Source organism: Gossypium arboreum, chromosome 8, assembly GCF_025698485.1.
Source record: "Gossypium arboreum isolate Shixiya-1 chromosome 8, ASM2569848v2, whole genome shotgun sequence".
NCBI classification, from domain to species: domain Eukaryota; kingdom Viridiplantae; phylum Streptophyta; class Magnoliopsida; order Malvales; family Malvaceae; genus Gossypium; species Gossypium arboreum.
In genome coordinates this window covers 81,337,643-81,409,731 of record NC_069077.1, presented here as the reverse complement: position 1 = coordinate 81,409,731, position 72,089 = coordinate 81,337,643, and the positions used below count along the sequence as shown (strand labels likewise).

General features: G+C 34.5%; 1 protein-coding gene and 1 long non-coding RNA gene across 2 annotated transcripts; both read right to left on the bottom strand.

The window, feature by feature from the left end:
* Nucleotides 1–17,394: 17,394 nt before the first annotated feature.
* LOC128296259 (uncharacterized) lies at nucleotides 17,395–22,583 on the bottom strand. The gene is made up of 3 exons (XR_008286806.1): nucleotides 22,459–22,583; nucleotides 21,501–21,542; nucleotides 17,395–17,594 (listed from the first exon to the last, which is right to left on the bottom strand). It is a non-coding gene; the product is annotated as an uncharacterized LOC128296259 (long non-coding RNA).
* Nucleotides 22,584–31,373: 8,790 nt separating this feature from the next.
* Nucleotides 31,374–56,755, bottom strand: LOC128296624 (putative formin-like protein 15b). The gene is made up of 7 exons (XM_053032055.1): nucleotides 56,644–56,755; nucleotides 34,259–34,339; nucleotides 33,919–33,999; nucleotides 33,141–33,241; nucleotides 32,890–32,961; nucleotides 32,689–32,812; nucleotides 31,374–31,537 (listed from the first exon to the last, which is right to left on the bottom strand). Exons 1-7 carry the CDS (start codon nucleotides 56,753–56,755, stop codon nucleotides 31,374–31,376), a joined length of 735 nt encoding a protein of 244 aa, XP_052888015.1.
* Between the last annotated feature and the right edge of the window lie 15,334 nt (nucleotides 56,756–72,089).

The window sequence follows — 72,089 nt, the reverse complement described above, 5'->3', positions numbered from 1 at the left end:
TTCATATCCAAATAATAAGCAACAATAGTCATGCATTTGTCATACAACAAACATAACATAACACAACATAAACGTCATTAAATCTTCATAGGCATAACTTAATCATAATGCCTACCCCTTCAATTTATAAGCATAATTTAATACATTTTAACATTTTCCAAATGATCGTAACCTCTCCGATATAACATACTATAATAATCATTAACAAATCATTTCAAGCCTCATAGTAACATGCACATTAATTATGCGTATTTATATTTTCAAGCCCAAAGCTTAATATCTTTCAATGATTTAAACTCTTAACTTCGCATAATTTCATAACCATTTTAATAGGCAATTATGCAAATCTTTATTTTTTACAGATATCCATGAATCACAAATCAAGTGAACTAAACATCTTATCTCTCAATTTGATATGGCTCAAAATAAATACATGATTCTCAACTGAATTTACCATGAATTTACACATCATCAACATAAATGCTTATTCACAAGTTTAACTTAAGGTCACTTTCATAGTGATCATGAACTCATAATATCATGAAGCCAATGCTTATAAAATTTACGTACTTACCTGTACGAACTCGTAACACAGTCATATCTTTTCACATCTTTGACAAAATCTTTGAATTACTCGTTGAACCACTTGGAATGCTAAAGGATACCCAGGAAACCTCATACACATATAAAGATACCAATGCCATATCCCAGATATGGTCTTACATGGGATCACATATCAATACGATAGCCAGCTATGGTCTTACACGATGTCTAATATCGATGCCATATCCCAGACATGGTCTTACACGAAATCACATATCGATGCCATATCCCAGATATGATCTTACATGAAATCACACATAACCCTAATGTCATGACATTTGTATCCTGTCTATTCTTAAGGTACAACCGGGACTTCTTCGTTATCTTGACATTATCGAACTTGCTCATAATATCAATCATATCAATCATATAATATTAAAAAAATTTAAAACATAAATATAACATTGCATTATTCACATACAAACTTACCTCGATATCAAAAATGGTGAAAAGGACCTAACTGTTAAATACTTATTTTTCCCTCGTTCTAGGCCTGAATCTCATTTTTCTTGATCTATAATGTCAAATTTAGCTCACTTATTAGTCATATTATTCAATGTGACCCAAAAATCATATTATGGAAAAATTACATTTTTGCCCCCAAAGTTTGACATATTTATATTTTTGCCCCTAAGCTCGAAAAATGAAATTTATTCAATTTGTTCGATTCCCAAGCCTAGCCAAACTTTTTTATACTTATATCAGTACACATTTTTAATTAAATCACACTTTTATGACATAGTTTTATAACTTTTACAAATTAGTGCTTTTAAGCATTTTCACCCAAAATCACTTAGTAAAAGTCGTTTCTCTAACCATAAACATGCATTTTCTACCATTGAACACAAAAATACACACATATTCATCATGGCTCAAAACCCTAGACTATAACTATATCTCAAATTAGTGGTAGAAATAGATAGATCTTGTTATGAGGATTTCAAAAACATGAAAATCATTAAAAACGGGGCCAGAACGAACTTACAATTGAGCTTAGAAGCTTCAAAAACCCTAGCCATGGTTTTCCCTTGTGAAATTCATCCATGAGGTTGAAGATGGACAAAAATTGGCTTTTAATTTTATTTTTAATTCATTTTAATTACTAAATGACCAAAATGCCCCTAACTTAAAAATATTCTATTTCACCTATTTCATGTCCATTTTTGTCAAAAAAAATTAAAAATGGTATAATTACCATTTAAGGACCTCCAATTTAAAATTTCATAGCAATTAGACACCTCTAGCTTCTAGAACTCAAGTTTTTCACTTTTTATGATTTAGTCCTTTTGACTAAACTGAGTGCCCAAACGTCGAAATCTTTGAAAGAAATTTTCATGAAATCATTCCGTGAAACTGTAGACCATAAAAATATAATAAAAATAAAATTTTCCTTGTCAGATTTGTGGTCTCAAAACCATTGTTCCGACTAGGCCCAAAATTGGGCTATTACACGGGCAGTTTGACATAGAGCAGTAATAAGTAAGGGAAAGTTTAAGCTACCAACATTCTTATTAGCACACCGATGTACTTCCTAAAAGTAATCCTAATGACATTAATTCTTCTCCCTTTTATGATGAAGTGTAGTAAAAGCATTCTCTCTTTTGAAACAATTGTATTATGCGTGATGGCATAAGTCGGCTCCTTAGAAAATGATACCATATTTTCCCAATAGGCTTCAACAAAGCCCTTTCAATAGTATAACCCTCATGACTGGAAATAGTCCATCATGTTCCTTTAATACATAAATCATCCAATACATGGGCTAAACCCTCAATAGTGATACTGTCAGGAAACAGTGTGTTCGTTTTGGATACTTGTAAGACCAAGCTGTTCCTTAATATGATCTTCATCAAAAGGAACGGAAGTACCCCTTACATAGATAAAAGAGGAATTTTGAGAATTGACATAGGCATACAATTTCCAAACAATTTTCCTTAAAATGTATTTAGGGGTGCAAATAGAAAATATTCCACCCATGATTTTCTACTATGGAGGACACAAATTCATTACATCCCCTGTATGGTTCATCTTTAAACAAGAACCCTTACTCAAAATAGAAAGGGTGCTTCATGATGTTGTTATTGTATCTCGTGGCTGCGGCACTATTAAAGAATGTATTTGGATGAACAGCACCATTCCTATGGGATCGATATCTGACAGACTCACATCTGTCTACTATACTTGCATCGACAGTGTATGCTTGCACATTATTTCTATGATGTTAAACAGACAATCAAGTTTTTGGTGTCATTGCCAGGGATCGAACCCGGGTCGCCTGCGTGACAAGCGGGAATACTCACCACTACAATACTCTCCCAGTTATTGTCTCCACAACACTAGATGTAACTCAAGAAGAGAAATTGATCCATATTCTTAGGAAACATAAATGAGCCATTGTTTAGAGTATTGCCGATATTCAAGGTATTAGTCCTTGTTTTTACATGCACAAGATCAAGTTGGAAGATGAAGGTAAGCAATCAATTGAACAGGATAGAAGATTAAACGAGAAGATGAAAGAAGTTGTCAAGAGGGAAATCATGAAATGGCTTCATGTTGGAATGATTTACCCGATTTCTGATAGCAATTAGGTAAGTCCAGTGCAATGCGTACCTAAAAAGAGTGGCATCATTGTGGTTCGTAATGATAAGGATGAATTAATTCCTCGGCTTGCTAGAAAGGCCTATTATTGCTTTTTAGATGGCTATTCTGGGTACAATCAAATTGCTATTGCACCAGAGGATCAGGAGAAAACAACCTTCACCTACCCCTTTGGTACTTTCGCTATTTGCCGTATGCCTTTCGGTCTTTACAATGCACCAGCCACATTTCAAAGGTGAATGATGGCAATATTCTCAGATATGATCGAAGAATCTTTAGAGTTATTTATGGATGATTTCTCAATCTATGGGAATGATTTTGATCATTATGATGACAATTTGGATAAAGTACTGAAGTGATGTGAGGACACACATCTTGTTTTGAATTGGAAAAAACGTCATTTTATGGAAATTGGAGGTATTCTATTAGAACACTACATCTCTAGTCAAGGCATTTAAGTAGACAAAGCTAAGATGGAAATCATTGAGAAATTACATCCACTAACAAACATGAGGGGTATTTGCAATTTTCTGGGACATGCAGGGTTTTGCTGAAGGTTTATTAGAGATTTTTGAAAATTGCAAAGTCCTTGTGCTTATTGTTGGAACAAAATTGAAAATTCTTCTTTGACTATGCATGTTTGGATGCCTTTATTCAGTTAAAAAAGAAGCTAGTAAATGCACCCATTGTCATTGCACCTAATTGATCTCAACCTTTTGAAGTTATATGTGATGCAAGTGACTTTGCCGTGGGTGTGATTCTAGGAAAATGAAAGGGAAAAATATTTCACGCCATTTATTATGCTAGCAAAACTCTTACAGAGGCTTAACTTAATTATACCACCACCGAGAAAGAATGACTGGCTATAGTCTTAATTGTTGGTTATAGTCTTTACTTTCGACAAGTTTCGTTCCTATCTTGTCGATGCAAAGGTTAAAGTATTCACTGATCACTCGATGTTGAGTTATCTTTTTGTGAAAAAGGATGCCAAACCAAGACTGATACGTTAGATATTACTATTGCAAGAATTTGACATTAAGATAAAAGACCGTAAGGGTTTAGAGAATCAAGTTGCAGACCATCTATCTCGTTTAGAAGTTGGTAGCGAAGACAAAAACATACTTCAATTTTTCAACACATTATCAGATGAGAAGTTATTTGCTATAGATGCACCCCCTTGGTATGCTGATTTTGTTAATTATCTAGTGTGTAGAAAACTCCCATTGGGTGTCACAAGCCGTAAAAAAGAAAGATTTCTTCATGATTTAGTGAAGTATCATTGGAACAAGTCGTATTTATTCAAGGTATGCAATGACAACATTGTTCGACGTTGTTTTCCAGAAGAGATTTCTTCTTGTTGATAGTGAAATTTGCCTGTTTCTTTACTCTCTTTCTATGTTTCTTACATTTCTATGACATTAATGAATGATTCTGTAAATGCTTCGTTTTTTCAGTTTGACTTTTCCACGTTATCTACTTGAAATTGAGGTCCTTCCAATAGATTTTTTTATTCTTTTAGAACATATATCTACATGCATGGTGGTATTTGCAATATTACATGATAAGCCTTTCTTCGGGCTAAACTTAATTTGACATTGTTGTTTCCTTCTTTGAAGGAGTAGCTTCTTCCTTCTTATATTTTTTTTGGTGGATTGCTATTCTTTTCTCAACTACCAGTTTTTGATGCGTTTTGGAAGATTATTATCTTGTGTGTTTCTTTACCCATGTTAATAGTTCTTTTTACTTAATTCTTCATTTCTTTCCTTTATTGTTGTGTTTTGTTTTTTGTGGTTTTTTAGTTTTCTTGTGTTTTTTCATTTTTATCTGTTTTTATTTCGTATTCGTTAGGTTGTCCTTTGGGATCTGGCTCCAAGTTTGCGCCTTTTCTTAAGTTTTCTTTCAAGGCGTTCTTGTTGTTGTCTTCTTGCTGGCATATGAGGAAGTGGATCTGAATTGCGAAAAGGTTTTACAATGGCTGATGACATAAATGCAATGCTCAAAAGATTGAAATGCGATGCTCAAAAGATTGAAGTTTTTAGAAGAAGAGTTTGTCCAGGTCATTAGTATCAATACCGAAAACAATTTCCAAGGGTTTGAAACATGAGCAGTGGGTAAAATAATGGCGGAGGTGAAACTGAATAGGGGGTTTACAGGTCATTATGGTTCACAAAAGAGGAGGTAAATTTCGTATGCCTAAACGATCAGGCAATAATTGTAAAGTTTGGATGCTGGGAAGATAGAAGTAGAATTTTCAACCTCATGCCCTAGCTGTTCGACAATTGCTTATTCGTTATGATGCCTTTCATTAAGGGTAAAGACATAGACACATATGAGTTCAACTTGTTTCCTTTTTAGCTAAAGATTTACAACATACCCTTGGAATATAGGGACCATCAAACTGCATTGGATGTTGGAAATGCTATAGGTGAGTTGTTGGCAATTGACTGGAAGGATAGAAATAGGGGCTGGACCGGATTCTTAAGGCTAAAAATAAAAATCAATATTTCAAACCCTTTGTGTAGGATTGTAAAGCTAGTGGGAAGAGATGGGATTGAAATAATACGTGTGCTTAAGTATGAAAGGTTACCAGCTTTTTGCTACTCTTGTGGATTAATTGGACATACTACAAAAAAGGGCAAAAACAAATATGGAGCCTCTAAGTCAAATGTATTAAATCTCCAACATGGAAGCTGGATGAGGGTGAATATACCAAATCAAGACAAGGCATATGGAAAAATGGAGTTGAAATAGTGGCAACAACAACTCTATCGAATGAGGACAAAGAGGAGAGCAAAATAGACACAAGGGACGATAGTGGGAAACTCCTACAGCAAGGAAAAGAAAAAGGATGTGAAGAGGACTCAATATCTAATTCTCCAATGGAAAAAAGAAATCATAAATCTATACGTGATGGACTGGGATGTTTTAAAAGAAAAAGAAAGAGACAATGGGGTCTGAATAGAGATCACACAGATGAGAGCCCATCCAAAATAGTGAGGAGAAGACTGTTGGACAATGTTTCACCATGCAAGGTGGTAGCTGGTGACTAGCCTTGCCAAGAGTAATGAAGATCCTTTGCTGGAACTGTCATGGGATTGGAAACCCTATGACAGCACCTGAATTAAAGCAACTCCTCATTGCTAATGACCTTGATATAATTTTCCTTTGTGAAACAAAAACTCATGCTAATAAATTTTCTTCTATTTGTAGTAAGTGCAGGATGGAGGTGTGCTTGGTTGTTAACGTTAATGAAAACCCCATCCGCTTCATGGGTTTCTATGGGAACGCTGATCTAAATAAAAGACAAAGCTTGTGGAATATGCTAAGGAGGGTTGGCAAGTCTATTAAGGAGAGTGGATCATTGGGGGACATTTCAATGCAATTCTTGAAAATATAGAAAAAGAATGGGGTAGAGGAAGCCATATGCCCTTATGGAGGATTTTCGTGAGGTCGTAGATGAGCTTTCGATGGTTTACTTGAAAATGAACAATGGGTGGTTTACTTTGTCAATAACAGGGAGGGTACAATAATGGTCAAGGAGAGATTTGATCATTTTTTGACGTCTTCAAATGTTGTGGCTAGTTTCCCCTTCATGGAGACCAATATGATCCGCAAATCCACTTCTAACCGTGATGCCATAGTTCTAGATACTAAGGGTCGTAAGCCAAGAGATAGGATAAGAGACCCTAGACTAAGTTTTAGATATGATGTCTGTTGGGCTAAAGAGTATGAAACAAAAAAAAAATATATAAAGGATGTTTGGCAGAAGGGCACTACGGATATTATGGGAAAGATTGTGAAGGTGGGTAAAGATCTTGGAGCGTGGCAATATAACAGGTATAAAAAAATACACAATCAGATTGGTGCTTTACAGGTGAATACTAATAAAATCTTTAACAGCCTGGGGGGTACTTACAAGGGTAATAGACTTAGGGCTATGAGATTAAAACTTGGAAATCTGTTGGATAAAGTGGAGAAGTACTGGGCACAACGTTCGAGGGTCAACTGGTTGAAGAAAGGTGATAGAAATACCTGGTTCTTTCATGTGAGGGCCACAAATTGAAAGAAAAAAAATAGCATAGCTAGATTAAAATACATGAATGGCTACTGGAGAGAAAACACAATAGATATCTACAAGGCGGTTAGGGAATATTTTCAAAATTTATTCAAGTCCTTAAATACTAATTTTGTGTTAAATCTTGACTATATTGAGAATTGCATTTCAGGGGAGGTGAATGGCAGGCTGCTACAGGAGTTTACAGACAATGAAATTAAGGAAGCTTTCAGTCAAATATATCCAAGGAAATCCTTGGGAATTGATGGCTTGTCGGGAAATTTTTACAAAGAGAACTGGGACGTGGTGGGGAATGATATTATTAATTTGTGCCATGAGGTTTTTAGGGGTGCTAGAAATGTGGACAGTTTAAAGAGCCAGTGGATATGACTAATTTTTGCCCAATCAGTATTTGTAGGGTGGTGTACAAAATTGTAGCCAAAGTGCTCGCAAATCGTTTGAAAGAAACCCTCCTGTTGTGCATTAGCCAAAACCAGAGTGCCTTTGGTCCAGGGAGAATAATCCAAGATAATATTTTGATTGCCCATGAACTGGTCCATTACCTCCAAAGTGCAAAGAATGGGCCTAATGAAGGATTCGTAATTAGGCTCGATATGAGAAAAGCATATGACTGGGTGGAGCGGATTTTCATTGAAGAGGTTATGAAGAAGATGGGATATGCCGATGAATGGGTGTCTAAAATTATGAGTTGCATTCACTTGGTCCGCTATGTTGTTAAATGCAACTCCACCCTCTCTAAAATGATCTTGCCAAAAAGAGGCATCAAACAAGGGGATCCTCTCTCTCCCTACCTCTTTTTTTTTTGCACGGATGCATTTTCAAAATTGTTAATTCGTGCTCAGAATAATAATATGGTTAAGGGAATTTGGGCTAGCATAAATGGTTCGCGTATAAATCACCTCTTTTTTTCTGATAATGCACTCTATTTTATCCGTAATAGAAAAGGTATGTGGAGGAAATTGTAAATATTATTATAGATTTTACTTGTGATTCGGGCCAAAAGATTAATAAGGACAAATCCATGATTATGTTTAACCCGAAAACCCCTTTGATTCAAAGGCAGCTATTTAGTTCTATGCTCGGAATGTGTATGGTTGACAATCTAGATAGTTACCTAGGGTTACTATTACTCATTAGAAGAAAATAGTCATTAGCTTTTACTAACACCACTAATTGGTGCACCTGCAGGATAATCAGTTGGTCAAAATGTTTGCTATATTGCAGAAGGAAAGAGGTGTTCATCAAAGATATTATTCAGTCTATACCAACTTACATGTTCTCAGTTTTTCTTTCCCCTAAAGTTATTATTGAGGTTCTTCACTCAAAAATCGGCCTTCTGTGGTGGACAAATAATAAAAAGACCCGTGGTTGCGCTATGATGGCCTGGGATCGATTGTGTTTTGTAAAGGGGACAAGAGGCATGGGCTTTTCGAATATGCATATGTTTAATTTGGCTTTATTAGGCGGACAAGTTTGGAGACTTATTACTCAAAAGGATACCTTATGTTTTAAAGGTTTAAGTGTGAAATATTTCTCTGAAGGGGATGTGTTTCGGCATAAACATTGTGATAAACCATCTTTTACCTAGGTGAGCATTGCTAAGGCTGGTGATTCTTTAAAGGATGGCTCTATATGGAAAGTGGGTGATGGCAACATGATAGACATTTGGTGGGACTATTGGGATGTCGAAGGCCTTAAAGGTGATTCAATTTTTCGGTCCTTTTTAACAAATAATGAGAAGAAAGTCAAAGACCAGTAGGACCAGAACTATAGGTGGTGGAAAAGGGAGAGAGTAATTGAGCTTTACAAATATACGTTGGAGGACTGCATTTTTAATTTATCTGTAACACCCCTTACCCGTACTCGAGACCGGGACAAGGTACGAGGCATTATAGAACATAAACAGGGTATTTCTGAAAAATACGGGTCATAAAATTTCATTCCAAATTAAATCGACCAAATAGAATTATTTTGTCCTTATCATGGACTTACGAGGTCCAAAACATACATTAGAGGTAACCCAGAACTAAACCGAGAACTTAAGAAAATTCTAAGAAAGTTTTTAGGTGTAAGCCTCACATGCCTGTGTGGAGGCAATGCACACGTCCGTGTGCTTTGGTACACGCTCGTGTCCCTTACGTGTATGGAATTTTTAGAATTTATTTTTCATTTTGAACCTACAGGGGTTTTCACACGGCTGAGCACATGCCCGTGTCCTTGGCCCGTGTCCCTCACATGGCCTAGACACGCCCGTGTCATCGCTCGTGTCCAAAAACTAGACATTCTATTTATGACGTCATCGTTCATTTAGGGACACACGACCAAGGCACATGCCCGTGCGCTAGGCCGTGTCCTTCACACGACTGAGACACACAGCCGTGTCTTTGCCCATGTGTTTACTACCATGCATACTGACTTAGAAATTTTCAGTACAGGGGACACATGGTCATTAACCCGCCCATGGGGCAGACCGTGTGTCATACATGGCCTAGACACATGTCCGTGTGGACCTTTTTGGAGGCTATTTTCCAAGCCAATGGTCACCCTCAATCACTTATACATTCAAACACACTATATAACATGCAACATGACATATTTGTGCACTCAAACATTCCACACCATGGCACTCTCACATCTTCATAATGTCATTTTATTGCACACTTATTTGCTACACCATTTAAAGGCATTCCACACCAATTTCATGCATTATTAAACTTGTTATCATAACTTCAATTTGTGTATTCATGCACATAGTCCTTTTAAGATTTAGGTCATCCCTTATCCTTTAGCACCAGATATATACTTTACCATGCATTCATCGATCAACCACACATCACATCATTATCATGCATTCACCAAGCAATAACATGTCCTACCATCAAAACACTAGAACATGCATGCATGGGTAATTAGATTACAACCCAAATGAACAAGTATGAGCCATATCACATGGCCATTACAAAAATGAATCATCATAATCATAGGCCTTCTCAAATTGGCCAAATAGCACGACACATATCGCAACATGACCAAGTTTCCTATACATGCCATACTCAAAATAATGATTTCACTATACCCAATAGTCTTTTGATAGTGTGATCAAGTACTCCGACAGCTTCCGATCCCCGAGCTATCTTGGCGGAACTACAAAGGATGGGAAAAGAGAGGGGAGTAAGCATTAAAGCTTAGTAAGTCCACATGCAAATAATATGCAATAGTTGTAAACAACTGACATGCAAAAACATGATAATATATACATAAAGATTATTCTTTCATTCAGACCTCTTTGGTTACTCATCATATGCACATACATATACTTACTCATCGTAAACCGATCTTTATTAAAGCATTACTCATAGGTCTAGCATACATACCTGTACTCATCGTAAGTATCCATAACCATACCTCTTTCATATTTCCTTCTCGAGACTCTCGTTACATTCTTTACAATACCCGTTGAACATTCGAAATACTATTGGATACACGGAAACCTTGCACATAAGTGTCTCATATACAAACGTAGCTGAAGCTACCGCATAACGTGTAACACATCCATAATGAACTCGGACCTCTCAACGAGCTTAGATGTTACATGAATCGCATCCACCATGAACTCATACCTCTCAACGAGCTCGGATGCTTGCATCCATAATGAACTCGGACCTTTCAACGAGCTCGGATGCCACATATCTCAAGAACCCAGACCACTCAACGAGTTTGGACTCCTTAGTTCCTAGTGACATGTCACTTGTATCCTAAACTATTCCTAAGGTTCAAACGGGATTTTTTTCTCACTTACATATAGTATCTCCATTGCACTTGCTCGTAACGTCGTAAATCACGACCATAATAACATTCATGCTTTCATAACAATCAATAAGCATAAAATTCATAATTATAATAAAGCATTTATCACATTATATTAAAGCATTTAAAACATACTACCATACCACATTATTTGCGTATGTACTTACCTTGGTACAAAACAGTAGTAATCGAGCCTAGTCGTCGTATACTTTATTCTTTCCTCGTTCAAGTCCCGATTCACGTTTTTCTTAATCTTTAATGCCAAATTTAACTTATTTATTATTCACATTATTCAAACAGGTCCATAAATCATACTTTTACAAATTTACATTTTGACCCCTAAACTTTCACATATTTACGATTTAGCCTCTAGGCTCATAAAATAAAATGCATGCTTTTTCTTGATTACCCAAGCTTGGCCGAACCTTTTCTATGCTCATATCAGCCCATATTTTCCTTTATTTCACATTATTATTACTCACTTTTTCACTTTACAAACAAGTCCTTCATTTAGGTGTTTTCACTAAAAATCACCTAATAAAAGATGTTCATCATGCATCAAGCATTAATATTCCTCAATTAATCATCAAAATACAAGCATGTCATGCATGATTCAATTTTCATACATGAACCCTAGCTCAAAATATAGCTAGAAATGGGTAGATCATGTTACAGGGACTTCAAAAATACAAAGAACATTAAAAACGGGGCTAGGGAACACTTACTTGAAAATGTTGAACAAAACCCTAGCTATGGTGTTTTGTGATTTTCGGCAGCCAAGGAGGAAGATGGACATATTTTTGGTTTTATTTTCCCTTTTAATTCTTTTAATTACCTAATGACTAAAATGCCCTTAGGGTTTCTCTTTCCAATTTTTTTCTATGCATGTCCATTTTTGTCCAAAATTTTAAAATTTGGTCAAATTGCTAATTAGGACCTTCTACTTCATAATCTAACACAATTTCATGCTTAAAGCTTCTAGAATGCAAGTTTTGTTCTTTATTCAATTTGGTCCCTAAAATGAAATTAGACATTTTATGCATAGAATTTCTTCATGAAACTTTCACACAAGCATGCATTCATAACACAAACATCATAATAATCATAAAATAGTTATTTCTATCTTCAATTTTTGGTCGAAACTACTGTTCCGACTAGGCCCTAATTCGGGATGTTACATTGTCCATTCCTCATAATGGGGTCAAAGACACTAGAACGTGGACTCAAAACCTGGATGACTTCTATACATCAAAGTTGGCCTATTCTTTAGTGACCCTCAAGAGAATTGGTTTTGTTCCCCACAGATTTTTTTGGAGAGCCATCTGGAAACTTAAAATGCTCCATAAGATTAAGGTTTTTAGTTGGAGAATCGATCATAATTTTCTGCCTACCTTCGATAACTTTGCTCGTATCTGCCAGGGTTTCTCAAAAACTTATCCTAAATGCAATAATAGAGACGAAACGTTGATTCATGAAATGCAAGATTACCCAAAAGCTTGTGAAACCCTGGTTATTGAGGGCTTAAACAATAGGGTTATCTACGGGAACTACGACCACTGCATTGACTGATGTCTTCTATGATCTTGACAACAAGGCGGTGGCTAATTTTTTCATTCTTCTCTGGAATAACTGGAAAGATAGAAACAAGATAGTGTTTCAAGGCAAGAGGGATGCTACTTTGGTGGTGTGGGAAAGGGCACAAAAACTTAACAAAGATTTCAAAATTTCTAATCTGACTGAACCCTAGTGCTTCCCCCTAACCCGGTGCGTAAGGGCTGGACAAAACCTCCAAATGGTTACATTAAAGTAAATGTGGACGCTACTGTTTCATTTGGTTGTAGTAGGTTCGGAGCAATTGCAAGAGATCATGACGGCTTTGTAATTGGGGGCTATTATAATCATGTTAAAAATTCCTTGGATACGATTTGGGCTGAATTGAAAGCCTTGACTGAAGGTTTAAAAATGGCCTCTTGGTTAAAAGTGCCTAAGCTTATTTTGAAATTTGATAGTGCTATGTTAGTCAATACGGTAAATAAGAGAGAGCAAGATGTCACTATTCTGGGCCAGTACGTGAAGTAGGAATGCAAAGCCTTTAGAAATTTTGAATCGGTCCAAATAAATTGGATTAATCACAATAGTAACAATGCTATAAATTTAATTCATAATTTAGCTATTAAGAAGAGAATTAATTTGTACTTCGATATGGATTATTCGTTGGATATTCATAACACTATTATTCATGAAGCAAAAAATTGAGGTTGACCTTAGGGTCATTTTCTATAATAAAAAAGATATCTTATTGTCAGTGCATTCCATAAGTCTGAACTACCATTTATAGCTCATCAGAATTCAGAGAAATTAAGATTCCAACGTTGGATCAAAACTCACTCAGCCATTTCATAATTCTGAGTAGGCACAATTTCTATTGGACACAACTCTTCTCGCCAGCTTTATATCTCTCCACAAAACAACACGCCTCTCCATCTTCCTCTTTCACCCACTATAAATCCCCTCCCACTGTACCGATTATAACGCATTCAAGAAACCATTTTTATTTATTTTCCGTTCTCAAAATCATATCTTTTTACCTTTAAGCCGTTCTCCCTCAACAAAAGATGGCCAAACAAGAAGCTTGGTCAAGAAAGCCACTTACTGGAGAACATGAGTCCTCTACTACCATAGTTCGTGAATCGGAATCCCCTAGACCAGTGCAGACAAAGGAGCCAGTAATCCTTTTGAATAAAGTGGCAAATGAACGATTTTCGACAATATACTGATGAGAAACTTCCATCTCGAGCTGGGAATTTCCCTTTTGCCACAATAAGACTTGGGTAAGCAATTCTCCAAAACCATTTCGAAGTTAAAATGGGAAACATTTTGCACCCATCCTGACAGCTACTCTCCTTCACTGGTATGTGATTTTTATGCTGATCTCTATGATCATGACTTAGAGTTGATTTTTGTTCGAGAAGGTTTAATACCATGGGATACTGCAACAATCAACGAGCTGTAAAACACCAAGGCCGATGTTGACAAACACTCTAAGTTCATAGATGACATCACAGATGAAAAATGGGTTCCCATCAAAGAATTACATGATGCTCCACCGCTTCTTGATGCTACAAGGCAAAATTTGGTTTCATTTTGCCAACTGTAGGCTAAAGTCCTCCACTAACAGCACCATAGTCACACTAGACAGAATGTGTCTGATACATTATATTGTTAAGGGCAGAAAAATTGATGTAGGCAAAATTCTTTACGAAGAAATAGCTGACTACACTACAAGCCAGACTAGGATCTTGGTTTTCCCATCACTAGTGATGCTATTGTGCCAGCAAAGAGAATCATGCCCCGTACTGGTGAGGAAGTCTTGGAAAATAAAGGCTCAATCAATGAAGCCTCTATAGAAAGAATGACTCGAGGCTAGGACACGCCAACACTAAAGGAGGCAAAGACCAGCAAGACAAGAAAGGGCAAAGCCAAAGCCGATAGATAATGAACAAACTTGAATGTAGAGACATCATTATTACGCAAACTGAAGGATGTCAAAAAAATGGTAAATTCCATCAACAACAGGCAGATTAGGCTTGTCGCTATAGCAGAAAATATGGAGAAATCCCAGAATTTGTTTTATGCTTATGCTAGAGATTGGAATAGTTCTATTGTAGCCACATTAGGCCAACTAAGCCATCCCCACTACTGGAATTTCCTGTATTTCCATCAATCATTTGCAATTATGACCCATCTTTCTCGGATGATGACATAGAAGACTGAGATAGACTGGTGGCATCACCATTTATTGTGTAGGTCTCTGATATTGAGAAAGAAGAGGAATCCAATAACATTGAAGAATGCTTACGAAATATTGAGAGCTTGTTTGAGGATGGTATTTTTACTAATTAAGAGGAAATTGTTGTTGAGAAGGAAGTTGTTACTAATGAAGTTGTTGCTGAAGAAGAAGAAGTTGCTAAAAATGAGAAAGAAAAAAAAAAAGATTCTGTTGAGAAGATTGTCACCGCACCTGAGTCTGTGGGTGCAAATATTGATAGTCTGGAGTGAATTGAAGCGAGACCAGTGGAAGTTGCTAAGGTAACCAGTGAGGAGCAATGTAATTCATTGGCAATAGTGGTCTACATTGGACCACTCCAAGTGGCCTCTCCTATACAAACAGCAGTCGATGATGTTGGGGCAAAGTCGGGCACTGAAGAACAATTCGAAGACCTGCAAAGCCCAAAGAAAAAGGAAAGAAAGTGCTCCAAGGATAAAAAATGAAAAAAGGAGGAGAAAGAAATATCATGCAACTGCATTGACAGCTGCGGATAACTGAGTTAGTTTATTTTGAGCTTTATTTATAGTATTCATGCATTGCATGTAGCTTTAGGTTTTATTTTGATAAAAATATATTGTCATTGCATTTTTATTGTCATTACATTTTCATGTTAGTGCATTGGGGACAATGCAAACTTTAAGTTTGGGGGAATGCACATGGGGCTTGAAAGTGCACCCATATTTCAAAATTCTTTTTACTTCAAAAATGAAGCATGCAAGCAAGGTTTAATTATAGTTAGTGAAAATTGTTCTAAATTTTTGTTAGATTCGATACTTAATTCTTGAATCATGCAAATTATCAATGAATGGATTGGATAAATTTGACAGAATGTTGTTGATGAATGGATTAGGTTGCATTAATAATGGATAACTGCCATTATTCCTTAAATCTTGAATGAATATTCTTTTTACAACTGCTTATAAATGTATATATAGTTATAAAGTAGAGACATTCCAAAGTAGATGTAATATGGAATGTTAAAAAGGGAACACTCCAATACAAGCATTAGAAAAATCAATCTGGCTAAAGGCTGTCACTGCATAGGTCTGTATCGGTGCAATTACGTACTCCCTAGAGTTTTCACCCCATTGTTACTTCTTAGGAAGAAGGGTAAAATAATGCAACAATATCCCTTATTCCAAAAAGAAAAAAGGAAAAAATGTATATATACATAGTTTTGTGCAATAAATGCTGCAATGGTAGATAGAACTTAAGGTTTAAAGCATGATGCTAGCTTTTATAAAGTTGCAACCTTATTAATTTATGCTTATGAATTGTCGATGCAATATTCTTTCATCTGAATACGATTCATTCATTGGGAAATTAGAGGCTTCAAGTTGCTAGAATGATTATTTGCCTTAGTAAAATTTTTGTAGCCTTGCTAGTTTCTGTTTTTACTTGAGGACAAGTAAAAACTCAAGTTTGGGGGGTGTGATAGCACTAGAAAGAACATAGGTTTTCCCTCGTACTTATTGGTTAAATTGTTCCCATTTAGTTATCCTTTGCATACATTTTATCATTTTCAATTTATAAATTGCATTTTATAACTCAGTGAATCCTAGCCTATTTTATTCTTAATTTTTCTACCTTATTGCATTAATGTCATTGCATGAGTTAATCCCAGATTGCGTCTAGAAATGTCGTCGCACCTGATAGTTGTCCGGATAAGAACCAAAATTGCTTGAGCTATCCAGCCTGGTATAACCAACCTGTACATACAAGTATAGAATAAATTTGAGGAAAGGACACCTGTACTGTTGGAGGAGGACATAAAAGGTGGATGTGAGAAGAAAAAGGGGAGTTTTTTTTTTCTCCATCATCATCTTCATCAGCCTACCTTAAAGCTTGTGGCCATGGAAGCTTAAGCCTCTCATAGGTGAGCCAACGTGAAAATCAGATGCAGACTAGCTTCAGATGAGGAGATCTAAGTGCGAGAAAAGAGGAAATAGAGAGATTCAGTCGAGTTCTTTCTTATTTCTTTCTAAATGTTGTTGATTAATCTCTGATTTATGATTGTATGAAAGTACTGATGAATTCTTGGTGAAATGTTATCTTATTTTGTAGCACCCCAAACCCGGCCTAGAAGTTATGGCCGGATCTGGCATGCCACATCAAAAACGTTAAAAAAAATTTCCATTCTAAGTCCAGAAAATCGTACTTGATGTTCAAAAGATTAATTTATTAAGGGTTAAATTGAATGGAAGCTGTGCACCAGGTAGGAAACCGGAAAAGAGGAGGTGAGTCCATCGGACTGATTAAGTACCAAACTCCCTTTCGGATCCAATCCTAGACATGTAAACCACCATTGCCATACCTTAACGTCATGTATATTTCTAGGAAACCGATTTGATTAAGTCCTTTTTAGGAAAAGTGATTAATTTTGGAAAATATCTTCATTGCGGAAGCTTTGCTTGTTTTCGTGTTATTTTGAAAACAATTACTGTTTTTGAAAATGCGCCCTAAAGCTATCCAATTTCAACAGTTAAATATAAATATTACCTATCTTAATAAAACATATAAAAACCATCAAAAATAAATAAGCGGCCTTATTACATTTAAAAGCCCAAAACCTCAAACGTAATTAAAAGGATGTCCAGTTCACCAGAAGAAAATCAAACTTTCAGAACGGGTGGCCACTTCGAATTCCCTCACAGCTCCAAGCCCACTATGGTTGGGGATTTCCTGCGTGGATGAAAATAAAAGGGGTGAGTTTGGGAAAACTCAGTGTGTAAGGAAAACCCATTCAAAGCCCAAGTCAGCTTAAGCCTATTGGGCCTAAGCCCATTCAGGTAACAGTGGTACTGGACCAAAGCCCTTTTCAAATTACAATAAACTGGGCCTTAGCCCTTTATTCAGATAACAGTATGGCCCATAGGCCCATTTCAAAATACATGCAACATCAGTAAACATATGCAAGCCCATTTGGGGAGACTACTCAACCCACCAACCACTACACTCCACCCGTACCAGCCATACACTCCATGTGGGGAATAGCTCAACCCACCCAGCCCAACACTCCACAGTTGTAACACCCCGTACCCGAGTCCGTTACCGGAGTCGAATACAAGGTGCACACAGACTTAACTTAACTGTTTTCACAGTCCATAAAAAAAAAAATTTCCAGACAAGCTGGTTACTGCGTCACTGTCGCCTTAAAAATCATATATGGAGTTTCAAAACTCGAAAATCAGTTTCGTAATTTTTCTCTGAAACTGGACTCATATTTCCATCTACAGATTTTTTTCTAGAATTTTTGGTCAAGCCAATTAGTAAAGTTTATTAGTTAAATTCTCCCATGTTACAGGGGTCGACTACACTGACCTTCGTTCATTACAACTTGAATATCTCCCTGTGCAGGGCTTCAATACTGATGTCGTTTATTTATATAGAAACTAGACTCAAAGTGGAATCTATAAATATATGGTATGACTCCTAATTATCTCTGGTTAATTTATAATGAATTTCCAAAGTCGGAACAGGGAATCCAGAAACCGTTCTGGCCCTGTTTCACGAATACTTAAATATCTCTCAATATACAACTCATATGACCGTTTCGTTTCTTCCATATGAAAGTAGATTCATCAAGACTCATTTACATAATTTTTTCACTATTTAATTCCACTCCTTCTATTTTTAGTGATTTTTCACATCCACACCACTGCTGCTGTCAGCATCTATTACTAAAACAAACTATGCCTATTTCATGACTTTTCCTTGATTTAACTAATAATTCATCATGCATGTCCCAAATTATAACCATGATTTGTGTCCAAACATCACAAAACCAATTCCAACCGAACATTTACGCCATTTTCGCATGGCTAAAAGTTTACATACCAAATTTCAACAAAGCATAACAGCCTATACATGCCGAAATGTACTCCTAGACCAACTACGAAGAAAATACCAAAAGTTGTTAGCCGGTGTGATGACTTTGATGACGGTCCCGAATGCACAAAAAGTCGAGTCCAAGGAACCTAAAATAAGTGACAAGCAAACACCGAATGAGTATATAACTTAGTAAGTCATAAGCAATGCACTATCATCCATTAATAACATTATTACAGGAGGAAACAAAATGGAACGAGATTAATTACTCCATCCAAACCGAACTATACCATAGTTCCTTAGACCTTTCGGTTCAATCTCATACCAAGTTACACATTCACATCCCATATACTAATCAATAGGATATTAGAGGCATTTTTATACATCATTTTGTTCTCGTTACAATCATACAACTAAATGACCTCTCACTTATTCCACGATAAGTCTTATGTACGTGACTTCAATTAAAATTGTCACATAGGTTCAAAACTTACCGAACTCAACTCCAAATATAAACACAGCGCCTATTAGCCATGAGCGCAAGGTACTTACCCGATCCGCTGTCCGTGATCAACTCAATAATGTCGCACACTCAGTGTCAATAGTGATTTCAAAACATATAGTGAGTCCGCACACTTAGTGCTATATAATCAACTCGCACACTTAGTGCTATATAATCAAACTCGCACACTTAGTGCTGTACAAATTTTAAACCCGCATACTTAGTGCCAATTTCATGATCATAAATGTTTATACCCGCACACTTAGTGCCGAAATCAACAACTCAATACATCTCACCTCTTTTCTCTTCATTCGATACTTTCATCACCACATACATACATGTATATAGATTGATTATTCCTTTCGGCATAGTTACATAGACATCATGTCTATTTAAATCAATACAAAATATGCGCTTAGTGACTTACTTTGTGTTGGGTAAAATAGTTCCAAGTCGGCTACTCAATGACCTTCGTCTTTCCCTTGCTTGATTCTCCTCCTTTAACTTCTTGAGCTTAATCAATAAATCAACTAGTTTAACCATCTTGCTAAACATTCATAATTCAATTACACATGCATATGTATGTTTGTATATTCGGCAACCATCCACACTAATTACCCATTTAGTTGATTATACACTTCCAAATGGGCATCACAATTAGATTTAACACTACCTTCATACTCAATTGGATGGCGAATGTATGTATATATATATACAATGTCAACTATAACATCTTTTAACCACCTAATTTCATCTCATGAACACTTAATCAAATTTTCCTAATCTAGCATATATTTTCACATCTATTTGTAACATCATGTAAATTCACATATAACTACATTTCTTAAGTTCTACATCTTAATGCCCATTATAGCCACTCCCAAAACCTAAATCTAAAATCGGCAACATCCCTTTCAACTATGTTAGCGAACCTCATCCTCTTCTTAGTCCTACATTCGGCTCCTCCAACACCATGACTTAACAACTTCAACTTTCATGCTAACATAACAAGCAACTTAACACATCCATATAACTAACACGTTAATAGCATCAAGGTATCAACTAAAATTTTTAAGCTTCTTTGTCAAATCCCAACTCTCCAACAACCCCAAATCCAACCATGGGATAGATAGAATTCAAACTAACAATTAAAAACATGCATGAATCTCATGGACAACATCAAACATACCTTGGTCTAGCAACTACCATGGCTGATTTTCTCAAGCTCTTCCCCCCTTCTTCTTAGGACATTCGGCCAAGCAAAGGAAATGAAAGGATGGACATTTTTTTTTTCTTTTCTTTGTTTTCATCATATTTCTTTTTTTTTTCATTATTTTATCACCCATGCACCTTATTTTATTTATTCCAACATAAAGCACTTACACAACATGTTTCATGACATGTTTTGCCCATAATTCCTTGTCATGGCCGGCCACTAGCACTTGGGGGGGAAATTTGACATGCAAGTCCTCCCTTTGGACTACATGCACTATTAGGTCCTTATAGATTAGCCTATCACTTTTCAAAAGTGTCACACAAGTCCTACTAACTGAATTCATATGCAATCGACTAAATCGAAGCTTGAAATTTTCACACATTCATAAATACATATTCTAGACAATAAATATTACGTTCAAACATTTCGGTGACTCGGTTTAGCGGTCCCAAAACCACTTCCGACTAGGGTCAATTTTGGTGTCACGATTCTGAGCTTCTTTGCTTTCGATTAACGAAGAATTGAGGCAAAGCCTCCAGTACGTGGACAAGCCACTTTCAGTACTTCCTCCGTCAATATCCCAGTCCCATGCATCAGATAATAATAACACGGCATTGAGTAAATAACAACAGTCAAACATGCATTTAGGTCAATTTAACCTTAGGGGTATTTCGGTAATTTATCTCCTAGGAGTAAAACTGTAAATTTTCCACTTTTAAAGGTATTTTAGTAATTTATCTATTTTAGGGTTTTTCATGCATATTCCTACCTTTCACGTACTAACAGAATTACGTACCGAGGGTTCTTACCGAATTGCGCCCGTTGGCCCATCATTCCAATTTTGGCCCATTAAGCCCAAAAATATCGAGGGCACAGAAATCATGCACTTTGCAGTCTAAATTTTGCAACTTACCAAAAACATTAATCGATTTACCTCACCAGCATTCGCACACTCGCAAATCTAAAAAAATACCGGATTTCGGCATTTCGGCTTTTCGACTTTTGCCGATCCAGACTAAGAAAGAGGGTGTTAATTACACACCTGTTTGCGACGATATGCTGACGAGATCCACACACGAACTGCCTACAATTGGATTACTAACACGGTAATCTAACTATTCAAATACAAACTACGTATTAACCCCTTACAATATTCGTCCAACCACACCTACAGATCATAGTAAGCTTATAAGAAATCAATAAGCAACTCATTAACTAATTTTTGTCAATGTTTACCACATAATCATAATTTCACTGCAAGCTGTCTTCCTGAGCAACAGTCACTAAATTATTTATAACTGGAGGTAAGAAACTCCAAATCAAGTGCCGTTAATTTTTCATGAAAATAGACTCATATATATTCTATCCATAAAATTTTCAGAATTTTTGGTATGGCCAATCAATACCAGATTTTTCTTAAAGTTTCTCATGTTTTACTGTTTGACTAATCTGACCACTCTTCATTACGAATCAAATTTCTCATTGTACAGAATTCAAAATATGTTCTAGTTTATTCCATTTGAAACTAGACTCACTAAGCTTTAATTACATAATTTATCCAGCTTCTAGCTCATCTCCAACAATTTATGGTGAGTTTCCAAAGTCACGTTACTGCTGCTGTCCCAAGCAGATTTATTACCAAATCACTCTTTCACACCTAACTTGCATGCTTGTTATTTAAACATGTATATCACCAATCAATCATCACATATCTATGATTTTACTTAAGTATAATCTCCATTTCATCATTTTAAAGCACAGCATGTTAGCTGATTTTTCCCTTTAACATCTAAGGTACATGCATGCTCATTTGTTTGGCTCAACTTCACCTATCTTCCATTTTTCATCAAAAGAACATGAAACAACAACCATTTCCTTCATTTTAATTCATGACTAAATGCTCACAATACAACTAAAAATCAAAATATACTTGAAGAGTTAAGGTAGAATCAAGAAGAACTCATGAACCTCAAAATAGAAGCAAGGTACCAAGAACTTACCTTCAATTTTCCTCCTCCTAATGACCGAATACTCAAGAGCTTTCTCCTCTCCTTTCTCTTCTCTAACTTTCAGCTATGATGAACAAAGATGGACAAAACTTTGTTCTTTTCACCCTTTTTCTTTTAATAAAACTTCATATTTCATCCATTTAATTCTTTAATACAAAAGACATGAAATTCTTATCATGAAACATTTACCTAACCCATTATCATGAAACATTTACCTAACCCATTATCATGGAACATTTACCTAACCTATTATCATGGAACATTTACCTAACCTATTATCAATTTGTATCAATTTGTACCATAAATTATGGATATCAAGTGTACATTTTGTCTACAACAACATGATGGCTGGCCACTTCATGTAAAATGGGAGGTTTGTCATGCAAATCCTCCTATTTTGCACTCCTATTTATTTGGCCACTTCAATTTAGCCTATAGCATTTTCAAACATTTTCACATAGGTCCTATTTCATAATTTCACTCACAAATGACAAAATCAAAGCATGAAATTTTGTCAACATTCACAGAATTCCCGAAAATTGGGGCGTTACAACTCTACCCTCCTTAAAGAAATTTCGTCCTCGAAATTTACCTAATCCAAACAGATGAGGGTATTCTTTGTTGCATCGTCTCTTCGGCTCCCAAACTCGAAGTTTCCCTTCCTTAACTTGTTGAAAACGAGCGACCAAAGAGTCATCTTTCAACTATTTTTCCTTAATCTGATCCACCAGGTTGGCCTCACTTGCAACTCACCAGCAGACTTCCATCATCATCTGAGACTCAGACGAGCAAACATTGCTCTCGGATCGAATCTGACTCTACGACTTAGAGCATCGGCTACCACATTAGCCATGCTTGGGTGATACTCGATCGAACAGTCATAATTCTTAAGCAACTCAATCCATCTCCTTTGCCTAAGGTTCAGCTCCTTCTGAGTCAACAAATACTTAAGACTCTTATGGTCAGTGTATATAATACACCTTTCTCCGTACAAGTAATGTCTCCAAATCTTAAGTGCAAATATCACTGCTGGCAACTCTAAATCATGAGTCAAATAGTTTCCCTCATGAGGCTTAAGCTATCGTGATGTATATGCAACCACCTTACCCTCTTGCATTAACACGCAGCCCAAACCCACGTGTGATGCGTCATTGTACACAGTAAAATCTTTCCCAGACTCCGGCTGAATTAATACAGGTGCTTCAGTCAGAACTTTCTTCAACTTCTCAAAAGCCTCTTGCTGGGTCTCATTCCATACAAACAGTACCCCTTTCCTTATGAGTTTTGTCAGAGGTGCTGCCATCACAGAAAAACCTTCCACAAACCTTCTGTAGTATCCTGCCAACCCTAGGAAACTTCGAATTTTTGACACCGTCCTAGGTGGCTTCCACTCCAAAATCGCTTCAATTTTTCGATGGCTTACCTTAATCCCCTCAGCAGAGACCACATGTCCTAAGAAGGTTACCTTCATCAACCAAAATTCACACTTGCTAAACTTCGCAAAGAGTTCCTTCTCCCTTAATACTTACAGCACTATACGGAGATGCTCATCATGTTTCGTTTCAGTTTCAGAATATACCAGGATATCGTCAATAAAGATGACTACAAACTGATCCAAAAATGGTTGGAACACATGATTCATCAGATCCATAAATGCTGCAGGAGCGTTCGTTAGTCCAAATGGCATAACCAGAAACTCGTAATGACCATACCGAGTCCTGAATGTTGTCTTTTGGATATCTGCCTCCTTGACCCTTAACTGATGATATCCAGATCGAAGGTCGATCTTGGAAAATACAGAAGCTCCTCTAAGCTGGTCGAATAGATCGTCAATCCTTGGCAGTGGATACTTATTATTAATCGTCAGTTTGTTCAACTGGCGATAATCAATGCACATCCGCATCGTACCATCCTTCTTTTTCACGAATAGCACTGGTGCTCCCCATGGAGACACGCTTGGCCTAATAAAACCCCTATCCAACAACTCTTGAATTTGTGCCTTTAGCTCCACCAACTCCTTCGGTGCCATTCTATACGGTGCGATAGACACAGATGCCGCTCCAGGCAATAAGTCGATTCCAAACTCCACTTATCGATTCGGAGGCAATCTTGGAAGCTCCTCCGGAAAAACATCTTGGAACTCCTTTACGGTCCTAACCTTATCCACTGTCAGTCCCTCCTCTTCTAACTGACTTACAAATGCCAAATAGACCTCACAACCTTTCCGAATCCACTTTTCGGCTCTTAATGCCGACACCACATTGGACAAATAATCCCTTCGCTCACCTATCACCATAACCTCCTCATCCTTTGTGGACCTTAACACCATTCGTTTAGCAGCACAATCCAGAGTCGCTTTAATACAAAAGACATGAAATTCTTATCATGAAACATTTACCTAACCCATTATCATGAAACATTTACCTAACCTATTATCATGGAACATTTACCTAACCTATTATCAATTTGTATCAATTTGTACCATAAATTATGGATATCAAGTGTACATTTTGTCTACAACAACATGATGACTGGCCACTTCATGTAAAATGGGAGGTTTGTCATGCAAATCCTCCTATTTATTTGGCCACTTCAATTTAGCCTACAGCATTTTCAAACATTTTCACATAGGTCCTATTTCATAATTTCACTCACAAATGACAAAATCAAAGCATGAAATTTTGTCAACATTCACAGAATTCCCGAAAATTGGGGCGTTACATATTTAATCTTGCTTTTATTGTTTAATCTTGGGGTTTGAATTTTTTAACACGGAATTGTTATTGCAATCACTAACACTGGAAAGTGTAGTGACAGTTTGAGCCAACAAGCACTTCAACGGAAGTTGAGTGAGGATTAGAGGAACTTAGTCTACTTGTTCTTAACAATGCCATATTGCCATCATCAGAAGGTGAGGTTAATATTCATGTTTAAGTCTCAGATTAAATAAAGGAGTAACGCTGGGTAAGATTTACATTGAATTTTATTGCCTCGACAATCACCTACTCTTTTATACCTTGTGAGCATTTAGTTTTCTGCTAAAGATTCATGTTGGGGATCTTAGTTTATCACTATCATATTTTATTTTATTATTTTCAAGTTATTGCATCAAAAACTATCCTCACAATTTATCTTATTTATATCTAGCTATTGCACCGACATTAATAGACAAAAGATACCATTCATGTGGGATCGATATCTCACAAACTCACATCTATATACTATACTTGCATCAACAGTGTGCGCTTGCACATTATTTTTGTGACGTTAAACAGATGATCACCTCTCTTGCAATGGCATCTTGAGCAATGTTATCAAGCTGAGTTTCACTTCTAAGAGTGATGGTCTTGCACTATTCCTTCCCTTGTGATCTCGAATTCTCGGTATCATTTAGCAACACTTCTTGTGGTCTCGAAGTCAAAGCATTCACTATTTGCCGCACTTGATTCTCAAGAGCTCAGAGAGATGTAGCCTGACTCTGAATTATGACATCATTCTTGGCCATAGATTCCTTTACTAAGGCTTCAATAGATGATGATGATGATTATGATGATGATAAAGTTGATGTCTGAACCTATTGGACATTTTGCCTCGACATAGGATGATTATAACCAGTGGTGCACTATTAGCATTCTATCTTGTAGCATTATTAAAATTCCCCACACCTTTATTATTCCAACCAAAGTTTGTATGTTGTTTCCACCCTGTATTATACGTGTTGGAATAGGGGTTATTATTCCAATTGAAATTACCCTTGTAACACACGGATGCTGGGTTTTATGGGTATTCATTATACATATGGTCTTCACCACAATAACACACGAAAGATTGGCTAATTTAATCTCCTTAACTATAGTATTTTTCATTTTTTTTATTATTTTAGCCAAAGAAGATACTTGGGTTTTTAACGAAGTGATTGCATATAGCTCTATGGCACTAACACTCTCTTGCTTGTCCTAACTCTTGTGGTAGGATATTGATTATCATTGTTGGCAATCTTCTCCAGAATTTCATATGCTTCATTATAAGATTTATCTAGCAAAGTAGGCTGGTAGAAGCATCAACTACCATCCTTGTATGTGCGTTCAACCTATTATAGAATATCTGTATCTGAGTCCAGTCTTTAAATCGTTCCCAAGCTTCATATAGTGTTTCATCCTTCGATTGCTGAAAATATGTGACGTCACTTCTAAGCTTGGCATTCATATTTGGGGGATTATACCATAGCAAAAATCTCCGGCAAAATCATTCCATGATGTAACTGTTCCTAATGGAAAATCATTTAACCATGCTCTTGCACGATCTCTTAAAGAATATGGAAACAGTTTAAGCTACAAATTGTCTTCAAGAACTTCTTGTTGTCTAAACGAGTCATAGACCTTGAGAAAAAGTCTTAAATGCAATCTTGGATCTTCAGTGGGTAATCCACTAAACATTCCTACTGTTTGTAACATCTAAAACATTATTGGTTTTAGCTCAAACTGTTGAGCCTGTATTTGTCGTCTGACTACCCCTGGATTCAGGTCATCTAGAATTGGCACAACATGCTCTCAGATTGGTCTATCTATCACCCTACAAACATAAGGATTAGCATCCTAACCATTCAAATTATCATTCAAACCAGGTATCACCCTACAAATAGAAGGGTTAATATATTGACCATTTGAATTATAATTGAGACAAGAATCATTCCCGTCCCTAGCCATTTTTCACAGTTATTTAAGCATTCTTCATAAAGTTCTTTCGTTCTCTAGGCCAAAAGGAAACTTTTTGTTAGCAGGAATGCCTCTTCTCATGCACTGATGGCAAACCTGTAGAAATTAAATTAAACTTAGTTAAATAAAACTAATAGAATTAAGTAAAATAACAAAACCAAATTTCACCAAATTGTTGATCCCTGACAACGACGAAAAAAACTTGTCGAGGGTGAAATGGTATGGTAATTGTTCAAGTATACACATCGAATGAAGTAATAAAGTGATAAGTGAGATCGTCTCCACAAAGATCGAATTAGGTATAAAAATGGTTAAGTTATTATAATTAATTTTTATTAATGTTACGGTAAAACCAAGTTATGTACATATTGGTAAATTAAAGTAGTACGTATGCAAAATGTATATTGACTAATACTGAAAAATGCTAAGGCAAAGTAAGAGTAAAAATGCAATGGCAATTAAGAGAATAATTACATAAATAATCTACGAGCGGATAAATAAATAACTGAGAATGCTATGTCAAAGATACTATGACAAAGGATTAAGGGTCTACGATGTTGATTCGGAAGGTTGGGATTACTAAGAATCTACCCTTACTTTCATAAATGCCTCAGCAAAATTGTACTTAATCTACTGCTCAGAAGAGACCTAAAGTGACCTACTTCTTTCAAGAGCTAGATCTCAGGTTACCAGGTTGTGTCTCTAGGCCTTAGCACGGTACCTTGCACTGTTTTGTCTTTATTCTATACAAACACTACTCTATGTCTAGAGTCTGCTGCAAGTATTCAATTGAATACCCACTTGTATCATTCAATTCTAGTCCAACTAATCTAACCTTTTCAGAATTAGATTCAATTTATGGGCATATTGCACACTCATCTACGTCTAGAGAATGTATGCATACAACTGGGAATTAAAAAAATTAAATGAAATAGTAGATTAAATAAAATATATGCTTCAACCATTAACGAAAATAAAAGTTTCATCATGTAATCCCAATCCTATGATATTTAGCTCATGGGTTGGCAATTAAAATTCATGTTCAAAATAACACCCAACATCGTTTCGATCAAATCAATTCACGGGAGTACAAATTAAGAAATAATGGAAGAACTTAGAAAGATGGTTGTCACCAAGTCAATCAACAATCTAGTAGCACAGTGTCCTATGGTGGCTGAGAGGGACTGCCTTCAGTTTCCTCCTATCTTCTCTACTCAGCCGCTACTCTCTATTGTTGCCTCCGGATCTTCTCACGCTTTAGGGTTTCCTCCTTTGGATTTTTATAAGCTTTTCTTCCTAGGGTAACTCCAACAATCCACGATATCGTCTCCTCTTTTTTATGTAGATTTTTTTGGTACAAGTAGAGTTGGGCTAAAACTAGTATGCATTGAGTGTTGTCTTAGTCATCTTCCTAAAATTGCCATGGCATTCGTGTTGGCAACTTGTTCAACCTTTTTCCTTGTCAAATCTTCACTCCTTTATTTCTTTCTCCACATCCTACACCTTCCAAATCACCAAAAAAAACCTTTCCACATGCAATTAACGTACCTAACATTTAAACACAGTCTAACCTCTTAATGCAATGATAAAAATATCAATGAAATGTTCTAAAATGCGACTAAATGTACCAAGTACAAGCAATTAGACAGGTCTGAATGCATGAAATATAACTCTTTTCAAGAGTTATCAAAGGGTACAATGTTTCTGTTAAGGGACAAGGTCTACTGATGGTGTCAATCCGCTAAGAGAAGTACGTAGGTTGAACGATTGACTTGGGATTATTTCCAAGATGATTTTCAGAAGAAGTATGTGGGCACGATATATAAGGCGGCCTGTAAGCTAGAGTTCATTGAGTGGAAACAAGGGAACATGACTGTGGTCAAGTACAAGACCGTATTCTTACGTTTTAGCCGTTATGCTCATGGTGTGGTTATGACTAGGCTGGACAAGTGTGTAAGATTCGAGAATGGGCTGTGGTATAATATGATGATTCAGGTCGTTCCACATCAGGAGAGGATTTTTGAGGCTTTGGTTGAGAAAATCAAGATTGTGGAGGAGTCTAACACCCCTAACCCGTATTCGTCGCCAGATTAGGGTTACGAGGCATTACTAGAAAATACACATTATCCGAATAATTATAAATATATTTACACATATGCAAGTCTTTAATCAATCAAATGTTTAAAAGATACAATTAATATAGTTAAGCATGTCTCATTTCATATCACTTAACAAATATGTATATATGTTTATATATATTTATATATATAGCCACATATCTTATAAGCAAAGATATTCAGCATATCAAAAATATACATATCATACGCACATACCAAAGTTTATATAAATATCCCATTCCATTATTCAAACATGTGTCATATAAAAGTAACCCTTTCAAGGTACAAATCATTTAAAACAAAATGATTTCCATGCAGCACATTATACAAATATATGCATATGTATATTCGACTACTACTCCAATTACCATCTTAAATTTAAAATTTATACATGAATAATACCTTAGTCGAACTTTTAAACCAAATTATAAATGTCAAAATATGCTACTTGTAACATGATTAATACACATGAAATTGAATATTATTCATGGCTAATTGTAAAAGTTACTATTCATTTGATAATTCTACAAGCCTTAATTGAATATATATATTCATGCTTACTACTCATGCCATTTCAATATTTACTTCAATAACCATATATTCAGTTAAATATCATATTAAACATATAATCTAATTTCAACCAAATCCAAAACATAGTTTCACATCTTAACCAGCATATCAAACAAGTTAAACCAACTTAACCATTTTAATCATTAACCAAACATAACCATCAGCTAATTAATACTTAATATACCGAATGCGTCCAGCCAAGTTTCACGTATATAACTCAACTAACTTGTTTTAAACATATGCTTATATATATATATATATTTGGCCATTTATCCAAATTTAATCATCATCCATTTATACATATATAAAACAACCTTTCTTTAAAAAAAAAAAATGAACTACCTAATAACCTTACACAACGGATTCATGCTAAGCATATTTATACTAAATATAAGTAAAATACTGTTCAAGCATAACAGGTAACATTTTTACCAAAAAGAATTTAAACCATGATCAAACGTAATTGATTCCTAGCATAACTACCAAGCCATATTCCAAAAACCAATAATAAACATAACTCAAGTATGATTTATATACATAATATACACTTCATTACCGAACATAATTATGCCACAACCAAATACTCACATCCATTCACTACAGCAAAACTGACTTTTAGCGGCCTTTTTTTAGGCCTTTAGCGGCGCTTTTAAGTGCCGCTAAAACTATTTGCGGCGTTTTTACAAGCGCCGCAAAAAACGCCGCTATTGCTAACGCCACTAAAGTTTGCGGAATATATTTGAAAAAACGCCGCTAAAGGTCATGACTTTTAGCGGCGCTTTTCCCACAAACGCCGCTAAATGTCATAAATTCAAAAAAATTATAAAATATTATAAAGGTCATGAAAATATAAAAATAATATCCATGATATAAATATAAAAATTTTCTATTAAAATTCATTACCAAATTAAATTTTCTATTAAAATTTTAACTTTAAAACTAAATACAAAAATTAATGAATTTAAATTTAGAATTTAAAATAATAAATTAATAACACAATTAAAATCCAAAACTTAGAACTCAAATTATCTTAAATATTAAAATAAAAATAAAAATTTAGAATCAAAACTAAAATAAATAATAAAAACTAGATTAAATATAAAAATATCAATAAAATAAGATATTATAATGAAGTTACTTAAATGAAATAAGGACTTAAATCATAACCATGTAAAATATAAGATTTGAATATCCATTCCCATGTGAAATATCAACATTGATTATTTAAGTTGGTAATGAATATTCTCTTTTCTAAGTCAAAATTACAATTCATGTTTTCTTCTTTCAACTCAAATAAAAAAATGTTGAAAACAAAAAATTAAATAAAAAATAGAATAATTAGTTGACACGAGATTATTATTAAATATATGCAAATATGCAAGTAGACTATTACAAAAGCTGGGTGTAGTTTTCGATCAATCCTACTGAGTTCTAACTATAATCGCTTAACTAACATACAAACATAAGACACTCTAATACTTTTTGCACATAAAATATCTGAAACTTACACGAATTCGGATTGAGCACATACGGTGTCAAGCGCATGTTGATCAATATCATTCTTATTCATCTGCTGCAATGCCTCCCATATGCATTTGTAGAGGTAGGAGCCACCATTATGTGCCTTCGCAAATTGTTCTTGGACGCAATCTAGTGTAGTTGGTTTTTCTGTTCCATTTGCCACCAGTCAAAACATAAAAGAGCTATATTATGGTAACTCCATCAGCTTACACGATGAAATTATAGCTCGCATGTTTCAAAGGTATGATTCAATCGATGGGGATTACGGTAAAATAACGGTCATTGAGAAGGCAAATTGATAATAAATTAGATAGGAGCAGAGAATATATTCTATATTTTATCTGAACAAATGTTCCTTTCTTCAAATATATTGGAATGAAAAATGATTAATTTGCATCATCAACGCTAGTGAAAATCCAATTTTAGGGCTTTGGCATGTTTACATAACATTTCTCTTGTTCTATTTTATAGAGCAACTACACGTGCAAAGAGTGATAAAACGAAAAAAATGCAGAAGCTAGTAACCAATCCAAAATTCAGTTGGTGGTCAATCTTTATTAATTTATAAGGAATTTTATGTTTTCAATTCTTATAAATGTATATTACTATTTTGTTTTACTAAGATGCATGAATGACTTACAAACGAAAAGTACTGGATATAGTGATGGAATCACCTAAGGATAAATTATTCAAGGGATCATAAATAGGCCTACTGATGATGATCAAGATCCAGATGACAATTATATAGTCACTTTAAATAACTACTTGCTAAACATGAAAACAATGCGCTGAATGCGGTGTGTGCAGTTCAAAAAATTAAGAGTAAGGTTTAGTTTGGTTTAGGCACAAAGAAAAAAAACAATTTTAAAGTTTAAATTTTAGAATAGCTTAAACAACAAGGTAAAAGTTGTTAACTGAAATTTACTTATTGTTTTATATGAACATTTATGTTTCTTTAGGAATCATTATCTTATATATTTGTTGGGCCTAAAGAATTATAAAATATATACATATATATTAATATTATCTTATGCCTATGTTTCTTAGACTTGGTAGCAAATGTCAGATACAATTATGAATTTAGCATGGATATGGTTCAATTTTTCTAAAGTTTTCTATATATTTGGAGGATCCTTGGAGCTCATAGTCCTAGGCTTTTAGTGAGGCTGTCATTTGAATTAATAAATTGGCTCAACTGAGACTTTGATTCTATTAGTTAACTGAGATTATTAATTTATTGAATATTCATTTATCGAGATTCTACCACATATGTATGTTGAAGGAAGTAACGAAACAACCATGTACCTTATGGAAAACTTCGGAAACAGGACCGTCATTTTCTGAGGCAGCCAGCTCTTGCTTAACCTTTTCTAATCCCTTAATTATAGCTTGCATTTCTTCTGCTAAAGCTTTTAATTGTATCTGCAGGGACCCAAGCCTTCAAACTAAACATAGTGTTACCAAGCTACAAACTCAAATGTAAAAATACTAATGAAAACCTCAGTTGCAGCTTCAAGGCTAACAAAATCGAGGTGAAAATCTAATAGAGCTGGTTTCTTGGCAGCTAGGACCTAGCCACAATAAAAACACAGTTCAGACTTGATTGAAATCAACCATTTCTGTTCGTATCAGAAACAAATCTCCAGTAACAAAGTAACATATAAACTGGGTGTAACACATAATCGAGGCAGATCTTACAAGAAACAGAATTATCTTTAATTAAACAAAAAGAGAAAAAAAAAATAGTAACCAGACCTTGAAAAGATAAGTGCATTAGCGTCATCCTGCTGGTAGAAGCACGTGTATCTGTGAGCTTTAGAAGACTGTCTAACTTAAACCCAACAGCAGCACCTGTATAGCAGGAATGATTTGAAACCTCGTATTAAAGGAACATACAGCAGTTGAAGAATTTTCACTTCCTCAAATCTGAATAGTTGATCAGCATTAAATGCATAAAAAAACATGACACCTGGGATAAGTGGCTTTGGCAAAAAAAGAAAAAAAAGAAAATGTAAAACAAAGGAACTAATAGCATAACAAGGGACAAAGAATTGATGGACACTACTATATCTAAAAATTCAAAATGAAAGACATAAATGTAGAAGTTCGACATTAAAGGACATAAATGCCAATGTTAAAGAAACTGGACCACAGGTTAAACCAGTTGGTTTGATTGTTTCTTATTTTATTTTTTATGTTTAAACATTAATTTAATGTAAAATAAATAGTTAATATAATTAATAGTTATCAGTAATATGCATTTACCTTAATGGCATGGTCTTTAATTTAAGAAAAAGGGAAAAAAAATAATTGGTTTTTTACCTGTTCAATAAATAACTAGTTTTTGATCGGTTTGAATATTATCCAATTCTTCGATAATGCAAGGACTGGACAGGCCAACCTTAATTGGTTTTAGTAATACATCACATGTGGTTTAGCTAGTAATATTTTCTCTGCATAATCTTTTTACAAGCTGCAATTGTAGCATCAAAGACTAAAGCCAAAAGGAGAAATTGAATGTCACTTACCCTTTGCAGTTCCTTGGTTCAATGTATTTCCTAGATAGATAATTTTCTTCATGAGATCCTTCAATTTAAGGAATTTCGTACCTATATAACCAATACAAAAGTTGTAAGATAAGAACGAATAAACACGCCATCATCAACAACATTAATGATATACCTCATTACATGCGAATTTACGATGATTTAAGCTCCTTTTAAATTGAAACCTGCAGTGGTAAAAAATGTAAAACAGAGGATAAACAAGTGATTCAATAAAAGAAAAAGGAGAAACAAGAAGGAGATTAATTATTGAATAATATTGTAAATTTATCAAATCAGATTTATTATGGAGATACTGCCAAACCTGAGCTCAGAACTGAATCTTGAAACAAAACACTCTTAGTTTTGACTCTACTCGTGGCACTTTCATCAGCTCCCAAAAGTACTAAACATGAAAAATCAAAAACTTGTTCAGGTTTAGAAGTTTTTACAAAGATGGATCAAATGAAAGATGTTATTGGAGAAGCATCCAGGAACTAAATGTTTTAGTTAGAGCTTCTTCATAAAAGCGAATGCCAGAAAATTGTTATCTTGTATTTGCTACAATGCTATATGATAAATCATTGTTCTCCAGCACTTTAACTATCTTCTTAATGTTGAGTAAGAATAATACAGAGAGAAGATGCTACTGCCCTCCACTGGTTCTTTCCCTGCACGCCACCTTGCCTTCATCATGCACTACTTTCAAACATTTATATAACATACTACCATAAAACCTAACTTTATTAATTACCAACCTCCACTTAAAATCACAATTGGAGGCATTTCCATCCATTAAAAGTGGAGAATGTCTTAGCTCAACTTCAAGGTAGTGAGCTTAGCAATTATTGTTATAAATAGATTCTTCAAAACCTTCCTTTTTTTTTGTATAGCAGGTCAATGACTGCTCAAAAAAAGTTGGATCTATTAATAAAATAATGCTATAAGGGAAACTATCAAGAATATGTTCTTCACCACTCCTTTAATGAAGATGACGATATAATTGGAAAATATGGAAACCAGAAGTTTGCTCAATATCTAATCCAAACAACATTTTTCCGAGCAGTGCATAAAAAAGACAATACTATGGAATAGATAAAAACCTAATGACTAATACTATGGAATAGATAAAAAGAGTCACACCTTTACCTATAAAGCAAAAAATAATTCAAAACTAATTGAAAGATTAGAACTTCACTTTGTAAATTCACATATCATTTCTCAATAAAAAAGAAGATGCTAAAATTAATACCCTAACTCATCCTAGTAGTGAAGTAGCAAAAAGTAAAACAAAATTATAGGGTCCAAACGAGGATAGAGAGACATGAACTGACCTGCAGCGAATTGGAGTTGCCTTGGGATTTCTCTTGAGCGCCCATCAAAGCTTCTCGGTCTCCGGTTCCGAAAACTTTAAAAATCCCAAATAATCCCGTGGAATCGTCAAGATTGAAAATTCGAAGTTAAAATTGAGAGATTAGAAGGACGACCTCGAATTAGGGCTTTTGGGAAACTGAGAAGAGAGAGAAAAGAGCGGGCACTTGAAATAATAGGCGGGAGAGAATAAAAATTCCTTTTGGGAAGGGGATCAATAGAAAACCCTAACCACCATTAACGTAAGCTGAAGAAACCTTAATTTTTCCTCTCTTTACTCTATTTTTCTCTCTTTCCTTTCCTTCTTTCTATTTTCTGCGCTAAGAGCTTGTCGTTCCCCGGCCTTCGATGAGTGAAAGGGAAAAGAAAAGCTTGGAGCCAGAGTAATCGTGGGCACCTTCGATAAGAGCTTGGAGATTCTGATGTTGGAGAGTTTTTTTATTGAAAAGGGCAACTGAGGGGTGAGATTGGGGGTGTTTTGAGGATACTGATTTTAGGGGAAAAAGTTAGGGGTTTTAGTATCGGGCATGAGAAAAATAAAACATTTAAGAAAGGAAACGACGCTTTTAAGTTAAACAATTATGTTTTTTTGCGGCCTTTTTTTTAAAAAATCCCGCTAATCCCCTAAATCTCCAATTAAAACGATACCGTTTAAGTTAAATTATTTTGTTTTTTGTAGCGTTTTTTAAAAAACGCCACTAACCCCTTAAATCTCTAATTAAATTTTACTTAAAACAAATCATATTTATAAATACTTAACGTAAATTTAATTAAACCTAATGATATTGTTTTAATTTTTTTATAAATATATACATGTTATTTTCATTTGATATTTGTTAATTTTTAAATATAAACAAATTAAATATTTTTAATTATTATTATTTTTCTATTAGTCATTGAATTATATGTAAGTTGTGGATTTAGTCATTTTACTTTAATTTTGTTATTTTTAGTCATTGTAATTTTGAAAATTTGAAATTATAGTATTAATTAAATGGTAGCTATTAAATTCATTAAGTTTTGCTATTTCTAAAATCTAATGTAACAAACATATTACTCACAAAAAGCCAATTACGGATTTAACGGTTGTCATTTGTGCCAAAATTAAAATTTCAAAATTCGAAAAGTATAGGGACCAATAATGATCTAATTAGATAACACGAACTCAACCTACAACTTTACACACAATACCAAGACTAATAGCGAATTTAACCTAACATATATAATTGCTATCATTTGAGTGATCATGATTAAAATTTTAAATTTTGAAAAGTACAAAAGATAAAATTGATCGATTTGAAAAATACAGAGCTAAAACTAATCAAATTAAAATATAAGGACTAAATTTTAAGTTTAAATTTCACTTAAATAAATTAAGTGTAGAGGAATTAATTTGAATTGAATTATTTTAATATATCAAAATATTTTTAGATTAAATCTTAAACCATTTAATATATATATAAAGTTTATCTATTATCTCTTAAATAATTTAAACTATAATCATAAGTTTAATATATTCAAATTAATATTATCTCTTTTACAATTATATAAGAAATCGTTTAATATATAAATTAAAAAGACTAATTAATTTAAACGCTAAACCTCTTAACCCCTATCCCATAAACACTAAAACTTAAACCTTTAACCCTTAACCCCAAACCCTTACACCTTAAACTCCAACCCTAACCTTTAAACCCTAAATCATAATCCTTAAACCCATAATTCATCATAAATCTTCAAATACTAGTTAACTCGTAAACCTTAAACCCTAAACCATATATCTTAAACCATAGTTAACTCATAAACCTTAAACCCTAAACCATATATCTTAAACCATAAACCTTAAACTATAATGATAATTAATTCAATATTTTAAATTCAATACTATCTCTTTTACGATTATATAAAAAAATATTTAATATATTGTATAACCATAAATTTTAATAATTATTTTTTAGGGGTTATAGATTAGTGTTTATGATTTTTTTGGGGTTTAGGGGTTATATGACTTTTAGCGGCGTTTTACCGAAAGCGCCGCTAATGCTCTGGTTTTTAGCGGCGTTTTATAGAAAGCGCCGCTAAAGCTCTGGTTTTTAGCGGCTTTTTACCGAAAGCGCCGCTAATGCTCTGGTTTTTAGCAGCGTTTTACCGAAAGCGCCGCTAATGCTCTGTTTTTAGTGGCATTTTTTACTAAAACGCCGCTATTGCTCTATTTTTAGCGGCGTTTTTGATAAAACGCCGCTATTGCTCTGTGTTTTACAATTTTTACGGTGTTTTTTGATAAAACGCCACTAAAGCCCTATTTTCCTGTAGTGATTAACCATAAATACCACACATAAATCAAACCACAAGTTCACTTCATATCATTTATGCCATTCATATATATATATATCTTGACAGAACTTCATCACCTTTAGCACTTATATTTCTATCACCTAAATCAATCACATAACCAAATCACCAAGGTCATATTCAATTCACTCCATCATCATTCACGCATAGCACACTTAAAATTATACCCAAGATAGTATAAATTCATAAATCAACTTAGCCATTTTCGCATGGCTTAATATATACATCATCAAGATCATTTAATTTAAAGCCACAATATCATTACATAACTAAATATATATATATTAACTAAATATATATATATATATATATATATATTATGAATCAAATTTCAACATCACATACTTATTCATTAAACCACATATAGCTTCTTATATACACAAACATCACCATTAGCATCCTTAAAACTTATATCACTTATCAATAACCAACTTACCTTACTTTCAAGTAGGCAAATAATTTTCACGTACCTGTTGACTTTAACCTGATTTCACATTCATTTATAACTTATCATTGCCCGTTGAACCATTCGGAATTGTATAGGATACTCGGATAATCACATATATCGTACAATGCCAACGTACCAGACGTGGTCTTACATGTAATCACATATCAATGCCACTGTCCTAGATAGGGTCTTACTCGTACACATAAATCGGAGTCACATATCGATGCCAACGTATAAAATGCGATTTTACTCGCACACATATAACGATGCCATGGTCTTACTCGCACATCACATATCAAAATCCTATGTAATGACATATGTATCCTAGCTATTCCTAAGGTTCGTACGGGGCTTTCGGACGTTGTAACTCCATCAAATTGAACTTGAACATATTATTCCCAAGCATATCCACATTCGGCAATTGCATTATAAACTCATAGAAATTTGAATCAGCATGTTAATTTTACATATAGTAATAATTAACAACGTTTACTTGCCTACAGACTTACCTCGGATATCGACGAACGATGTAAATCGACTATTCGATTATTTTTGTTTTCCCCCGATCTATGTCTGATTTCTTTTGTTCTTGATCTATACAATTTCAAATTAAGCTCATTCAAACACAATTTCATTCGATTTAATAAAACAACACATAAATGGGCAAATTACCATTTTACCCCTAATATTTCACACTTTTACAAATTAATCCAATTTGTATAAAACACAAAATACACAAAATTTCAATACAACATGCTTAGGCAGAATGTTCATCTTGTTCATGTAAATCCATACATTTTATTTATTTCACATTTTAGTCCCTAAATTTATAATTTTTGTAATTTAGCCCTAATTACTCAAATTCATCAAAAATTCCAATACAACACTTATTAATTCAAAACACATCTTTCATAATTCATCATCAAACATCACAAAACACAATTATTCATTAATGGCATAACTCAAAATATTCATCAAAATAAGAAAATTTGAGCATGGTTCGGATAGTATTCGAAGCAACGATCTCAAAAACGTAAAAATTATCAAAAACCGAAATAAATACATACCTTAATCAAGCTTATACAAGGCTGAATACTCAAACTCTTTCTTTTTTTCTATTCTTTTAGTTTCAATGATAAAAAATATGAACATGCAAACCATTTTGTCATGTTTTATTGATTATAACATATAAAAATTTCTATTTTACAAATTTAACCTTATAAATAAAATATGAAACCATTATATTAAAAGGTCAATGCTGTCCATCACTAATTCTTTTGGCTTAATTACAACATACAACCTCCACATTGAAAAGACATAACAATTAGGCATTTTACAAAGTAGCATGCTTATTTTTCATTTGATGTAATTAAATCCTTTTTAATAATCGAGCACTCAAACATCAAAATTAACACACGAAAATTTTACAAATATCAATTCACACATAAAATAAACACATAAAATAATGTTAAAATATTTTTCTGACTCGAATTCGTGGTCCAAAAACCATTGTTCTGAATAGGGTCTAAATTGGGCTGTTACAAGGAGATTAAACGTATGGAGTGTGAGAAGAGAGAAAAGGCTAAGGCTTTGATTAAGAGAGATTTTGGTCCTAGTAGTTTGCCTTCACGACCCATAAAATGGGCCAAAGAGGACAAACCTCAGCAGAACATTACAATATTTGGTGCTAGAGGTAGATCCTGAATTGTGCTATTGTGGTAAGCATTACTTGGGTAAGTATTGAAGAACGGTTGGTGCTTATCTGAGTTATGGGTCTACAGATCATAAGATTAAGGATTGTCCGCGTTGAGGTGATCAAATGCAAGCTCCGGTGCAGAATCAAGTTCAGAATCAAAAGGCTGGGCAATTGCCTCAAAGAGGTTAAGGTTATAATAGAGCTATAATATTGGTCAAGGTCACCGAGCACCGAGTCAGGTTGCAAACAAGACCGAGGCTAGGCAGCTTGCTTTTGTTTATGTAGCTAGACATAGAGGAGACTGAGACACAACTGATATCATCGCAGGTACTATTTAAATTCATTATGTTCCATACTTTGCTTTGATAGATATTAGATATACCCACTCGTATGCTTCTTGTTTGATGGTTGATAAATTGCGTATTGGGGTAGAGGAAACTGGTAGGTATGTAACTATAGTTGTCCCAGTAGGATAATTTGTAACTATGAACAAGATTTATAGAAGATGTCCATTAGAAGTTCAGGGGGAAGTGTTTTCGATGGATCTAATTGTAAAATCCTAAGTCTTGTGGGTGTAAGGTTTTGGCGTATAGTAGTAAGATAGTTTGTATGGAGAAATGTAATCTGCCCAATTTTTTATTGTTGCGAATAATCGTATATGAATATGAAATGTGAATTGTGCAAGTATACATGTCGGATCAAGTAATAAAGTGATAAGTGAGATTATCTCCACAAGGATGTGATAGGTTTAAATTGGTTAAGTTATTATAGTGAAACAAGATTAATGCTAAGGCAAAAAGAATAGTAATAAAAATGCAGTGGCATTTAGGAGAATAATGATGTAGAAAATGCACGAACCAATCAAGCAGACAATTAGAGCTATGAAAATAAAGATGCTATGGTAAAGATTAAAAGATCTATGATGTTGATTTGAAAATGTGGGATTACTAAGATTCTACCCTTGATATCCAATTACGTCTCGGCAAGATCAATCTTATTCTACTACTCAGAATAATTCTATTGTGGTTTGCTTCTTTTGAGACCTAAACCTTGAGTACCTAGGGCACTATATGTCTATAGGCTTTGAGTCTAGTTGCTACTACTGTTCTTCTCCTTGCCATATAGAACGTTGCTCTATGTCTAGAGTCTACTACGAGTATTATTTTGAGTACTCGCTCATATCATTCAATTTTGGTCTAACTGACATAACCTTGTCAGAATTAGATTAATTTTATAAACATGTTGCATATTCACCTATGTCTAGATGTAACAGCCTGATTTTAGGCCTAGTCAAAACAGTGGTTTCGCGACCACAAATCCGACGTAGAAAAATTTATTTTTCTTATATTTTTATGGTCTAAAATTTTATGGAATGATTTTTTGAAAATTTCGTTCAAAAATTTCAACGTTTGAGCACTCGATTTAGCAAAAAGGACTAAATTGTAAAAAATGTAAAACTTGAGTTCTAGAAGCTAGAGGTGTCTAATTGCTATGAAATTTTAAATTGAAGGTCCTCAGATGGTAATTAGACCATTTTTTAAACTAGTGGATAAAAATGGACATGAAATAAGAGAAAATTTACTATTTTAAGAAAAGGGCATTTTGGTCATTTGGTAATTAAATGAATTAATAAGCAAATTAAAAGCCAATTTTTTCTCATCTTCTACCCCTTGGCCGAAATTTACAAGAGGAGGACATAGCTAGGGTTTTTCAAGCTTCCAAGCTCGATTATAAGTCTGTTCTAGCCCCATTTTTAATGCTATTTACATTTTTGAAGTTGTTGTAACTCGATCTATCTATTTCTAGCACTAATTTAGGGTATGATTAAGGTCTAGGTTTGATCCATGTTATACTAGTATGAATTTTGATGGCTAATGGTAGAAAATGCATGTTTGATGTTAGGAAAAACAACTTTTACTAAGTAATTTTCAAAAAAAATGTCAAAAAGGACCTAATTGTAAAAGTTATAAAATAAGTAGTGAAAGTGTGATTAAGTGGAAAATATGGGCTGGTATAAGTATTAAAATGGTTCAGCTAGGCTTAGGTTTTGAAGAAATTGAATACATTTCAATTTACGAGCCTAGGGACGAAATTGTAAAAATGTGAAATATTAGGGGCAAAAATGTAATTTTGTCATAATATGATTTTTAGACTGAATTGAACAATGTGTGTATTAAATAAGTTAAATTTTTTATTACAGATCAAGATAAACGAGGTTTAGACCTAGATCTGGGGAAAAATAAAGTGTTTAATGGTTAGGTCAAATTCTACTATTTTTGTACCAAGGTAAGTTCGTATGTAAATAATGCATTGTTATAATTATGTTTTAAATGCTTTAATATTGTATGAATTATGGTTGAATCTTTGGGACACATTCGACAAAGTTTCAACAAGTGAGAAATCCCAGTTGAACCTTAGGAATAGAATAGGATACAAGTGACATGTCACTCGGAACCCATGTGTTTATGTAATCTGGTTGCTGGTCTCGTATGTCCTACCAGTGGCTGGGTAGTCTGGCATGAGTTTTGGATACCTGACAACTTGTGTGAGCAGCACTGTGTAGCTACATCCTGACTATCACCTTGTGTGAGCAGGTCCATGAGTAGCTCAAAAACAAGCCTAAATGTATTATGAGATATGAGGTAGCTTTGGCTACATGTATGGCACTTATGTGCAAGATTTCTAAGTATCCGTTAATATTCTGAGTGTTCAACGGGAATGTCAAAGTTGTGAAAGGCTATGGTATGTTACGAGTTGGTATAGGTATGTACGTAAAACTCATACGTAATGAGCTCGATAAGTGATGAACCCTTGGTAAGGTTATGATTGAGTAAGTTAAGACTATAAATTTTGATATCATTCATGTTAATTTCTATCATGCTAATTATATGTTAGATGTGTGGTTATGATGCTTATTATTTGTATAAGAGCTTACTATGCTATAAAGCTTACTCCTCTTTCCTTTCCCTTGTCCTATAGTATCACCAAGCTAGCTCAGGGATCGGAGACTGTCAGAGATCCACTCACACTATTAACAATTATTTTGGTATCAATGGTTTCAACGTTTTGAGTAATGGCATGTATAGGGGACTTGGTCATTTCGGTATGTGTCATCCCTTCATGAATGTGGAAACTTACATGATTTGAGTTGATGAGTATGTGATGTTTGTGTATAATAGATAGTGGCTTGTAATTGATGTGTGAATGTCTTGATTGTGGCTGATTTGGTTGTATGTAAATGCTTGAATTGGTGCGATGTTGTATTGTGTAGGTGTGTGCATCAAAGGGTGGCAAAATGGCTTGGTAAATAGACTTATTTTTGTCCACACGGGTAGACATACGGGCGTGTGTCTAGGCTATGTGTGACACATGGTTTGCCCTACGGGCATGTGTTAGGCTATGCGTCCCCTGCATCCCAATTTTTGCAAAATAGAATGCTCAGAATTGAGCACACGAGCAGAGACACGGGTATGCGTCTCAGCCGTGTGGATGACACGGCCTCAAGCACGGGCGTGTGTCCTGGGCGTGTGAAGTTTGCAACTATTTTATGAAAAATCATAAATTTTAAATCGACCACATGGCCTAACACACGGGCGTGTGACTTGGCCATGTCTCTTTAATTTTTTCTTGGGTGACAAATAGAGAGTTACACTGGGTTGGGACATGGGCGTGTGTGATCACACGACGTGTCCACACGGGCGTGTGATCCTTGTTCAGTGGAAAATTTTCTAAGTGTTGCAAAATTTTCTAATGTTCTCAGTTTAGTCCCGAACCACTTCCGATGCATGTTTTGGGCTTCGTAGGCTCGTATTAGGAACTTTATGATTAAATGCAAAAAGTTTTAATTTGGACGCAAATTGATGACTCAGAATTGTATGAAAGTTGTGTAGTAAGTCCAGTAATGTCTTGTACCCAGTCCCGACGTCGAACATGGGTAAGGGGTGTTACATTAGAGATTACATGCATGCTGTTCATAAATACCATTGAATGAAATAGTAAATTAAAACTAATATAAGCTTTAGCCATTAAAGGAAATAAATGTTTCATCAAGCAATCCCAACTTTAAGAGATTAACTCATGGGCTAGCAAATAACATCCAAATTCAGAATAACATTCAACATCATTCTTCTCGATTCAATTCAAAAAGCAATAAATAAAGAAGTAAAAGAAAAACTTCAGGAAGATGGTTGTCGCCTATCCAGCCCACAACTTCAGTAATAATGGCCAAGAAGGAATGCCCTATTCTTCTCCCTTTCAATTTTGCCTTGTTCTTAACCGTTATCCTCTATTCTCGTCCAGGAGCTTTTTCTCCAATTGTCTCTCTAATTGTCCACTATCCAAAAATCCCCCTTTTTCAGTTTTTATTTTTGGGTTTTATATCTCCTCTTTTAGGGTTGACCCATCATCCCATGATCCCATGATCTTTTTTTCTCTTTTTTAAGCTGATTTTTCTGGTACACGTATAGCAGGGCTGATAATGATTACGCGTTGACCAGGTCACTTCCTAGCACTGCTACAACTTTCATGTTGGCAAATTGTCCAACCTTTTGCCATGATAAACCTTCACTTTTTTACTTCTTTTCCTCATTCTGCACCTTGCACTTAACAAACAAATTCTTTCCCCAAACAATTAGAAGTAACATGTAATAACATTTAAGCATAGTCCAAGCCTTTTAATACAATTTCCTAAAAACACTAATGGAAAATCCTAAAATGCAACTAAACTTACCTAATTACAGGCAATTAACCAAGTCTAAAGGTATAAAATATAACTCTTTTCAAGAGTTATTACACCCTCAAACCTGAGTTATTGCTTGTCTTCAAGCAAGATATGCATGACTGCAAAATTTTTCCATTACAGATAACCAACTTGAACTGCCAGTCTACTCAAAGAACAATATGTACATTAGTTCTCAGCAATCTTCTTTCTCCAAAAACTTGTTCAAGTGTCAGAGGTTCGCTCAACAAAGGTGGTGCAGAAAATTTTATCCTAAAAACAAAATTTCCTAAGTGCTCATGTGTGTTTTCTAGCCATAGCAAGCATCTCCTAATTTATTTAGTTCATTTGTTACCTAATGTAACACCCCTTACTCGTATTCGACACCCAAAACAGGATACGAGGCATTACTGGACTTAAACACAAGCAAACATACACTTTTGAGTTATAAATTTGCGTTCAAATTTAAACCCTTTTGTATCCAATCACAATGTCCCTATTACGAGCCTACGAGGCCCAAAACATATCTGGAAGTGGTTCGAGACTAAACAAAAACTTCAGAAATTTTTACAACACTTAGAAAATTTTTGCTAAAATAGGGTCACACGCCCATGTGGCTTGGGACACGCCGTGTAGGCAGGCCGTGTGGTCACACACGCCCGTGTCCCTAACCTGTGTAACTCTTTGTTTGTCACCCAAGAATAAATTGAAGTTATATAGCCAAGACACACGCCCATGTCCTGAGGTCGTGCCCTTCGCATGGTTGAGACATACGCCCGTGTCTCTGCTCATGAGCTCAATTCTGAGCATTCTATTTTGCAAAAAAAATTAAGGTGCAACGGACACACGACCGAATCACACACCCATGGGGCTAACCGTGTGTCACACACGACCTAGACTCATGCCCGTGTGTTTACTTGTGCGGACAAAAACAATGCTATTTACCAAGCCATTTTGCCACCCTCACTTGCACATATTTACTCAACATCACATGGCACAAACTCAAGCATGAACAGCAACCAAATAATCACAACTAGGATTGTAACATGTCATTCTCATACCATTTTTAAACATGCTTAAAACATCAACCTTTCCACATCAAATTATGCAAGTTTCCACATTCACAAATGACATTAATACAAATATACTCATAAAAAACATTAGCCAACCTCCAAGGCTATATATAAAATGAACCTTGAACCATTCACGTTCTAGTACCACATCAGCATCTATCATACATACAACATTTATCATGCCATAAATCACATTTCCAAGTACTTCAGATTCACCAAGCACACCATGATCATATCATCAAAGCCATTGACATATATATGAATATACTTAGGCTTACTACCATGTTACCAATATAAGCCAACTTACATGGCCAAATAGCAAAACAAGACTTTGATGATTACAAGCCATTACATTGGCTAAAATCAATAAGGGCATATATAAAAAATTGACTTAGTCCTTATACATGCTATAATCTTGAAATACTTGAATTCAACAATACCCAAAATTGATGGCTTGATAGTGTGATAGAATCTCTGACGATCTCCAACTAGAGCTAGCTTCACGGCACTATAAAACATGAGAAAAGGAAGGGGGTATGCTATATAGCTTAGTAAGTCCGTATGAACATAATAAGCAACTCTTACCGATCATTTACCAAATCCAATGATATAAACACAAGATAATATAAATTGCATTAAAACTCATAGTTATAACTTATTCAATCACATTGTTTGTTCTATCAATTTGCAAGCATAATTTAACATGTCAATACATTAGCCTAATAACTGAAATCTCTCCATTATAACCATTTACCACAATCACCCAATCATTTCAAACCTCATAATAAACATGCATATTTACTATGAGTGTTCACTTTTCAAGCATATATTCTGACATCTTTCAATTATTTGAAGCCCATATCTTCTCATAATCATTTTAATAGGAAATTATGCTAATATTTCCTTTTTCTCATATTCGATAAATCACAATTTGTGTGAATCAAACATGCTAGATCATAACTCAATTTGACCCGATAGCCAATTACACAATCGCCAACCGAATTTACCATATATTTCGTACATCACAAGTATAGATCAATAATCACAAGGCTTTTGCAAAAACATTCTCATGGAAACCATGAACTCACAATATCATGAAGTAAATGCTTATAAACTTTATGTACATACCTGTTCAATTTCGTAATACTTACATGCTCTTTCTTTTCTTTAACATACCCATTAAACTAACCGTTGAACCACTTGGAATACTAAAGGATACTCAGGAATCTCGTACACATGGTACCGTACCAATGCCATATCCCAGATATGGTCTTACATATAATCTCGTATCGATGCCAATAGCTCAGCTATGGTCTTACACGAAGTCTCATATCGATGCCATATCCCAGATATGGTCTTACACGAAGTCGCATATTGATGCCACATACCAAATATGGTCTTACACAAAGTCTCAAATGATTCCATATCCCAGATATGGTCTTACACTTAATCTTAGTAACCCTAATGTCATTACATTTGTATCCTATCTATTCCTAAGGTCCAACAGGGGTTTTCGCTGTATCGAATCTCTGTCGGTCATTTCCGTAGTATCATACTCAATAGCATTCACATTTCATTTCAATAATATAGCATTTACCACAATTATATCAATTAAGCATCTATACATATATAATTTAATGCTTATTAAACATACGAACTTACCTCGACATAAAAATGGCGAAAAGGACCTAACCGTCAAATACATGTTTTTCTCCCGTTTTAGGTCCAAACCTTGTTTTTCTTGATCTATATTATCACATTCAACTTATTTAATCATTAAACTATTCAAATCAGCCCAAAATCACATTATGGAAAAAATTAAATTTTTGCCCTTAAAGTTTCACATTTTTACATTTTAGTCCCTATGCTCATAAAATGATTTTCATCCAATTTCTTCATTACCCAAGCCTAGCCAAATCTTTATTGTACTCATACCAGCCCACATTTTTCATTATATAAAACTTTTACTACTTATTTTATAACTTTTACAAATAGGTCCCTTTAGGCATTTTCATCGAAAATCACTTAGTAAAAGTCGTTTATCAAACATCAAACTTGTATAATCTACCATTAAACATTAAAATATACTAATATCCATCATGGGTCAAAATTTAGACTTTGATTATGTCTTAAATTAGTGGTAGAACTAGATAGATCTTGTTATGAGGATTTCAAAAACATAAAAATCATTAAAAACGGGGCTAGAACGGACTTTCAACCGAGCTTGAAAGCTTGAAAAACCCTAGCCATGGTTTCTCCTTGTGAAATTCGGCCATGGGGTAGAAGATGGACAAAATTTGGCTTTTAATTTGCTTTTTAAATCATTTTATTTACCAAATTACCAAAATGCCCTTAATCAAAAACTTTAAAAACATACCTAACCATATCCTTTTTTGTCCATCAATTTACCATTTAAGGACCTCCAATTTAAAATTTCATAACAATTGGACACCACTAGCATGTAGACTCAACTTTTGCACTTTTTACAATTTAGTCCTTTTGACCAAATTGAGTGCCCAAACGTCAAAATTTTCGAACGAAATTTTCACGAAATCATTTCGTAAAATTGTAGACCATAAAAATATAATAAAAATAAATTTTCTCTACGTTGGATTTGTGGTCCTGAAACTACTGTTTCGATTAGGCCCAAAATTGGGCTATTGCACCTAAACTCAAGTTTCTCTAAGCCTACTTAAAATGTTTATATATTATTCTTTTTTTCCTTATTTGTTTTTTCTCCTTTTTTTTTCAAATTAATGTAGGGGATTTAACATGTCACAAAATTATTTGTCTCGATAATCACAATAGAGCAAACACTAAATTACCGAGTACTCAATCATGTTAGAATTTAAAAAAAAAATCATTCTTAAAGCTAAGGCTTTTAACTTAGAAGATGGATGGAGCAAACAATTACCTGCTTAGCTACTCAGCCTGTTTCTACAGTGGAGTACCCTTTTTTTTCTTTCATTACACACTCTTACTCAAACTCACCTTTCTAGTCAACAGCATGATGGACCAAACAAAGTAATGTTGACTTACTTAGCAATTTTAAGCCTTGAGGTGCCTTTCTTTATTTTTAAGTAATGCTTTGGCAATTTGGTTGAGTTTGGCTTTAAAAGTCCCTAAGTTCATTAAAGGAAACTCGCTATAGTTCAAAACTTATTTGAAGTTAGGAAATCTCATGTTTAAGAGTTAATTCCAACCTAATCCACTGTCACATGTTCTAGGCATATTGAAGAATTTAAGCTCATCATCGAACACCATAAGTAAAGATTGTACTCATCATAGGCAAAGAAATTTGTGGCAATTATGTGTGCCCTGGAAAAATAAATGACAAGTGAACCAAAAATTAAAACATGCTCAACTAACTATTTAATGCAATACTAAATGCTTCACACATCCCCAAACCTAAGGGATGCATTTTCCTGAATGCATGTATGGATGTACAACAGAAAATGTAATGGAAAAATAAATGAAATGCATGATGTATGGAAGGGAAAAGAACTTCCCTGGCTTGGATCGGATTGTAGTTACTTCATTCTGTCCTACGAGTGGATTTACGTGCACTGTGTTTATAGCGCATTTTCCTTTTCAATGATTGGAGTAGCACATCCTCTTGTTCATCATCGGATTTAGGGTAACTCATGCCTCAACATCTATTTCCCAATTTGTCGTAGCATAACTCTCTTTTGCAATGCTGCAGTAGACTCCTCTTAGTACCAAAACTGATAAGTTCGTATTTTTTGTTTTGTCTCTGGAAATCATGGAAATAAGTACTTAAAGATAAAAATAGAAATAGAAGCAACATGAAATAATTAAAGATAACTAATAATAAAAATGAAATTAAAGTAAAGCAATTAAGGAAAAGAAAAATAGAAAATATAATTATTAGCTCAAACATTTCAAAGGTAAATGGATTGCTTGTCTCGATCTACATGAGCACCTTAGTAGTGCTTCAAGCATTATCCATTAACTTCAAATGTGACCTCCATTTTCATATCTTTGACATCAACAGCTCTATGAGGATAGATTTGAGCTACTTCAAAGGGACCTGACCAGCGAGATTTTAATTTACCAGGGAACAATTTGAACCTAAGTTGAATAACAACACCTATTGTCCTGGTTCAAATTGCCTTGGCATAATCCTTGTAACACCCTATACCTAGCCTAGTTGCCAAGCCCGAATATCAAGATGCCACATCACCGTCTCATGTCATACACAACATTTTAGAATCTAATTGTAAAAGAAATGTCTTCTATTTTAGTATTCATGTCAGTGTTAAGTCAATTCTCACTTTTTAGTTATCATCATTACATGCTAAACATACACCAGATAGTCTTATAACAATTATTATACATGCAATTAGACCAATCGACAAATTTTCCAAATTGTTACGTAGGTACCGATACTAAAAGAATGGTATCGATATTTCTCTCAAGTGGTATCATTTTTTTTAAGTTCGAATATCGATACCTCTATTCTAGACTTTAAAAATATAATATGTATCAACACATTGATCATTCTCGATTAATCCTAAACATCATGCAACAAATACATTATAAAATATGCACAAAAATACCTCAAATGGCAGCCCCAAACATCATATTTTCAAGTCTACAAAATACCAATCATAATAGGCATGCAATCAAAAAAAAATTCATAGTAAAATCACATAATATCTACCACATTGTCTTTCATTCCCTAAACCCAATTAAACAAATAACACCTACTCATAGCAGCTAAGTTACTGGCTTGGATCACTCCTCGAGACCACACCGCTCACACCGGCACTACTTATCTGCAATAGTTTAAAAGGAGTGGGTGAGCTTAACAAGCTCAGTGTAAGCTTAGAATAACCGCTACTCCAACAAGTCATCATGCATCAACAAAACAACTAATAGCATTTTTCCACGTCTTTAACTTAGTGCCATAATTTACATAGTTAATCATCTTTCATTTATCCCTTTTACACATTTATATATGAATATTTAGGCATATATTTTGATACATATTAATCACATATAGTCATATATAGTCCCATTTAAACGCAATTTATAATAATCTGCATAACATCCACATACTTGTTTAAGCATACATCACATTACACATATGAACACTTTTTTAGATAATTTGGCACTTGAGCTATGAAACATAAAAATGAGCTCTATCATCACTCATCGGATACACGGATCTCCAACACACCACGCATAGACTCATAGAGTTGAACATATCCCATAAATATAACTTATATCTAACACTCTCCAACACACCAAACACACATATCTCGGTGAATGGAGCTTAGCTCACATTCCCTTATCTTTCCAAAAATTGTCCCTGGGCCTCAACGCCCCAAATATCACAACACATATAGGTGAGTACTCACAATGCTATGGCATGCAAACTATATCCAATGGTCTTATTAAGTCACAAGGCCAAAATATCTTTATTGTCATCAAATATTACTCATACATATTCTATACATAACCATATCATTCGTACATTATACACACTGTCACATTGCATAAATAACATACCCTTATATTTACCGTCACAACATGTAACACCCCTTACCTGTATCCAAGGCCGGAACAGAGTACGAGACATTACCAGACTTAACAATACACATAGACAAAAACCGGGCCATAAAATTTCATTTAATTCAAAACTTTTCGAACACATGCATAACAAACAAAGCTAAGTATATCATTACATCAAAACATAGGACATGGCACGATTAATTAAACTTATAAACCATAATGGATAAGGACCACATGTCATGATTTTATACGATAATTCAATGCAGACTGATACGTATGGTCAAAATCATAATAAAAATACATATCACAAACCAACTTCCTATACATACCACTCACTTCATATTTCTAATATTTGAATTAATTTTCCCAAAAATGATAGTTTGATAGTGTGATTTTGCCTCCGACGATCTCCAACCCCGAGCCGACCTACCAATACTAAAAAAATGGAGAGGATGGGTAAGCTTTACGCTTAGTAAGTTCATATGAAAATAATAAGTAAATTCTACCATGCTTTTCAAGATAAAACACTATAATTTTACAATTACACATATTCAGGACAGGCTGTTTTCTGGAGTCTTGGTGTTAAAAAAAATCATATCTCGAGTTACAAAACTCGAAATCCAATTCCGTAAATTTTCTATGAAACTAGACTCATATGTCTACTTACTAATTGTTTTCTAGAATTTTTGGTTGGGCCATTTAGTACAGTTTATTAGTTAATGTCTCCCTTGTTTCAGGGTATGACTACTCTGACCCCTGTGCACTACGAACTGAATTTATCCCTGTACAGAATTCCAACGACCATGATGTTTGTTTCCCTTAAAATTATATTCAATAAGTAATCCATGCATGTAAGGTATGACTCTCAATAATATTTTTACAATTTATGGTGAATTTCTAAAGTCAGAACAGGGGATCTCGAATTCATTCAGACCCTGTTTCACAAGAATTAAAATATCACATAATATAGAATTCTTTTGCTTCCCCTATTTCTTTAATGTGAAAATACACTCATTAAGCTTTATTTCCATAATTTTTAAATTTAATTCAACTTACACATTTTTGGTGAATTTTCAAAGTCATGCTTCTTCTTTGTCTATCTTGTTTTACTACTAAAGTTCACTTTTACACAATTTCACTTAATCCATTTCATTTTACGAGGTTCGCTCAAATATTGAGCATATTGATCATAAATTCAAATAAACATATACTTGCACTTGTTCATCACATAATCACTTTCACATGTATTTTCATTTAATCGATTTCTGTTGAACTCATCGAATAATAATGAGATACACAATTGCTGCACATTTTCCCATTTCCACACTTGTAGCGAAGCTATCTGCACGCATAGTAGCTTTGCACTTAGTACTACACATGCGACCAACGATGCGGTACACGTAGTAGCCTGTACTTAGTACTACACACGTGACCTCACCATCTAATACACGTAGTAGCTCGCACTTAGTACTACACACGTGATCACAGGTTTTGCACGCATAGTAGTAGCCGCACTTAGTACTACACATGCGACCTCATAATAGATCATTCTTATCGTTTTTATTCGAAGGTTCAATCGGGAAATTCCTCACTTTTCAACATTTTACTAAATTGTCCGTAATCAATTTAAATTCATAATTTACATCAAATAACCATTTGATAGGCACCACATTTCATATGATATCAAAATATAATAACATAAAAAGAATCGATAGATTATTTATGTGCAATTTACTCGAAGTGTCGATCTCACTATCCATAATACCAATTGTCCATTCATAGTATAATAAGACACAACTCAAATATCAAATCATCTTTTAAGAATTTACATAACATATATCACATATTTCATATATCACTTGTCATGTATCTTTATTTTCTTACATTTCATGTAACATTCTTTCATGTCATATTTCCACATCATAAACACCATTCCATCAACTTTTCCAATATATTAAATCATAAAATATATGCAATAATAGTAAGAAATATAATTAAAACATAACATTGCATTATTATTATCATACGAACTTACCTCGATCCAGAAACAACAATTTACCATTTTAGTCCATAACCTTGTATTTTCCCGATTTAAGCCCGAATCTCGATTTCCTTCATCTATAATATCACATTTAGCCTAATAATTAGCCACACTATTCATACGGGTCCAAAAATCATATTTTTAAAAATTTTCATTTTGACCCCTAAACTTTTGCATATTTGCACTTTTGCCCCAAGGTTCGGAAATTAAAATTCATCCTATTTTCTTATGTTTTATGACATGCTGATCATTTTTCCCTTCTATGGCAACATCAAATTCTCACTCTAACATGTACTTATGACTATTAGGTATTTTTACCGATTAAGCCCTTTTGCTCGTTTTCACTTAAAACCAAGTAGCACAAGTTGTCTAACATAATTTAAAACCTCATATTATATCATAAAACACCAAAATACACAAATTTCACCTATGGGTATTTTTCCAAATATGAACCCTAGGTTGAATTATTGCTAGCATAAGCTAAATCAAGTTACCGGGACTCCAAAAACGTAAAAATCATTAAAAACGAGGCTAGAACAGACTTAAAATCGAGCTTGAAAGCTTGGAAACCCTAGCCACGGAGTCTCCCTTGGTATACACGTCCATGGTGAAGAAGATGAGCAAAATTGGTTTTTAATTTCGTATTTTAATTCATTTTACCCCTAAATGACCAAAATGCCCTTACTACTAAACTTTCCAAAAATTCCATTCATGTCCAATATTTGTCCATAAACTTTGAAATTGGTCAAATTGCTATTTAAGACCTCCTAATTAATATTTCAAAGCAATTTCATACTAGAAACTTCTAGAATGCAAGTTTTGCAACTTATTCAATTTAGTACCTAACTTCAAATTAAGCACTTTATGCATAGAATTTCTTCACGAAATTTTCACACAATTATGAAATCATATCATAGACCTCAAAATAATCATAAAATAATTATTTCTATCTCAGATTTGTGGTCACAAAACCACTATTTTGATTAGGCCCTAATTCGGGATATTACACAACAGTCATCACATGTTCATATTTTGTCACATCATAACTCTTTTTATCACAATTCACAAACATATTTATCACATATTTAGCATAGGTAAAAGAACACTTACACTCAGAATTTAGAGAAGGGGTTTAGGCTACCTCAAAATTCCTAAATATGTAATGAATCGCTTACGAGCAGCTATTCCAAAACACTCACCAAAATATACGCTTTTGCCGAAAACCAAAAACTTAGACAAGCTTTTCTTTGCCTTTAGCTCTACTCGTTGAAGGTTAACTCTGACGCTTCAACAAGACAAACCACAGAAACACATATTCAACAATCAGTCATCAACTTCAGTAAAATAGTTACAAACATAAGCCTAATCTACCTTATCTTTAACCAAAACGTTCAACATAGAAAACTTTAGATTCAAATCACTCGGTCTACACTTAATTTCTTTGCACAAAACAAATTCCGTTCATCTACATATTCATCTACGACTAGTAATAATCTTTTAAACTACACAAAACTATACATTTTAAGGTATCAAAAATTTTCGACAAGTTTTGGCCATTACAATGAAAATTCATTAAAAACTGAGAAATCATTGATGAAACTTCAACGGTACTTTAGAAAGCTTCTAATCATGTTAAAACAAGTTCAAAAGCACTTTAAAATTAAGTTTTTACCCACAAACACGAAATTCACCATTAATGACCTGATTTTTGGCTTTTATCAAGAACATGTGTTTTAACGACTAAAAACTTAGTTTTAAATACTAGATAACATTAAAAACTCATAAAGAATTGAATCGTTACCTTCGATGAAGAATATCTATGCATTTGATCGAATACCTAAAAACCTAAAAGCTTGACAATGGAAGAACTACGGTATTTTTGGGTGTTTTTCTTAGTTTTTTATAGAGGTTTAAGGTTCAAGGGTGATAGAAATCAAAGAGAAAAACACTAGTTTTGGGGAAGAGTTGACATGAAAAATTGAAGGTGAGAAGAAGAAATAGGTTGGTTTTTAAATTTTGGTCTAATTGCTTCTTAAAAACTCACAATTTTGATTCATTTACAAATCAATCCTTTTTTCTAAAATTAATATGACATGTCATAGAATTCTGAACACTTAAAGGAAAAAATTCTTAAAATACCCCTAAAACTCCTAGGCCCTATTTTGGAGTGTGACAATTCTCCCTTTTTAAAAAGAATTTTGTCCTAGAAATTCTCTACTAACACATCACTTACTTAATCACAAGATATGTTATTTCTACTTTTACACTAACTATTACACTTTCACTGCACAATCTGGTTCTCATTCTCTCTAACTTCCTACAACTTTCCTTAATGATTCTATTCACTACCACGAACTGTTTTATGATAATTTTGCCAACGATTCCCTCTATTCACTATGAATCTCTCATTTATAAATCTTATGACCATTTTTTTTAAATCAATAGTCCTTAACGAAATTCTTTACTTATTAGTTATGTCACCCAATATTTACGAAGGCATAGTACCTAAGTCTACTAACAAGAATAAAGAAACTGATCATAAGACAAAAATACCCGTAATCTCAATGTTTGAATCTTGATCCTTGGGTTCCCTAAAAGCATAAACTCGAGCTGAACCTCTAGACTCAACCTGAGTAGTTACAATATGAGCTATAATTCACTGCCCAATCGGTCTTTCATTACTTCCGCCAAGACCTAGCCTCTAGTAGGCGTAGAAATCAGTGCCAAAATTTGAGTATGTAAAACCTTTACTCTATTCAGACAATCCCTAAAAAATGTTCCTTAGAACCACACTTAAAACATCCACTTGTCAATTTATGACACTCCCCAGGATGCCTACACTCACAATGCAAACAAAGCAGCCATCCAGAACCACTAGTCGAACCACCAGTACTAACTACAACACTATCTTGCAGCTTAGACTAACTTGGTTGAATCTCATATCGTGCATTCTTATCAGATTTAGTAACTACAGAGTGAGGCGGTTCAACCAAGTCTCCTCAACAGCTTTGGCTTTCTCAACTAACTCATCCAACATCTCCACGTTATGAGCTACAAAGTAAACTCGAATTTCTCGATTAAGCCCAAATCAAAACCTCTTATAGCGGTCCTTTTGAAAAAGAACTAGCTCAAGAGAATATTGACTAAGTTACACAAAATCAGCCTCATAGTCAGCCGGTAACAAATTACCTTGAACAAGATCTTGATGTTCCTACTTACAAGCTTTCAGGTACTGCTCGCCCATAAACTTCCTCTTAAAAACCTCAAGAAAATAATTCCAAATAAATCTATCAGAAACAATACCCCTTTTAATCATTTTCCACCAGTGATGAGACTCACCACCAAGTAAGGACACAATGCAACCCAACTTTTCCTCGTCAGAACAGGACATCTATTCAAGGATCCTTTCAACTCCTTCCAACCAATACATAGCTATGGTCGGATCAATCCCTTTAACCTAAGAAAACTCTTTACCACCCAACTCCTGAAGACGTTCAAGCGGTAACCTACAGTTCACAGGTATAAAATTAGCAGGTGCAGGGTTACCACCAACAATCCACTGAAACTCTCCAATTATTGCTTCCATTAGAGGGCCTACACCCTCATTAGGTATATTCACTCTACGCGATGATAAGGAGGTTTAGAGGGTGTACCATCCTTTTTAGCACTAGCTCTAACATTAACATGTCTAAGAGGCATGTCTAATAATCTAACATACACAAACACATAAACAAATAACAAACAGTATGAGTGGTGAGGAGATGATCCAAGTCTCATTTCTGCAAGCAAACTTTAGGATTAAAGGCAATGTGTTCCCATTCCTACCCCATATGCATCACAATCAAGAGACATTTCATGCGATTCAAACATTCAACTTATTTTAATCACTTGGGTTTCCAAGATCCATGGGTTGCGAAACCCTAATTAGCACATCGAAACAATCACCTAGGTTAAGAGTTATTGAACCTAAGCTCTAATATCACCAAATGTAACACCCTATACTTGGCCTAGTTGCCAAGCCCGAATATCAGGATGCCACATCACCGTCTCATGTGATAAACAAAATTTTAAAATCTTATTGCAAAATAAATGTCTTCTATTTTAGTATTCATATAGGTGTTAAGTCAATTCTCACTTTTTAGTTATATCGTTACATGCTAAATATACATCACATAGTCTTGTAAAAATAATTATACATGCATTTAGATCAATCAAAAAAATTTCCACACTGTTACATAGGTATCAATACTAAAAGAGTGGTATCGATATTTCTCTCAGGTGGTATCGATACCACTTGGAAAATCGATACCAAATTAGCTCACTGTTTCTTATTTCAAAAACCCAACTTTAAAAAAAATCGATACCACTGATGAAGTATTGATAATTTCACCCTGAGTATCGATACTCGAGATAAAATATTGATGCCTACAAGCAAAATAGTCTTCCTGAAATACAAATATAGTAGAGATATCATTTTTTTTAAAGTTCAAATATCGATAACTCTGTTCTAAACCTTCAAAATATAACATGGATCAGCACATTGATCATTCTCGATTAATCCTAAATATCATGCATCAAATACCTTATAAAATACGCACAAAAATACCTCAAATAGCAGTCCCAAATAACATATTTTCAAGTCTACAAAATACCAACCATAATAGGCACGCAACCAACTAAACATTCATAGTAAAATCATATAACATCTACCATATTATCTTTCATTCCCAAAACCCAATTAAACAACTAACACCTACTAATAGCAACTAAGTTCCTGGCTTGGATCACTCCCCGAGACCACATCGCTCACACCGACACTACTTATTTGCAATGGTTTAAAAGGAGTGGGTAAGCTTAACAAGCTCAGTGAATGCTTAGAATAACCACTACTCCAACAAGTCGCCATGCATCAACCAAACAACTAATATCATTTTTCCACAATGTCTTTAACTTAATGCCATAATTTACATATTTAATCATCTTTCATGTATCCCTTTTACACATTTATATACGAATATTTAGGCATATATTTTGATATATATTAATCACATATAGTCACATATAATCCCGTTTAAATGCAATTTATAATAATTTGCATAGCATCCATATACTCATTTAGGCATACATCACATTACACATATATACGCTTTTTAAGATAATTTGGCATTTGAGCTATGAAATATAAAAATGAGCTATATCATCACCCATCAGATACACGAATCTCCAACATACTATGCATAGACTCGTAAAGTCGAACACATCCCGTAAGGGTAACTTATAGCTAACACTCTCCAACACACCAAACACACATATCCTGGTGAGTGGAGCTTAGCTCGTATTCCCTTATCTCTCCAAAAATTGTCCTTAAGCCTCAACGCCCTAAATATCACAACGCATATAGGTGAGTTTTTACACCTAAAAATAGGGCCTAAGAGTTTTAGGGTATTTTAGAAACTTTAGCCTATATGAGCTCGAAATTTTGTAAGGTTGATACTCGATAATATTTTCGACAATGGTTTTCATAAAGTTAAGTTAATTTTTAGAAATGAGTATTAAATGTCTTTAATTTTAGAAAAGGGGCTGATTTGCAGAAGGGTCAAAACTATGAGTCTTTATGAAACAATTAAACCAATTTTTCAAATCAACCTAAAAACCTCTCCCTTCCCAGCTTGTTTCATGTAAAAAGCTCTACTTTATTCTTGCTTGTGTCGTTTTTGCTCTCCCAAGCTCTCATCATTGATTTTCGTTGCTAAATCTTCTCCCTTTTGATTTTTGTCAATTTTCAAGCCATTTATCTTCAAATTGTTCCAAGAAAACACCCAAAAATCTTACCAATTCCATCATCCTCTTTGAATGTGAGTTTCTCATATTTGTGTTGAAAACTCTATCTTTCTTCCATCAAAGGTAATCATTCATTTTTCTATTAGTTTTAAATGTTATTTAGTTTTTTAAACTAAATTTTTAGCCATTAAAATGCATGTTTTAGGTAAACACTAAAAATCAGGTCTTTAATGGTGACTTTTCAGTTTGTGGATAAAAACCTACTTTAAAAGTGTTTTTCAATTAGTTTTTACCTAATTAGAAGCTTTCTAAAGAAACTTTGAAGTTTCATCAAGGATTTCTTGGGTTTTAATAAATTTTCATTGTAATGGCCAAAACTTGTCAAAAAATTTTGATACGTGAAAACATATAGTTTTGTGAAATTTAAAGGTTGGAAATTATTCATAGATGAATGGAATTCATTTCATGTTTAAATATTAAACATAGAATAAGTTATTCAAATTTTAAGTTTGTCATGCTAAAGGGTTTAGTTACATGAGAATGTAGTTTAGGCTTGTATTTTGGTTGGTTTAACTGAGTCCTTGGCTATTACTTGAATATGTATATCATATGATTGTTGTATGTGAAGCCTTAGATTCATTAGACTCTACTATGAGTTGAAGGAATAGCTAATTCAAACTCTCACTTTTTGGTGAAAGTTGATAATTGGTGAGTGTTTTGGAATAGCTGCTCGTAAGTAATTCGTTGTGTATTTGGAAATTTAGAGGTAGCCAAAACTCATTCTCTAAATTTTAAGTGTAAGTGTTCTCACATATATATTATAATGTGATAAATGTGTATAGTGCAATTGTGAAATTATGCAATCATGAACATGTATGAGATGCTATGATAAATGCTATAAGCTTGTGATGACCATTGTAGAAATGAATATGATGGTATGTTATTCATGCCGGGTGACAGTAAATTTTTGGATATGTTTTCATGCCATATGATAGAGATTATATTGTGCTACTAATATGAATATTCTATGAGTGTATGTGGAAATTTGGTAAGTAAATATGTGATGATAATGTGGATATTTTGGCCTTGTGACCTTAGGAGACCATTGGATATAGTTGGCATGCTATAGGATTGTGAGTACTCACCTTTTGTGTTATGAAATATGTGGGGCGTTGAGGCCTAGGGATAGTTTCGGAGAGATAAGGGAATGTAGTGTGTTTGAGAGTGTTAGTTATATGCTTCACTTATGGAACATGTTTGACTCTTTGAGTCATTATGATGTGACGGAAATCCACGTATCTGATGTGTGGTGATAGAGTCCACTTTATGTTTCATAATCTCAAGAGCAAAATTATCATAAAAAGTGACTTAATGTATTTAAATGATATTGATATATGTTGAAATATATGCTTAAGTATTCATGAGTCAACTATGTGAATGAAGTCTAGTAAGATGATCAATGTGTAAAATATGTCATAAGAGTAAAATATGATATGAGTATGATGTTTGCCTATTTCGTTGATGCTTGATGGCTTATTTGCATAGTTGTTATTAGAAGCATTCACTGAGCTTGTTAAACTCACCCGCTCTATTTTAACCTTTGCAGAGTAGTTGCGTTCCTGGTGTGAACAGTATAGCCTTCGAGGAATTGATCCAAGCCTTTCTTTAGCTGCTATAGTAGGTGTAACTGGCTTATTTATTATATAGGACTTTAATGCAATACGGTAGATTTCATTTCGATTTTGCTAAGTTAATTATTAGGTTGTTTGCATTCTATTTATGCACGGAAGTATGTGGACTTGAATATGATATTGGGTCTGTTATTTCAAATATTTTGATGTTTCTTAAACTAGGTGAACAAAGCATGATGTCTATGGTTTAAGTTGAGTGGTTTTAATGCTTGCATGTGCTGAATTTTTGTAACCTAGAGAAGAGGTATCAATATTAGGGCTTTAAAAATGATACCTCTATAATTTTAAAGGTGTAGAAAATTTATTGATACCTTGTGAAAGGTGCCGATAGTTTTCGACATTTGGGAATTTTGGTGAGAAATAGAATGCAAGTTTGGTATCAATTTTCATGTGGTATTTATAACACTTTAAGAAAATATCGATATCACATCTTTAGTATCAATACCTACGTAACAGTTTTAGAAATTTTACAATTTGGCCCATTGACAGGTTTGATCAATATTTTTAAAACCATTGGTGTATGTATGCCATGTTTTAACAGTAAAAACTGGTTATACGACTATAATTCATACATGTGGTTAAATAAAGATCACAATTGGTTACTTGTGAAGCTATTTGCTAAGTAATTTATGTAAGATGGTAGTGTAGCATCCTAGTATTCGGGCTCGATAATCGGGTTGAGTATAGGGTATTACATTTGGTAGTATTAGAGCCTAGGTTCAATAACTCTTAGACCTAGGTGATTGTTCTTGATGTGTTTATTTGGGTTTCGCAACCTATAGATCTTGAAAACCCAAGTGATTGAACTATGTTGAATGTTTGAATCAGATGAGATGTTTCTTGATTGTGATGCATGTGGAGTAGGAATGGGAACATATTGTCTTTAATTCTATAGTTGCTTCCAGGAACGAGAATTGGATCATTTCCCCGCTACTCACATCGTTTGTTACTTGTTTATGTGTTTGTGTAAGGTAGATTGCTAAATATACCTCCTAGACATGTGAATTTGAGAGCTAGTGCTCAAGAGGATGGTACATCCTCTACACCTCCTGTGCCTCCGCATAAAGTGAACACACCTGATAAGGGTAGGCCCTCTGATGGAAGTGATAATTGGAGTGTTCCAGCAGAGTGTTGGTGCTAACCCTACTCTTGCACCTACTAATCCTACACCTATGAACTATGGGTTACCGCTTGAACATCTTCGAGCATTGGGTGGTAAAGAGTTTTCTGGGGTTAAAGGGACTAATTTGACTGTAGCTGAGTATTGGTTCGAAGGAGTGGAAAGGATCCTAAAACAAATAGCCTATTCTGATGAGGAGAAGTTGGGTTCTACCATGTCCCTACTTGATGGAAAGGTGCATTGTTGGTGGAATACTATTAAAAGAGGTACAAAAATTGATTGTTTAATTTGGGATTACTTCCTTGAGGTTTTTAGAAGGAAGTTCATGGGCGAGTACTATATGAAAGCTCATAAGCGAGAATTTTTGGATCTTGTGAAAGGTAACTTGCCTGTGGCTGACTATGAGGCAAAGTTTGTGCGTCTTAGTCAGTATGCTCTGGAGATGGTTTTGATTGATAATGATCATTATAAGAGGTTTCACTTTGGTCTCAATCGTGAGATTCGGGTTTAGTTAGTGGCCCAAAATACAGAGTTGTTTCATGAGCTTATGGAAGTTGAGCTAGCTCGTTCTGTAATAGCTGAGACTGGTAAGAGGGCTTCCGATGCTGCTTCTAGACGTCCGCCCAAGATGGGGTGTGATAATTACAGCTCTGGTAGGGCATGGGTATCGATCGAGTTAGTCTAAATAAAAGAGTAATGCTGTGACTATCACTAGTGGTTCGACTGGTGGTTCCAGATGGCTACTATGTGCTAATTGTGATCATAGGCATCCTGAAGAGTGTTGTAAGTTTATTGGTGGCTACTATAAGTATGGTTCGAAGGAACATTTTCTAAGGGATTTCCCAATCAGAGTAGAGGTTTTGCAGACCTAGAATTCGGCACACGTTTTGCGCCTGCTAGAGGCCGAGGTCATGGTAGAGGAAATGGGACACCTGTTGGGCAGCGAATTCTTGCTCACATTGTTTCCTCACAGGTTGAGTCTGGTGGTCCCGCTTGGGTTTATGCTATTAGGGAACCTGAGGATCAAGATCCGACTGGTGTTATTATAGGCACTTTCACTTTACGATCTATTCCATTGTTTGCCTTAGTTGATTCTAGATCTACACATTCGTACATTTTAAATGAACTAGTTAGTCAACTAGGGATTCCTATAGAGATAATTGATTTGGGCATGATTGTAATTAGTTCCTTTGGAGATAGTATTATTGTGAATAGAGTTTACCATAGGTGTCCTCTTATGATACAAAGGTACGCTCTCTCTGTTGATCGTATGGAATTGCCATTTTATGGGTTCAATGTTATTTTGGGCATGGACTAGTTAACTGAGCATAAGGCTAAGGTAGATTTTGAGACTAAGTGAATTACCTTGAAAGATAGTGATGGTTTGGAAATAGTTGTTGTGGGTGAAAGATCGAGTTTTATGTTTAATGTGGTTTTGACAATGAAGGCTGAAAGGATTATGGGAAAATGTTGTGAGGCTTACTTAGCCTACATGATGAATTTAGTTAGTAAGGAGTTGAGAGCTCAGGATATTCGTACTGTTAGGGATTTTCTTGATGTGTTTCCCAAAGAGTTGTTTGGTTTGCCACCGGATCGTGAAGTTGAGTTTGGTATTGAGCTCTATCCTAGTACTGCACCAGTGTTTATTACGCCCGGTTTTGTTTGTAAAGAAGTAGGATGGTATGATGAGGGTGTGTATTGATTATAGGAAGTTGTACAAGTTAACTATTAAGATTAAGTATCCCTTGCCTCGAATTGATAACTTGTTTGATCAGTTTCGCGATGCAACATTATTTTCGAAGATTGATTTAAGGTCTGGGTATTACCAATTGAAAAAGAAGGGGTCGGATGTGTTGAAAACTGCTTTTAGGACTTGGTATGGGCATTATGAGTTTTTATTGATGCTTCATATTCAGGACTTGGTTGCATTTTGATGCAAGAAGGTAAAGTTGTGGCTTATGCTTCAAGATAGTTGAAGACATACGAACGAAACTACCTTACTCATGATTTCGAGTTAGATGCTGTGGTGTTTGCATTTAAGATTTGGTGCCATTATCTTTATGGAGAGAAGTGTGTGATTTACACTGATCATAAGAGCCTTAAGTACCTCCTCTCAGAAAAGGAGTTGAATTTAAAGCAAAGGCGTTGGATTGAGATTTTAAAGGACTATGGCTATGTGATTGAGTATCACCTTGGTAAGGCAAATGTTGTTGTTGATGCTTTGAGTAGGAAGTCGATGACAAAGTTGAGAGCTATGCTTACGCACTTGAGTTTAGCTAGTGATGGTGGTTTGAGTGCTGAACTTCTAGTGAAACTGACTTTTTGCAGCATATTAAGGAAAAACAATCGTTAGATGGAGATTTGTTGAAAATGATTCGATAAGTGGAGTAAGATGTTAACGGAGATTTTGATATTGATGCGGAAGGTATTTTGAATTTTCGAGGTAGATTGTGTATGCAGCAAGATGTGGATTTAAGGCAATTGATCCTTACCGAGGTGCACAGTATCCCTTACGCTATGCATCTCGGTGGTGGTAAAATGTATCATGATCTTCGTGAGATTTATTGGTGGCTTGGGCTGAAGTGTGACATTACAGATTTTGTGGATCGATGTTTGGTTTGTCAAAAGGTGAAAGTTGAACATTAATTTCCTTTGGGGTTTTTGTAACCTATTACAATTCCTAAATGGAAGTGGGAAAGGATTACTATGGATTTTATTTTGGGTTTGCCATTGACTCCATCGAAGAAGGATTCAATTTGGGTTATAGTTAATCAATTTTTGAAGAGTGCGCATTTTCTAGTAGTGCGTACCAATTATTTGTTGCAAAAGTTGGCAGAGTTGCATATTCCTAAGATTGCTAGTGTTCATGGGGTTCCAGTATCGATTATTTCTAATAAGGATCCGAGGTTTACTTCATGGTTTTGGAAGAGTTTGCAAAAGGCTTTTGGATCGAAACTTACTTTTAGTACAACTTATCACCTCCAAACTGATGGCCAATCTGAGAGGGTAATTCAAGTTTTATAAGACATGTTGCGAAGTCGTGTGAACAAGTTTAGTGGTAGTTTGGAGCAATATCTGCCCTTAGTAGAGTTTGATTACAATAACAATTTCCAAGTGACTATTCGCATGGCACCATTTGAGGCATTGTATGCTAGGAAGTGTAGAACTCCTTAGTGATGGACGGAGTTGGATGAAAAGCATGTTGTTGGACCAAATCTAGTTCATGAGATCGAAGAGAAAGTAAAGTTGACATGTGAAAGGTTGAAAGCAGCAACAAATAGGCAGAAATCTTATGCAGATTTGAAATGTCGAGATATAGAGTTTCAAGTTGGCGATAAGGTGTTCTTGAAAGTTTCTCATTGGAAGAAGGCTTTGAGTTTCGGTAAGAAGGGTAAGTTAAGTCCAAGGTTTGTCAGACCATATGAGGTTGTTGAGAGGGTTGGCCCAAAAGTGTATCGACTTAAGTTACCACTAGAACTTGAGCAAATCCATAATGTTTTTCATGTGTCTATTCTTCGAAAGTATCATTCGGATCCGTCGCATATTGTGCTAGTAGAGGAGATTGAGGTTCAACCTAATCTCACTTTTGATATGTAACCAATAGAGATTTTAGATCATGAAGTGAAAGTGTTACGAAACAAAAGAATCTCATTGGTTACAGTTTTGTGGTGCAACCACAAAGTGAAAAGGCTACTTGGGTAACCGAAGAAGCGATAAAACAACAATATCCTTATCTGCTTAGTTCAGGTAAATTTCGAGGATGAAATTTTTAGTTGGGGAGAGTTGTCACACCCCAAAATAGGGCTTAGGAGTTTTAAGGGTATTTTAGGAACTTTGCCCTATATGAGCTCAAAATTTTGTAAGGTTGGTACTCGATAATATTTTCGACAATGGTTTTCATAAAGTTAAGTCAATTTTTGGAAATGAGTATTAAATGTCTTTAATTTTAAAAAGGGGATTGATTTGTAAAAGGGTCAAAGCTATGAGTCTTTATGAAGCAATTAAACCAATTTTTCAAATCAACCTAAAAACCTCCCCCTTCCCAACTTGTTTCACTTAAAAAGCTTTGCTCTATTCTTGCTTTTGTTGTTTTTGCTCTCTCAAGCTCTTTTCATTGATTTTGGTTGTTAAATCTCCCCCCTTTTGATTTCTGTCAATTCTCGAGCCATTTATCTTCAAAGTATTCCAAGGAAACACCCAAAAATCTCACCAATTTCACCATCCTCATTGAGTGTAGGGTTTCTCGAATTTGTGTCGACAACTTTGGTTTTCTTCCGTCAAAGGTAATCAATCATTTTTCTATTAGTTTTAAATGTTATTAAATTTTGTAAATTGAATTTTTAGCCATTAAAATACATGTTTTAGGTAAAAGCCAAAAATCGAGTTTTTAATGGTGAATTTTAAGTTTGTGGATAAAAACCTGGTTTAAAAGTGTTTTTCAATTATTCTTTTACCTAATTAGAAGCTTTCTAAAGTAACTTTGAAGTTTCATCAAGGATTTCTTGGATTCTTAGGAATTTTCGTTGTAATGGCCAAGACATGTCGAAAAATTTTGATACCTAAAAATGCATAGTTTTGCAAAGTTTAAAGGTTAAGAATTAGTCGTAGATGAATATGTAGATGAATGGGATTTGTTTTAGATGAATGGATTAAGCATAAACTGAGTTATTCGAATTTTAGGTTTGTCATGCTGAAGGGTTTAGCTACATGAGAATGAAGTTTAGACTTGTATTTTGGTTCATTTAAGCGAGTCCTTGGCTATTACTTGACTGTGTATATTGTATGATTGTTGTGTGTGAATCCTTAGATTCATTAGAGCCTAATACGAGTTGAAGGAAAAGCTAGTTCAAACTCTCACTTTTCAGTGAAAGTTGATAATCGATGAGTGTTTTGGAATAACTACTCGTAAGTGATTTGTTGTGTATTTGGGAATTTAGAGGTAGCCTAAACCCCTTCTCTAAATTCTGAGTGTAATTGTTCTCACAGCTATGTTATAATGTGATAAATGTGTGTTGTGCAATTGTGAAATTGAGTAATCATGAACATGTATGAGTTGTTATGATATATGCTATAAACTTGTGATGACCGTTGTGGAAATGAATATGAGGGTATGTTAATCATTCCAGGTGACAATAATTTTTTGGATATGTTTTCATGCCATATGACATAGATTATATTATGCTACTAATGTGAATATGTTGTGAATATGTGCGAAAAATCGATAAGTAAATATGTGATAATAATGTGGATATTTTTGCCTTGTTACCTTATGAGACCGTTGGATATAGTTGGCATGCGATAGGATTATCAGTACTCACCTTTGTGTTGTGAAATATGTGGAGTGTTGAGGCCCAGGGACAGTTTCGAAGAGATAAGGGAATGTGAGCTAAGCTCCATTCATAAGGACATGTATGTGTGGTGTGTTAGAGAGTGTTAGCTATATGCTTCACTTATGGGACACTTCCACTCTTTGAATCATTATGGTGTGATGGAGATCCGCGTATCTGATTTGTGGTGATAGAGGCCACTTTATGTTACATAATCTCAAGAACCAAATTATCATCAAAAGTGACTGAATGTTTTTAACTGATATTGGTATATGTTGAAGTATATGCTTAAGTATTCATGTGTCTACTGTGTGAATGAAGTCTAGTAAGATGATTAATGTGTAAAATATGTCATAAGAGTAGAATATGATATGAGTATGATGTTTGCCTGTTTCGTTGATGCATGAAGGCTTATTGCATAGTTTTTATTCTTAGCCTTCACTGACCTTGTTAACCTCACCCACTTCATTTTAACCTTTGCAAAGTAGTTGCATTCCTAATGTGAGTGGTGTGGCCTTCGAGGAATTGATCCAAGCCATTCTTTAGTTCCTATAGTAGCTGTAACTAGTTTATTTATTATATGGGACTCTAAGGCAATGAAGTAGATTTCATTTCGGTTTTGCTAAGTTAATTCTTAGTTTGTTTGCATGTCATTTATGCTTGGAACTATGTGGACTTGAATATGATATTAGGACAACTATTTCAGATATTTTGATGTTTCTTAAACTAGGTGAACAAAGCATGATATCTAGGGGTTAAGTTGAGTGGTTTTAATGATTGCATATGCTAAATTTTTGTAACATGGAGCAGAGGTATCAATATTAGGGCTTTAAAAATAGTATCTCTATAATTTCGAAGGAGTAGTAAGATAGAATATCGAATTGGTATCGATACTTGGCCCAAGTATCGATACTCAGGGTAAATTTATCGATACCTTGCAGAAGGTACTAATAGTCTTCGACGTTTGGGAATTTTGGTGAGAAATAGAATGCAAGTTTGGTACCAATTTTTCATTTGGTATCGATACCACTTTAGGAAAATATCAATACTACTTCTTTAGTATTGATACGTACGTAACAATTTTGAAGATTTTGTAATTTGGCCCTTTGACAGGTTTGATTGATATTTTTAAAACCCTTAGTGTATGTGTGGCATGTTTTAAATATAAGAAGTGGTTATACGACTATAATTCATACATATTGTTAAATAAAGATGACAATTGGTTACTTGAAAAGTTTTTTTCTATGTAAGTGGTGTGAGATGATAGTGTACCGTCCTAGTATTCGGGCTCGGCAATCGAGCCGGGTATAGGGTGTTACATAAGTACTCACAATCCTATCGCATGTCAAATATATCCAACTGTCTCATTTAGTGACAAGGCCAAAATATCCATACTGCCATCAAATATTACTTTACCGATTATTCGTACATATTTTATACATAACCATATCATTAACACATTATACACACTGTCGCATGGCATGAATAACATACCCACATATTTACCGTCACAACTGTCATTACAACATGCTCATATTTTGTCACATCATAGCACTTTTTATCATAATTCACAAACATATTTATCACATATTTAGCATAGGTAAAAGAGCACTTACACTTAGAATTTAGAGAAGGGGTTTAGGCTACCTCTAAACTCCCAAATACACAACGAATCACTTACGAGTAGCTATTCCAAAACACTCACCAAAATATATGCTTTTACCGAAAACTAAAAACTTAGACAACTTTTCTTTACATTTAGCTCTCCTCGTTGAAGGTCCTATTAACTATGATGCTTCAACAAGACAAACCACAGAGACACACATTCAACAATCAGTCATCAACTTCATTAAAACAGTCACAAACATAAGCCTAAGCTACTTTATCTTTTTACAAAACTTTGAACATAGAAAATTTAGATGCAAATAACTCGGTCTACACTTAATCTTTTCGCACAAAACAAATTCCGTTCATCATACATATTCATATAAGGCTAATTATCAACTTTTAAACAACAAAAATCTACACTTTTTAAGGTATCAAAATTTTTCGACAAGTTTTGGCCATTACAATGAAAATTCATTAAAACCCAAGAAATCCTTGATGAAACTTCAAATTTACTTTAGAAAGCATCTAATCATGTTAAAAAAAGTTTAAAAACACTTTAGAATCAATTTTTTATCCACAAACCCGAAATTCACCATTAATGATTCGATTTTCAGCTTTTATCAAGGACATGGGTTTTAATGGCTTAAAACTTAGTTTTAAATACTAGATAACATTAAAAACTCATAAGGAATTGAATTGTTATATTAGATGAAGAAAATCTATGCGTTTGATCAAAAACCTGAAAAACCCGAAAGCTTGACAATGGAGGAACTGTAACACCCCTAACCCATAACCGTCACTGGAATAGGTTAAAAGGCATTACCTAACTTATAACTCAAATCAGAACCTCTATACAGCAAATATCATTTCATTACTAATAAAGTCATTCATTCACATCCAATATTCACATAAAATCAAGTATACAAAGTTGAAACATGCATTCGGGATCAAATTAATAACATATGAAAGTTTCTAAACTTATAAGAAATGTTCCAATTTTAAAAGGTCACACGCCCGTGTGATCAGGTTGTGTGCCTCACACGGCCTAGACACACCCGTGTGTCAAATCCGTGGCAAAATAGAGCATGCATACTGACTTTTCCCTACAGCCAACAGACACGCCCGTGTGCTATAGCAGTGTGATACTTAGCTAGCTACGGACTTAAGCCCACGGCCATAAAGCACGCCCGTGTTCCCTGACCATGTGGCACAATGTAGGCTTGGTTTAAGCCAACTTGCCACCCCTTTATGGGTCGATCCTACAAGCAATTTAAACAAGCATAATTCTACCTCCAATTTAGCCAATCTTTATGCTATGGCATTCATCATTTATAACATAACAATATCAACCATTTCTCTACTCATTAACCTTACCAATTCATACTAAACACAAGGTATATTCATACCCAAAAATTTTCCTTCTATTCATCATCCAAAACCAAACTAAATCTACCAAAACTTACCAACATTTACCATTTCTTTTGTCCAACTAAAACATACCACAATAGCATATTAACATCACATACCACAAGCCATTCTCAACTTTGAATTCAAACACAAACTAGCCAAATCACATGGCTAAATATATATATACATCACAAAACATACTTCCTTAACTACTAGCCTATACATGCCATACTTCAAAATATACAATTTCAAAAGTACCAAAATGAGGTTCGATAGTGTGGCGACGATTCTTCACAATCCCCAAGCTTGTAGCAGCCTTGAAATCTATAAAACAATGAAAACACACACGAAGTAAGCTTTCAAACGCTTAGTAAGCTCATACCAAAATATTAACAATAAGAAATATGAAACATCATCACATAAATACTTATAACATCTTAACTAATCCATCAAATTCAAGCCAACACCAACTATATGTTTATACATATTCAATAAACTTTTAAACATTTTACCACTTATCTCATAGGTAACAAACTTACCAGAATAATTTCATATTTATTCATTTTCAATCTCACCTTTTGTTCGAGTACTTTAAAACTTTCCAAAGATCATAATCGCCTTAAATATCCGCACATTTAGTGCTTAGAGATTAGTCGAAGCTAGAACAATCCCACACACTTAGTGCCATCTCAATTGACGAGAATAAATCTGTATCGCACACATAGTGCCTTCTATAGCCGAAGCTATGCCAACTCGCACACTTAGTGCCATTTATAGCCGAAGCTATATTAAACCACACACTTAGTGCCAATCACAGTCAAATATCATTATACTTAAAACGTAATCAAATATCTAAACAATCTATGCATTACCCTCGCAATAAAACATATCTTTAACAACATTTATTATGTACGAACTTACCTCGTACTCGAAGTTGTCAACTTGAATGTTTATTCAACATTCTTCAACTTCCCTCAGTCTAAATCTAAATTTCTCTTTTCTTGATCTATATGTATTGAAAATTAACCCTTTTATTCACCAAATCATTCAAAACAATCCATATACACACAATTAGGGCATTTTGCAAATTAGCCCTCACACTTTTATATTTCGACACTTTAGTCCCTAATTCACCAAATCACCAAATACATTAAATTTGAATATACTCATGCTTGGTTGAATTCTCCTAGCTCTTATACAAATCCATACATTTCATTTATTTCACATTTTAGTCCCTCAAAATAACATTTTTACAATTTAGCCCAAATTACTCAATTTCACCAAAAATTCAAAGACAATACATGTAAACCCAACATCAAGCTTTCATATTTCAACATATAACATCACCAAGCTCATGAATTCATACATGGTACATTTCCAAATCATCAACAATCTCATGAATTTAAGCATGGGCTAGCTAGAACACTTAACAACTGTAACACCCCGTACTCGAGACCGTTGCCGGAGTCGAACACGAGGTGCTAACGGACTTAATTCATTTACTTACACAGTTCATTTTAAAATTTCCAGAAAAGCTGGTTAACTGCGTCACTGTCACCTTAAAAATCATATCTCGAGTTCCAAAACTCGAAAACTGATTCCGTAAATTTTACCTAAAACTAGACTTATATTTCCATCTAGAAATTTGTTTCTAGAATTTTTGGTCTAGCCAATCAGTACAGTTTATTAGTTAAAGTCTCTCCTGTTTCAGGGTTCGACTACTCTGACCTTCATGCATTACGACTTAGATATCTCCCTGTACAGAGCTTCAATACTTATGCCATTTGTTTCTAATGAAAATAGACTAAAAAAGGAATCTATACATATGAAGCATGACATCTAATTGTCTCTGGTTAATTTATGGTAAATTTTCAAAGTCAGAACAGGGGATCCAGTAATCGTTCTGGCCCTGTTTCACGAAAACTTAAACATCTCATAAAATAAGGCTCATATGGTTGTTTCGCTTCTTCCATATGAAAATAGACT

Coding starts and splice junctions, on each gene's coding strand:
- LOC128296624 (XM_053032055.1), bottom strand. CDS start 56,755: ATGGAAGCAATAATTGGAGAGTTTCAGTGGATTGTTGGTGGTAACCCT. Junction 32,962..33,140: donor ACTTATCTTTTCAAGGTCTG/GTTACTATTTTT, acceptor TATTGTGGCTAG/GTCCTAGCTGCCAAGAAACC. Junction 31,538..32,688: donor AGTTTTCCATAAGGTACATG/GTTGTTTCGTTA, acceptor CAAATGGAACAG/AAAAACCAACTACACTAGAT.